The sequence below is a fragment of the Sciurus carolinensis genome, chromosome 6 (assembly GCF_902686445.1).
Source record: "Sciurus carolinensis chromosome 6, mSciCar1.2, whole genome shotgun sequence".
NCBI classification, from domain to species: Eukaryota; Metazoa; Chordata; class Mammalia; order Rodentia; family Sciuridae; genus Sciurus; species Sciurus carolinensis.
The window spans coordinates 100,446,706-100,518,794 of NC_062218.1; the positions used below are offsets into that span (position 1 = coordinate 100,446,706).

The following is a 72,089-nucleotide window of genomic DNA, read 5'->3' on the forward strand; positions in this document are numbered from 1 at the left end:
GTGTGCGTGTGTGTGTTACTGAGGATAGAACCCAGTGGGGTTCCACTTCTGAGCTCCATCCCCAGCTCCTCCCACTTATTAAAAAATTTGAGGTAGGATGTCCTTTTTATAAAAATGTTTTTTAGTTGTATCTTTTTTTCATTTACTAGCTTTTTTTCTTTTCTTTCTTTTTTTGTTTTTAAATGTGGTGCTGAGGATCGAACCCAGTGCCTGACACAGGTGCAAGGCAAGCACTCTACCCCTGAGCTACAGCCCCAGCCCAGGCTGTCCTTTTTTGATCTCCCTTCATGGTGGTACTAACTTAATATTTGTTGAATAAATGAATCAGTTGTATTCTAGTGGCCAGAAGGTAGGACAAAGAATTCCGAGTCCCACGTTAGATTCCTAGTTAACTCTTTTCCTTTCATTTTTTCCCCCCAGAAACCATTTACCTGCCTGTATTTTAGGATCTTTTATTCATTCTTATTCTCCTTTCTCATTCCTGTCCCTTTCCAATAGGTTTTCTACATTACTCTCTGGCTTAAACTTCCTTCTCAAACTCTTAGCAAATAATTTCCTTTGTCTTGTTACTAAGCTGAGGGTTGGCAAATTATTGGGGCGGCGGGGGTGGGGGCAGATGGAGTCCACTGACTGTTTTTGTGTGGCCTAAGAGTTAAGAAGAGTTTTATTTTTATATAGTTGAAAAAATTGAAAGAATAATATTTCATGACTTGTGAAAATCATGTGGAATTCACAGTTCAATGTCCATAAGATAAATTTCATTGAAACACATCTATCTTAGTCCATTTTGTGCTGCTATGACAGAATTACAAGGGTCTAGGTAACTTATAAAGAAATTTATCACAGTCTGGAGGCTGAAAAGTCCCATATTAAGGTGCCAGCATCCTCCCTTCTTGCTGTGTCATTCCATGGCAGAATAAAGAGGGCAAGAGAGGACAAACAAGCAAGTGGGCAGTTTTCTTTTATAACAACTTGCTCTTGCAATAACTAACTTGCTCCCAAGATAACATTAATTCATTCATGACTTAATCACTTCTTCGGCTCCACCTCCTAATTCTGTTGTATTGGGAATGAAGTTTGGGTGAACAATTCCATAGCAACAGCCTTGCCAATTTGTTTGCTGTTGTTTATGACTCTGTTTGTGAGACAATGGCAATGTGGAAGAGCTGTGACAACTGCGGTCCAAAAAGCCTAAAATAGTTACTGTCTAACCCTCTATGTAAGATTGTGATAAACCCTGTGCTAAACTCAATACAGTCGCAGTTAACTTGCTTTTTGCAAACACAGAACCAGGCATCTCACCCATGGTAGGCAAGCACTCTGCCACTGCCAAGCTCCAACCCACAATTTTTGTTATTTGGTTTCGTTTTGTAATTTTTGTACTAGGGATTGAAACCAGGGATGCTTTATCACTGAGCTCAGCCCTGGCACACTGCGCCCCCCACCCCCTTTTTGAGATAGGTGTCATTCAGTTGCTTAGGGCCTCTCTTAGTTACAAATACTGGCCTCAAACTTGGGATCCTCCTGCCTCAGCCTCTGGAGTCACTGGGATTATAGGCATGTGTCACTGCTACCAGCTCCAATTTGCAATTATTATATTTAAAAATGCCTTGAATATCTGTTTACTATTTTCTCTATTTCATTGTAAAGACCCAAAGGTTGGGAGTGGCCCTTCCGTGTCCTCTATTTCCTTCCATGTACACAGCAGTTCTCATATTTTGGAATCAGGCAGATTTGCATTTCCACCACCTCCTAGCTGAGCAAGTGTTGTCAATTTCCTTAATCACTTTATCTGCAGAATGGGTTTGTTATGGGGATTAGGGAGATGGTGTGTGATAGAGTACAAGACCCAGGAGGTGCTCCACACAGCAGTAATTATGAGTGGATAAGTTCTTTATCTGTAATATGAAGAAATTACCTATTGCCTTTAATGAAGCTCATGGTAATGCAGAAAGAATTCAAAGAAGTGGTGAGTAGAAATGAAACTGCATGGTTCAACTGGAGCCCTGTAAAGATAAGCTGGAAGAGTTCAAGGGCTCAGATGGGATGTTAGACTAATGAGGCTTCTAACAAATCGAACTTCCAGGTGAATTTCTGAGCTAAGCATTGCCTAGGTCCAGCCTTGTGTGGATGCGAAGGAGAGAAGACCACATCTATCCTGAAATTTTTTATCTAAACTTGGAGGAAAAAAGCAATACAGACATGAGCTATGCTCTTACTGGTCCATAATGTTTCTTCTCTCTCAGGATGGATGATTCAGAGTCAGCAATTCACATAAAAAGTATTGCACATGGAAAGTATTACTGTTATTCTGTGGGGAAATAAGTTTCTAAGTGCAGCAATCTGAAATTAATAACTTTTCTCTGTGGAAACTCTCTTGACAACATCTAGAGATGAAGCCAGGGTGCAATTTTTATGGCCTTGGATTATCTTCTCTGTCTGCTTGGCTTGTAGCAGGCATGGATCTCGGGTATAAGAAAGTCAGTTTTCCCCTTCATTGTACAGTTTGCTTGCCAACTGGAGGCCTAATACAGCAGTGACTCAATTTCTCAGTTCTCCAATTTTTCCAACCATTGAATCAAGGCAAAAAATATCAATTTACTTATTATTACAGACTTTGGGGAATTCAGAGGAGAGAAGAAAGAGAGACAGACAGACAGACACCAAGGTCTTTACTGTTACTGCAAAACATTTTGATTGACGACATCAGAAAAGGAGCAGGAAAGGGAAATTGAAAGTTAGAAATCAACTTTCTTTTGCTTTTGAGAAAAAATATTCCTATAAGAAAGCCTGTTATTTGTACTGTGGTAAAATTTATACTGTGTCCACATGCAAAAAGTTTATAGATGCGGAGGAAGAAAGTAATTTAGGAAAGAAATAGAAGGAAGGCAGCACTTCCTTTTCCAGAAAAAGACACAGCACGGCAGACATGCATAAAGATGGCAGTTGTTTCTCCAATACCCATATGTGGCAGGACAGACATATTCTTTTTTATTCCTTCTTGTATATAAGTTTAGACAATCTGGACAAAGAAGCCTGGATTTCTATTTTCTACTGATGATAGTTTTTTTTTAAAATTCAAGTTAGACTTTTCCCCCCTTATATAAGGTCACAGGGAAGGACGTTATATTTAAATGTTGTTTCTCTGGGTTAAAAAAACAAAAACAAAAGAAGAGTGAGGGGTCTCTGAGGGTAAGGAGACCTAACTCTTTAGCATGTTGCTGAATTTGTTCACTTTCCCAGTATTTATATATGTGAGGCTAACACTTGGAAATAGGGACAAATAGGTAGGATTCTGGGTGCTAACACTGACTTCAAAGTAAGGAAGGTAAATGTGTAGAATTTTTATTGATTGCGATTTGCTGCTACATAAACCTCAGGGTAATCCAAAACACAGCTATGTTTTATGTAGTTAACGAAACTTGAAAATTAGAAGTTAAGATAATCAATTTAATATCGACTCTAGACTTTCAACATGGAAAGGCAATCAAGAAGAAATGGGAATTGCAACAAGCTTCAAAGACTGAGGGTGGTTTTTGTTTTTGATATTTCCCCCTGTGTTGGACATGTGGTTAGAAGCAATTCCAGATGGCTGGATGTGATCAGAGGAAACAGACTCTGAATGTCTGCATAACTGTAGTATACTATATGTTGTGGACCATCAAAGACTGAAAAGACAAATATTCTTTCTTCACAAACCTTATAATTTAGTTGCTTGATAATGGCTAAGGGAGCAGGCTTAATGGGCTTGTATGCCAACTTTATCCTTTTTTACCCAGTGACTAGCTCTGTGTCACTGGGTAAAATATTTAATATCTTCAGGCATAATTTCCTCATCTGTGAAGCACTGATAATTTTATCTCTTACTTCGCAGCTATGCCAGCCTTCTTTCAGTTCTCCCACAATGCAAGCTCTCTCCTTACTGGCCTTTGCACATTCCTGTCGCTTGGAAAAATCTTAGCAGGGCTCAGTCCTTCAAGTTTTGACTTTCATGTTCTGAGATCTTTGACTCAGAAAATATGATTTCTGTATGCACAGATGAAGCTATCAAAATGCTAAAGAACTGCATAGATTTTAGGCTGTATTATTAACAACCCCCTCTAAGTAGGGTTTAGGATCAGCAAACTTTTTCTGTAAAAGCAGATAGCAAGTATTTTAGGGTTTCCAGGGTCAAAAGAGCTGCAGGGTTCCAATAAAACTTTATTTATGGATAGTGACATTTGAATTTCATGTACTTTGCATCAGGGTCACAATGACGATCTGGCAGTCGCCCTGGGGCTGGCTGCCCCCTGACCTAAGAGAATAAGAGCTGGGAGTGGATAAGAACCTGGATGCTGCCGCCCGACACCCGGCGTCGGATCCCAGCTCTGTAAGACTGCCAGGCTCCGCGGGCGCCAACGGCCTCTAGGACCCGGCTGTGGCCCCTCCGCCCCGGGTGGCGATGAGGCAGAGGCGGCGCAGGGCGAGGCCGGGCCCGGCAGGGCGGCGCGAGTCGGGGGCGGGGCGGCGGTGCAGCGTCGTCGTCGTGGTCCCCGCCTCCTCCCCAGGGGCCGCGGCGGAGCCTTGGCGGCGGCGGCGCTCACAGCCTGAGCAGAGCGTCTCTCCGGGAGCGGCGGCCATCGAGACCCACGCGAGGCGCGTCCCCCTCGGGCTCGCAGCGCTCCCAGGCCGCAGCGCCCGTGCCCCTTCAGCTCGTTCGCTTGCCTTCCTTCCCTGCGGCCGGCTGCGCCATGGCGTTGGCGTTGGCGGCGCTGGCGGCGGTGGAGCCGGCCTGCGGCAGCCGGTACCAGCAGGTGAGCAGCACCCGAGTCCGGCCGCGGACCCCGGACCCCGGACCCCGGACCCCGGGCCTGGGACCCGGGACCCGGGACCCCGGACCCCGGCCCGGCCTTGCCCGCTGGTCGCTTCAGGCCTCTCCCGGCCGTGGTCTACTTGACGCCGGGGCTTGGCAGGCCGCGCTGGGCCTGGGGCGGGTCCGCGGGCCCTGGCCTCAGTTCGAGGCCGCCGCGGGCCCGGGCGGAACCTGGGCGGTGAAAACCCGACGCCGGCCTCGTTGCCTGCATTTCCCAAGGCGGGCGGGTCCCGGAGTCAGAACTCGCGACTTTGAGGAGGCAACGACCTGGGGACATTTTCCCCCTCTTCACCTTTGGTTTGATGTCATCGGAAAAAAAAAAAAAAAAAAAAAAAGAAAGAAAGAAAAGAAAGGAGGAAAGGCATGAAGTGGAAAGGGAAACTGGGTGAAGAGGAAAGATAAAATCGCTGTTACTGCCGCCGACCGCTCCCCGCAGCGAGATGCGATTACTCAGGGTTTCAGAGCCTCGTCTGTTTGTCGAAACCCATCCCCCTCGCCAGCGTTTTAAGACAAAAGTAAAAAATGTAGCCAGAGACAGACCCGCAGTTTGCAGCAGATTCGGAAGAGGCAATGTTTAGCTGGGGTGATGCCCCAAATGTAGAGCGACGGTGAAGCCACAGGGCGTGTGCCAGGGTGTATTTTAAACGCTTGGAAGTGACGTTTCAAGAGATTTAATAGCATAGCTAGGGAGGACGTGTATAAGAGATGATTGGATTATTATCTCGCGGGTGTGATTTGTAAATTGAGGCCCTAGGGAAAAGAGCTGCTAGTTTTACTCACGGTCTGTACCGGCTTTCCCTCGGAAATTTAGAGACCTGCAGAGTTTTTAAAGGTATTAATCTAACACCTCGTAATTGTGGGAATTGAGCCAGGTAGTGACTGATGTTGATTGGAACCACAAATAACTCCTTGTGTTTTGTCACGTTTCAAATGCTTTCGGTTATAATTCGCATACGATGTTAGTTCTGGTTATGAACTAGAAAATCCTGTCTTAGATAGATCTGCAGTTTTATGTTTTAGAAATAAGGAAAATGGGTATGATTACAACGTGTAGATGAACCCCAGTGCTGCCAGTTGCTGTTCTGTTTTGCTGTCTTCAGCCCTGTGTTGTAATCCGCCTCCCGCCCCCACCACCGCCGCCTTCCGCCCCCGCCTCCAGCTCGGACTCCTGAAATGACTGATTGAGAATTTAGTTTTTTGGTTCCATAAACACACCCAAAATTGTGGCAGTGCGGTCTTATTCTCGGATCTCTTAACAGCCTGGGGTGTAGCACATGCTTTTCTGTATGACCTTGGATGAGACTGAGATGTTACCTGCTTTAATAAAATGCTAATCACAGATGTCACTTAACTGTCAAATCGCCTGTTTTCAAATCACCTGTACCCATAGTGTCATCTGATTCATTCTTTTCATCGTGTCTTGGATAAGGCAAACAAGCAAAAGATCTCTGGTTTTCTTTGTACTGCCATCTTCTTGAGCTATTGGGTAATGCTGATGTACTGCTAGAATAGAGAATTTGTTGGAGTACACAATTATGGATTCCGTGGTGTAGTATTTAATAGCTTTCAATTCTGCAGAATTGAGATATGTTAGGGGTAGGCCATCTTTATTTCATTCTTTTGAAAATAATTATTTTCAAGAAATAATCTTCAATAAAAGAATGAAAGCATAATCGAGAAAATTTATAAAATATGAAAGCCAAAAAACATCTCCCCAAACATTAATCTATTATTCATAGATAACCAAAGTTATTACTTAACTGTATTTTTGTGGACTTATAGCCATGTAAATACAAAGTATAGATCAGAATACATGTGTACAGATAAGGAAAGCTAATATTGATTTACTCTGCACCAATCACAGCACTAAGTAGTTTACATCCATTTTTTCATTTAATCCTTACAAGTCAGGATTTGTTCTCATTGTATATATAAAAAAAGTCAAGTCTCAAAGAGGCTCAGTAACTTTTTCAAGGTCACAGAGCTGCTGAATTGTGATTACAAGAATAAACACACACCTACTTAAAACACAGGGTTTGCTGGGTGTGGTCACGAATGGCTATAATCTCAGTCTATAATCCCAGCTACTTGGAACACTGGGCAGGAGGATAGGAGGTTCAAGGCCAGTCTGGGCAATTTAGGGAGACCCTATCTCAGAATAAAAAAGAGAAAGGGACTGGGTATGGTGGCGCTTGCCTATAATCCCAGCCATGCAAGAGGTTGAGTCAGGAGGATGACAAGTTTGAGACCAGCCTCAGTAACTTAGTGAGACCCTATCTCAAAATAAAAACTAAAAAGCACTGGGGATGTAGCTCAGGGGTAAAGCACCCCTGCGTTCAATCCCAGTATCACAAAAAATATATAAAATTAAAAAACAAAACAGGCTAATGATTCAGTTATAGGCACATGAATTAGCAAATAGATGTGTACATATGTACTCTTTTATATCCATACATGTATATACAAGCACATCTTTATATTGCTAATGTGCAGTTCTGTGGGCTTCTGGTCATACTTGCACATGGTCACTTTTGTACGTTGTGTCCATGTTTATTATGTTTTCAGGCATATACAGATATAAACTTGCAGATGTATTTTTGTGAATGTGTATTTATGAAGACTATCTAGATATATTAAAGTGGGTTCATATTGTAGTGCTCTTTTGTAATGTGCCTTTTCACATAAATTATGTTATGAATACATTCCTGTATCAAATATTTTATTTATTTTTTGGTACTGGGGATTGAACCCAGGGGGACTTAACCACTGAGCCACATCCCCAGCCCTTTTTGTGTTTTATTTAGAGACAGGTTCTCGCAGAGTTACTTAGGGCCTTGCTGAATTGCTGAATCTGGCTTTGAACTCTTGATCCTCCTGCCTCAGCCTCTGGAGCTGCTGGGATTACAGGCATATACCACCGAGCCCGGCTATATCAAATGATTTTAATGTCAGCATGGCATGTGATTATATGCCGGAACTATAATTTAATCAGTTGCCTGTTGGTGGCCACTAAGAATTCATAATTTTTTCATCCACTGAGGTGTCTATTACATACATCTTCATCTATTTTCTATATAAGTTTCTAGGTGTGGCAATGCTTGATCAAAGAATATACATATTTAAAAGACTTCGCAATTATAGAATGTTGGTGAATTGTCCCAGCAACTTGATAGGAGCTTGATACTCCTGGGTTGTTACAGAAGGCTGTTCTCATTTCTATTTAATCTGGTTAATCAAGTTGAGGTGGTCTCCAACTAAATAAATGTAACAGGAAATGGTATGATTTATTCATAAATGCAAATAGTTTTCTTTGCCTCTATGGTGTTTGTTTGTTTGCAGGGCTGGGGATCAAATTCAGGTCCTGTACATGTTAGCAGAGTGTTCTGCCATTGAGCTACACTGCCAGCCCCTTTATGGTTGTTTTAGGATCAATCTCTCTCCCTCTCTCTTTTTTTTTTTTTTAACAACACTGGGACCTTGCACATACTAGGCAAGCACTCTCCCACTGACCTACACTCTTAGATCCACTTTGGTTTTTTAAATTGGTTTTTTAATATATGTACAACTTGAAAGACTCAGTTTATAGGTTTCCTGTGATATCACTTGTTTTATTTTTTTCCCTTTTTTACATTTTGGAACTGCAGCTATGCATCCAACCATGTAGATACATTATTTTGAAATGTTCTAAGTAGGCCCATACCCAGTGTTGAGAAACTCGCTGTGTGTAGCTTTCTCAGGTCATTAACTCCTGTTCATTTATTCCAAACCCTCTGCCTTACAGCAGATCTTTGCCTATGTCATGAATTTTACTCTTCATGCCAGATGTTTTGAGATTTGGATCTAAATGCAGTGTAAGTGGGTGATGATGACAATGCCATATAGGTTGAAAAATAAACTGCAGAATGTTCAGTTTCATACTTAACTCATTGCCTGCTAATGAATGTATGCATTGAGAGCATCACCAGTAAATTTGTACTGTAGTCTGATAAGAATATAGAGTAGCTTCGGGAATGATACTTTTGAGGTAAGTTCTCTCAAGATTGTGGAGGAACATTTTGATAGATCAGGGAATGAGTCATACACACGCAACATATTTTTTTGGTACCTGGGATTGAACCCAGGGGCACTTAACCACTGAGCCACATGCCCAACCCTTCTTAAGATACTTTATTTAGAGATACAGTCTCACTCAGTTGCAGAGGCTGGTTTTGAACTTGTGATCCTCTTGCCTCAGTCTCCCAAGCTGCTGGGATTACAGGCATGCACCACTGCACCCAGTGAGTCTCATATTTTAACAGGTCAAATCATATTTGTATTAAAGTATTAGATGAAGTCATGATTTTGAAGGAAGGATTGAATAGTGTCCATGTGATTTTTTTTTTTTTAGTTTCATAAGTCATAGTTGTATTGTGAAATACCCTGTACAATGTTATATCAAGATTTTTAAGATTATTTGCCGTATGCGTGACCTACATTGTCAGTGATTAAAGAAAACTTACAAAAAACTTTTGTAAAATATTTTTTACAGAAGATTGAGAAGATGAATAAATTGTTTCTTTGAAAATCTTAAAAAATTGTGGTAAAATACACATAAAATATACTGTTTACTTTTTTTTTGGGTGCTCTAACCTGAGCTACACCCCTAGCCCCATTTTTAAGTGTGTAGTTCAGTGGCATCAAGTACCTTTACGTTTGTACAACCAATCTCTATTTAGAAGTTTTTCACTTCACAAAACTGAAAATCTGTACTCATTAAACAATAACTTTCCATTGCTTCTGCTCTAGCTCTTGTCAACTACAATTCTACTCTAGGTATCTCTTATAAGTAGAATCAATATTTGTACTTTTTTGACTGGTTTATTTCATTTACCATAATGTCTTAGCGTTTGATCCATGTTGTAGTGGGTGTCAGAATTTCTTCTTTAAAGCTGAATAATTTCCTATTTTATGTGTATACGTTTGCTTTATCTAGTCATCTGTTGATGGACCTGGGTTTGCTTTCACTTTTTTTTTTTTATTGTAAACAAATGGGATACATGTTGTTTCTCTGTTTGTACGTGGCGTAAAGGCATACCATTTGTGTAATCATAAACTTACCTAGGGTAATGGTGTTTGATTCATTGTTATTTTTCCCTTCTCCCCCACCCCTACCACCCCTCTTTTCCCTCTATACAGTCCTTCCTTCCTCCATTCCCTCCCTAACCCTAACTCTAACCTTAACACTAACCCCTCCCACCCCCCATTATGTGTCATCATCCACTTATTAGCGATATCATTCGTCCTTTGGTTTTTTGAGATTGGCTTATCTCACTTAGCATGATATTCTCCAATTTCATCCATTTGCCTGCAAATGCCATAATTTTATCATTCTTTATGGCTGAGTAATATTCCATTGTATATATATACCACAGTTTCTTTATCCATTCATCAATTGAAGGACATCTAGGTTGGTTCCACAATCTGGCTATTGTGAACTGAGCAGCTATGAACATTGATGTGGCTGTATCTCTGTAATATGCTGATTTTAAGTCCTTTGGGTATAGGCCAAGGAGTGGGATAGCTGGGTCAAATGGTGGTTCCATTCCAAGTTTTCTAAGGAATCGCCACACTGCTTTCCAGGTGGCTGCACTAATTTGCAACCCCACCAGTAATGTATGAGTGTACCTTTCTCCCCACATCCTCGCCAACACCTGTTGTTGCTTGTATTGATAATCACCATTCTAATTGGGGTGAGATGGAATCTTAGGGTGGTTTTGATTTGCATTTCTCTTATTACTAGAGATTTTGAACATTTTTTCATATGTTTGTTGATTGCTTATAGATCTTCTTCTGTGAAGTGTCTGTTCATTTCCTTAACCCATTTGTCGATTGGATTATTTGCATTCTTGGTGTAGAATTTTTTGAGTTCTTTATAGATTCTGGAGATTAGTGCTCTATCTGAAGTATGATTGGCAAAGATTTTCTCCCACTCTGTAGGCTCTTTCTTCGCATTGCCGATAGTTTCCTTTGCTGAGAGAAAGCTTTTTAGTTTGAATCTATCCCAGTTACTGATTCTTGCTTTTATTTCTTGTGCTATGGGAGTCCTGTTGAGGAAGTCTGGTCCTAAGCCAACATGTTGAAGCTCTGGACCTACTTTTTCTTCTATAAGATGCAAGGTCTCTGGTCTGATTCCGAGGTCCTTAATCCATTTTGAGTTTAGTTTCGTGCATGGTGAGAGATACGGGTTTAGTTTCATTCTGTTGCATATGGATTTCCAATTCTCCCAGCACCATTTGTTGAAGAGGCTATCTTTTCTCCATTGCATATTTTTGGCACCTTTGTCTAGTATGAGAAAATTGTATTTATTTGGGTTTGTGTCCGTGTCCTCTATTCTGTACCATTGATCCACCTTTCTATTTTGGTACCAATACCATGCCGTTTTTGTTACTATTGCTTTGTAGTAGAGTTGAAGATCTGGTATTGCGATACCCCCTGCTTCACTCTTTCTGCCAATGCTTTCACTTTTTGGCTGTTACACATAATGCTGCTATGAACATGGCTGTATTCTGAGTTTCTGCTTTTAATTCTTTTGAGTTTATACCCAGAAGTGCAATTCCTGGGTGATATGGAAATTCTATTTAAAAAAATTTGAGGAATTGCCATGCTGTTTTTCATAGCAGCTGCACCATTTTACATTCCCATCAATAGTGCACAAAGGTTCCAATTTCTCCATAACCTTGGCAACTCTTGTTCCTGTTGTTTTTTGATAGTGGCCATTTAATGGGTGTGAAGTGGTATCTCATTGCAGTGCTGATTTCCATTTCCCTAATGATTAGTGATATTGAGCATTTTTCATTGCATTGATGAGTGTATATCTTCTCTGAAGAAATATCTATTCAAGTCCTCAGGCCAGTTTTGAGTTGGGTTGTTTTGTTATGTTGTAGGAATAGAGTTATTTCTTAATGATATATATATTTTCAACTTTTTACTATCAGGATTTCAAACATACAAAAATAGATTGGGGGAGGGGAATAGGAAAGACAGTAGAATTAATTGGTCATAACTTTCCTAGCCTTGTATTTGTATACATGATCAGTGTAACTCCACATCATGTACAACAAAAAGAGTGGAATCCTGGGTAGAATAAGTTATACTCTATGTATGTATATTCTGTCAAAATACATTCTACTGTTATGTGTAACTAAAAATGAAAAAAAAAGAAGTAAATAGATTAGTCAATTTTATGAACCCGTCACCAAAGTTCAGCAATTATCAATAAATAGCCAGTCTTGTTTCATTTATGCTTCTCATATTTTGAAGCAAATCATATCATTTATAAATATTTTGGGGTGAAATATCAAAATATGGTATGATATTTTAGGCAGATATTAGCACCTGAAGAATATATCACGAGAGCTCTTTTGTAATGTTAGGAATGTGGAAACAGGATTTGTGAATGTCAGAAGCTGCAGATCTGTAACTGTCCTTTGTATTTGTTTTGACTCACTCTTGGTAAACCTTGTTCCTCATGTTGTTTTGTAGCAGTGGTGGATTCTTATTGATTCTTGCCTGATCTCACTGATGACTCCTTGTTAAAGAAGATTTGTTTGGCTTACTCATTCTGTCTGTCCCCTGAAAACAGAGCAGGATTTCATGCTTTGGTCAGAAACCAAGATCCAAGTGCGCTGCTCTAGAAGTCCTGCTCTTAAGATTATGCCACCCACTTATTCTCTACCTAACTTCAAATTATTTTATTCTGGACATCAATTATAGCACATTATAGTAAATTGTATCATAAAATAAATCCTGTCATGAGAATGACTTTGAATTTTTTTAAGAAAAAAAAAAAAAGGACTTGAAGAGATTCAGGTTACATCCTGATTTATTTGTTCTTAGGGCTTCAAAATAAATGCTTTGGTTTTATGTTACCTTCAAATAAATACAATTGCTTAGCAGAACCATATTCTCATTATAGTGAATAGTGAACATTTAGATAAAGCTATTTATTTTACAGATTAATGTTGAAAATCATATTGATCAGTCTTTTTTCTCAAGTTACTGTTGCCAATAACCTAAACAGTTGGTAAACATCATATTAAATTTATTGAACTTTACAGACTTTCCATTTGTAATTGCTTCTAGTGACTGGCTAGGTAGAAATACAGTATGTATTATTAACTTCACCAAGTGTAGTCATACAAAGCAAGTGTTGTCAGACACCACTTAACACATTCTGCTGTTAAAATTAGGCTAACTCTTATTTTTCTGAATAACATAGTTTATATTAAAGGTCCCAAATACTACTTTTACCAGTCAAGTTTAACAATATTTGTAGTGAAGTATTTTCTTAGTGCTTATAGCAGTTCCTTTCACATGTATAGTAATAATAATAATAATAAGATGATGATGAAGAAGAAGAAATTAAAACTTTTCCTGTTATACAATAATACATAGATACATTCTTCAAATGCTGAATTCAAACAGTAAATAGATAAAGGAAAACTTGGTTTTCCTTTTTCTTCTGGTCTTTCTCCAGAAGTGTAACTGCTCAAGTTTGGTGTGTTCTTTAGGCTTTCTTACCTTTTCCTTTGCTGTTCAAAAATTTTTATTTTTTATTTGCGCGCACGTGTGTGCACGTGCGCCTGTACTGGATATTAGACCCAAGGCCTTGGGCTGCTAAGCATTCGTTTTACCACTGAGTTACATCCCCAGCCCTTTTTCTTTTCTTTTTGTTTTTCTTTTTGGTGGCACTGAGACTTGAACCCAGACATTTCACATACTTTTAACATTGAGCAACATCCTTAATCCTTTTTATTTTATTTTGGGACTAAGTCTTGCTAAGTTGCTCCGGTTATTCCTTAACTTTGTGATTCTCCTGCTTTAACTTCCTGAATAGTTGGGATTACAGGTGTGCATTATCACATCCAGACCTAGTTCATATTTTTAAATGTGCTTTTTGTAGAATTTTTATGTTAACAGAAACACTGAGAATTCTGACAATATTGAGTTTCCATATTCCCACACCCAGTTTCTTCTGTTAACATTTTACATTAGTATGATAAAATTTTCATGATTAATGATCAAATATTGATAGATTATTTATTTATTTGCAGTACTGGGAATTGAACCCAGGGGCAATCTACTATTAAACTACGTCTCTTGCCCCCCTTTTGTACTTTTTATTTTGAGACAAAGTAGCCCTAAATTTCACAGGTTGACCTCAAATTTGTAATCCTCCTGTCAGCCTTCTGAATAGCTGGGATTATAGGTGTGCACCACTGTGCCTGGCTCATATCTAAGTTTTTTTACCTAATGTTCTTTTTCTTTTCCAGGATCCCATCTAGTGCATTACATTTAGTCCTCATGAACTTGACTGTGATAGTCAAACTTTTTGTTTTTGATGAGCTAGACAGTTTTAAGTAATACAGTTTAGATATTTGTAAAGTATCCCTAAATTTAGATTCTTTTGAGTTTTCCTTATTGTAAGACTGGGGTCGTGGGTTTTGGGGAATAAGACCACAAAGGTAAAGTGCCATTCTCATCATATCAAGAATACATGCTGTTATTGTTTAGATATTGGGTGTCCCCCAAAAGCTCATGTGTGAGAGGTGCAAGAAGGTTTAAACGTGAAATGATTGGATCATGAAAACTTTAACCCAATCAGCGGATTAATTCCCTGAGAGTGGTAAATGCAGGCTGGGAGATTGTGGCTGGAGGAGGTGAGTCACTGGGGGTGTGTCTTTGGGGAATATATTGATGAGCTGAGTTTAGTCTGTCTCTGCTTTCCGATCATCATGTGAGCTGCTTCTCTCTACCACACTCTTTTGTCATAAAGTTCTGCTTCACCTTGAGCCCCGAGCAATGGAGCTGGCTGTCTGTATACTGAGACCTCTGAAACCATGAGACCCCAAATAAACTTTTCCTCCTCTAAGATTGCTCTTGTCAGTCTTTTAATCACAGCAGCAGAAAAAACCAAAAACCAAAAAACTGACCAAAACACATGCTGTCAACATGACTTATTACTATTGTAATATTTGTCAGGTTTCTCTCCTATAACGTACTCTTTTTCCCTCTTCCCATACTGTACTGTTTGGAAGGAAGTCAGTATGCAACAGCCTATACATAAGGAGTGGGGACTTAACACGAAAGACAGGGTATTTACATAAATAATGCAGAATTATTCTGCATGAGATGTTTGTCTTTTTTCTATTTAATTTCTGTGTACTTTCTCTTAATTTTGGTTTATATCTGTATAGGTTCATAAAAATTTATATCCATATGTACTCATAAATATTTATGATTGTTTTAGGTCATAATTCAGTAGCACTTTATTTTGTCACTAGAATTACTTCAGTTTTGGTCAGCAGGAACTCCTTGAGATGGTACCTGTGCCCCCTTAACATGTGAGGCCCATCATTGTGGCTTTGTTTATTTCTTGTTGTTGTTGTTGTTTTAAAAATACTCTTTTGCGTTTGGTACTGGACTCATCTTATGTATTTCCTCATCTTCCTAGAATTGGACATTTCTCCAAGGAAAATTACTTTTATTGGGGAATAATATTAGAAGCCAGTTCTACATTCCTTTCTACTGGGCTGTTGCTTCTAGACCTTCTAAGTTAACAAAGCAAGGAAATATATATGTATATATTATCCTGTGGGTATATCCATCTATAAATATTTCTTTGCCCCCTTTTTTTTTTTTTTTTTTAGTGTTGGAGATTGAACCAAGGGCCTGGAGCATGCTAAGCATGCACTCTACCATTGAACTATACCCCAGTCTTATAAATATTTCTATATGTAATCATCTGTCTATATGAAGCTAAATATAAGTTCATACTAATATCTCCACTCTAATCCATTACCAGAGGATCAATCTAGCCTACTTCCCTTATCTGTAAACTCCCTAACCACGAGATATTGGACTCCCACCATCTGGCATCCATTTATTTAATTCTTCAGTTGTGATATGCATGTGTAGTGGGCATTAGACTTGTTAGTTCATGCCCATGTAGGAAAGCAGTTGTATTCACTAGAGGACAGGATATATATTCAGTTGCAGACTACTCATTTCCAGAGTTACTTAGGTCAACCTTTTCACCCATACTTTTGATTAGATTCTTTCATACATTTAAATAGTTTTCTCACATTCTGCATACTATTTTGGGTTCTCCTGGTCACCTAAATCAATTTTTAACATTTACATACATTAAGTTCACTCTGCTGTAAAGTTCTATAAGTTTTGACAGTATCCTTTTTTCCCTGCTTTATTTTTGGGGGGGGAGTTGGAGGAGGGTACAAGGAATTGAACTTATGGGCACTCAGCCACTGAGCCACATCCCCAGTCCTATTTTGTATTTTATTTAGGGACAGGGTCTCACTGAGTTGCTTAGTGCCTCACTGTTGCTGCGGCTGACTTTGAACTCTAAATCCTCCTGCCTTAGCCTCCTGAGTCACTGTGATTACAGGCATGCACCACCAAGTCCAGCTCCCCTGCTTTTTAAAAGGTACATCTTAAGAAAAATGGTGTGCTTTTATTTTTTTTTTTAAATCTTCAAAAACTTTTTTACTTTGCCCTTAACTTTTTAATTAATTAATTAATTAATTAATTATTTTATGGTGCTTGGGATTGAACTGAGGACCTCATGCCTGCTAGGCAGGCACTATATCACTTAACTAAATCCCCAGCCTTGCCCTTATAAAATTTTGATGAAATTTTGTGAACTACGGAATGAGCAATAGTAGTCTTTTTTGAAGCTTTGTTTTTTAGGTGCATTATTATCTAGGATTCAGGCTTTTCATATAATATTTTGCCTCTCTAACCCTGTCTTTCTCTTTTGGTGCTGGACTTTGAATCCAGGGCCTTGCACCTGCTAAGCACATGTTCTACCTGTGAGCTACGTCTGGTTTTTGAAGCTTGTAATGAAGACTTATGTACTTGGAAGGTTCACACTGGGCTCTACGTAAGTAGGACCCAACTGAGGAGAACATAAAAGGACTTAAAACATTTAATTTGTACTAGTCCACTTTCTGCCATGACTTAAGTAGCTATGTCACTGTGGACAAGAACATTTCCTCTTTGTAACCTTGTTTTCCTTTGTGAAATGAAAGTAGTTGGATTAATTTTGTTTTGATGGCTCCTTCTAGTCTTATAATTGATTGTGTGTGTGTGTATGTGTGTGTGTGTGTGTGTGTGTGTGTGTTATGTGGTGCTGAGGATCAAATCCAGGGCCTTGTGCAGGCCAGGCAGACACTCTACTACTGAGCCACGTTCCTAGCCCAATTGATTGGTTTTGTTCTGGTTTGGTTTTTGGGAGATAGGGTCTCACTAAGTTGCTGAGGCTATCTTTGGACTTGTTGTCCTCTGGCCTCAGCCTCTCAAATTCCTGGGATTAGCAGGCATGTGATGCCAAACCTGGTGCATAATTGTTTTTGTGTGTAGAAACTGGTGGCTTTGATCCACACAGACAGCATTGTATTGATTTTGCAAATTTCTTTGTAGATGAGTTTTTTATTTTTGTTTCTTGGGTCTTGGGTCTTTTTTTTTTTTTCTTCTTGCAATACAAGAGGTTGGATCCAGGCAATGCTAGGCAAACTCTCTACCACTGAGCTATACTGCCCAACCCTTTTTATTTTGAGACAGGGTCTTAGTAAGCTTCTGAGGCTTATCCAATAGACCCAGACTGGCCTTGCACTGCAATCCTCCTGCCTCAGCTTCCCCAGTAGCTGAGATTATAGGCATGTACCACCATCCCCACTTGACCCCCCATCCCCCCCGCCCCGCCACCCAATTCTCTCTTTGGCTTTATTTGAATCTTGGGTTTTCTTTTTTTCTTTTTTTTCCTTTTGGTCCTGGGGATTGAGCCCAGTAGTGATTTGCTACTGAGCTGTATCCCCAGCTCCCTCTATTTTGTATTTTGAGAGTCTCATTCAGTTGCTGAGGCCTGACCTTGAACCTGTGATCTTCCTGCCTTACCCTTCTGAGTCACTGGGATTATGGTTGTGGGCTGCCACACCTGATTCTTTATTTTTATTATTATTATTATTTTCTTTTTTTCCCTTTTCTCATATCTGTCATCTTTTTTTCCTTTTCCTATATCTCCTGTTTTTTCTCTCATGAGAGTTTCTCAATTTTATCTTCTAATTCATTGATAAATTTTGTTATAATTTTTAAGTTTTGAAAACATCTCGTGTTTTAAATAGCACACTGTCCTTGTTTTAATATTCTAATTTTTTCTGTCTTAGTTCTCTGAGATTACTGAGGGTTTTCTCTGGTGAGTTTTTTCTTTTTTTTTTTTTTTTTTGCTGGGCATTGAATCCTGGACCTCATGCATGCTAATTAGCACACGCTTTTCCACTGAGCTACACTCCTAGCTCCTTTTTCCCCTTATTTAAGTTTCCATTTGCCTTTGTAGTTGTTCATTCCACATTGCTCTCTTCTCTTTGCACTGATCCTTTATGAACCCTTTATGTTAGAAACTTTCACTGGTAATCCTTGACTGCACATAAACAGAGTGCTGCAGCAGTAAAGCAGTTTAGAAGCTCATTATGTTTGATGGAGCTTCTCACTGTGGCCTATGCCATAGTGTGACCCAGCTAGACTGTTCTGAGTGTCGTTGTCTTTGGGTCTTTTCTCATGGACTCTGGGGGATTGGTCAGTTCCCCTAGAGAATATATGTGGCTGCTAGCAACCTGGGAGGTGACTGGAAGAAGAAGGATGGGAGCTCTCAACATTTAGTGTACAGATCTTTCACTCTTTTCCATAGTTCCCTTCAACTCTGACATCTTCAGTCCAGATCTCTCAGCTTTACGGTCTTCTGAGAATAAATCTCTGTAGTCTTCTAATGAGAATCCTGGGAGCTATATATGCTTAATTACTCCTCCAAACTTCCTGTTTTTAAATCCCTTTTTCACTCCTACTTAACTGGTGTCTGGTGCCACCGATTTCTGAGCTTTTTTGGGTGCAAACAGGTTGTTTTTCTGCTTTCTGGTTCTAGAATTCTGCTTTCTTGGGTCTCATGAGTCAGTTACCACTTGTCACCCTACTTCTGACTTTCAGGATTTTATTGCTGTTTCCTCTCCTATTGCTTATCTTTGTAGATATTTGCTTTTAAGTGAACATTTTACTAATGTCTCATTTAGGAGGGTTTTGGAAGGGATTAATGACAAATGTGTGTGTTTAATCTTCATTATTATTGTTAACTACTTTGTCTTTTTTATTTGCTAAACTGCAGAGTTGTGAGGTCAAAAACATCAGCCACATTCACCATTGGCCAAAACAACATCAGTCAAGGCCTGGCACATTTTTTGAGTAGGGTTGAATTAATCTAGCGGTTAAGCACTTAAAAAATGAAATATTCTGTGATAATAGGATAGTGGAAAAGGTATTAAATGATGTCTGCATCCATTTCTTGCTTCTAACAGTTCTTGCCAGAGAAGAGGACCGCACAAGCAGGCCCGAGTCAAGGTGGACCTTTTTTCACCCATTATTTCTGCCCGAGTATACTCTATGCCAAACTAATAAGCAAGCATAACTTCTCAGCTTGAGGGCTAGCTCTGGTAGCACAGGCTGCAGTCAGTGTTTGTATTTGGGTCCTAGGCATGGCTCTGTTTGTCTTTCAGTGTCTGTACATTTGATTTTACTGTTTTTTCAATGTATAATACTCTATTTGTTGGCTATGCCGCTAGTTGTTTTTACAAGGAAAAACATTTTAGAAATTTTAGTGTGATCAAAATACCATCTTTTTTACTTTTTTTTTTTGGCGATGCTGGGGATTGAACCCAGGGCCTTGTGCTTGCAAAATACCATCTTTTCTTTAATTAGGCCACAAAAACTATTTGAACATAGTATGCTATGCTAAGTGTTATAGGTTGAATACTCAATATTATATGTTTCTTATTTTTTAAAGAGATAAAGATTGGAGATGTCTTTTTCTCTTTCTTTTCTTTTTTCTTTTGCTCCCTCCCTCCCTTCCTTCGTTTCTTCGTTCGTTCCTTCCTTCCTTCCTACCTACCTACCTACCTACCTATCAGGGATCAAACCCAGAGGCGCTTATCCCTAGCCCATTTTATTTTTTATTTGGAGACGGGGTCTCAGTTGCTTAGGGCCTCTCTAAGTTGCTGAGGCTGGCTTCGAACTTGAGATCTTCCTGCTTCAGCCTCCTGAGCCACTGCCAAGCCCAGTTTAGCTGCCACTTTTTTGGGTAGGTTTTTGGTAGAACTGTATGTATCTCCATGCCTCTTTTGGCAAATATGTGCTAGTTACGTATCTATGATGTGCTGCTCGATGTTAAGTGCTGGGGTGAATGCACCAATAAACCATGCCAAGGTTCCTGTTGGCAGAAGGCTCATAGTTTATGTTGCTAATCCTCTGATAATCTCCTTTTTGCCCTCTGAATTGTTTGTGAAATACAGAAACACACATAGTATAAATGTGGAACATAAACTTTTACAAACTGAACATGCACATTTAATTAGTATTTAAGTCAAGAAACAGCATTATCACCCCTCTGAGAGCTCCTCTATTTACCCACTTCTTTAGGGTAACCCTTCTTTAGGGTCTTAGGTTTATCTTTTTTTTTTTTTTTTTTTAATCTTTTTGTAAATATAATCATTTATATTCTTTTATGTCTGGCTTAGTTTGTTCAACATGATGTTTGTATGTAGTTATAATTTATTCATTTATATCATTGGATAATATTGTACTGTGTGAAGTTACTACAATTTAGTTACCCATTCTACTATTGATAGGCACTTGAGTGTTTTCTAGTTTTATGAATAGTATTTCTTTGAACATCTTGTATGATTTTTTTTTAAACTTTCTTTTGTGTGTACGCAGGGTATTGAACCCAGGGCTCCATGCATGCTAGGCAAGTGTTCTACCACTGAGCTACACCCACAACTGTTTTTATTTTTTATTTTGAGGGAGGATCTTACTGAGCTGTTCAAGCTAACCAGTGATACTCCTATTCCAGTCTTCCAAGTAGCTTGGATTACAGGTGTGCACCATCTCATCCAGCTATCATGTGTAAAATATTATTGGAGGCTAGAAATGTTCTATAAACCAAGCCTAGAATCATTTTAGCTCTATTTTGAGTTTATAAGTAGCAACAAACAATTTTTAATATTGTTCTTGAAATCAAAGAATTCTTGAATAAATGCCAACTGTAGTTTGTGCTTTGTTGTGAAAATTTCTTTTTCCAAAAACAGGCTGTTTATATATCATTTTAAATGGTAACTACTTAGGAGCTTGGTTTACTTTCATGTTTCTGTTTTAGAGCTTTAAAGTATGTAGTTGAAAATTTTATAGAGTTTTAAAAAATGGATTGTATTTACCAACTTCACCTTTACTTTATGGACTGAATTTCATATAAATTATTTAAAGTGATAATAGTACCTACTGTTTTTAATATTATTTACTCTGTAAACAAAAGATGTACAGTTTCTGCTGTCTTGTCAAATTCAGGGGAACAAACTAGGTGACTAATCTCCATTTGGACCTTTCTTGCTTTAGGACTTAATTTTTTTGCAAGTAGCCCTGGAGTTCTGAATTAAGTGGCGTGCAGGGTTTTTTTTTTTTTTTTTTTAATCGAACCAACTAGAAAGGATATAGGATTCATAACATAACCAAGGACATGGACTGGGTATTAGCTTGAATGTTGTTGCTTAAAAGATACTATGTTCAGTGGCAGAGAGATCTGATATTTCCTATTTAAAACATCCAACAAGTGTCTCTCCTTATTTCCTCAGATTTTGTGAAGTAATGACCCACTGAGGTCAAACCATTAACCTGGAAGGTTCTTGACCACAGGTTTTACTGAAGCTATGTGCCAGGAAATACTGGGCACCATTTGGTCCATGTTATCTTGGTGGAGCCATTAGTGGCAGAAATATTTGGATACAGATCCCAAGGGTTGGCAGGTTAACAAATTTATGATGCTGCTCAAAAATCTCACAGTGTTACATTAGTCATAATTGGCTAATTTAGTGTCTTCATGGATGTGGGGTAATTTCTCCAAGAGCCTTGGCTAAGGAAAGTTGAGGTTGGAAGAGTTGTGTGCCTATTGTGTTGCCACCTTCTTTTCTTTCTTGTTAATTTGAACCTAAAGGAATAGAGGGTTAAGAAAAACAATCAGAATGATGATCATAGTTCACAGGATTTGCTCTCTCATTTCTAAGGACTTATATAAATACTGAGAATATCTTCTCTCCAGCCAAACCAAATGTTCATCAGTTGTATTTATGTTAACAGTAACAACCACAAAAATATTTAAATAGAAAGCTTTACAAACTAATGGGCTTTGTAAGGGGATTTACTGCAATATTATTTTCTTCATCCATTGTATTGATTTTAAAATCATTCTAATTACTTGATTTTCCTGCTTGGGTGAATTTAATTTTTAATTGTTTTCATTTTGGCATTAAGAAAATTTGTATATATCTTTTCTTTCTGACATGAGTGATACAGTTAGGGATAGTCTAAGTCCAGTGTACTTTTTACCTCAGTACTGGGAGTTGAACCCAGGGGTACTCTACCACTGAACGGGGTCCACAGCCCTTTTCATCTTTTATTTTGAGACAGGCTGCCCTTGAACTTGTGATCCTTCTGCCTTAGCCACTCAAATAGCTGGGATTACAGGCTTGTGCCATTTCACCCAGCTAGCTTTGAGGATGTTGATGGGATCAGAATCCTTTCCTTTTTGTTGAGGGGAATAGTCACTGACTTAGCTAGAGATCATGATTTGGAGTAATTTTGGGTTTTGTTTAAATAAAATTTATATAATATAGTCTTCCTTTTTCAAAATTAGGAAATAGTCTTATCCTGTTTTGGGGGGATAAAGTTCACATACCATAAAAGTATTCTACATGTAGCATAGCTACATCCCCAGCTCTGAAATATGCTTTTAAAGTGTAAAGTTAACTGGGCATGGTATGGTGGTGTGTGCCTGTTAACTGGGCCTGGTGTGGTGCCAATTTGGGAGGCTGAGGCAGGATTGAAAGTTTTTAAGTTCAACAATTTAGTGAGGCCCCAAACAACTTAGTGAGACCCTGTCTCAAAATAAAAAATAAAACAGGCTGGGGATGTAGCTCAGTGGTAAAGTACCCCTGGGTTTGATCCTTAGTACCACCAAAAGAGAAGCATGCAGTTAGTCAGATGTGGTGGGGCATGCCTGTAATCCCAGCTACTCAGAAGGCTGAGGCAGATCACAAGTTTGAAGCCATCCTGGGCAATGTAGGGAGACCTTGTCTTGAAATTAAAAAAAAAAAAAAAAAAAGAAAAGAAAAGAAAGAACTGGGCATTGTAGCTCAGTAGTAGAGAGTACTTGCCTAGTTTGTGGGAGGACCTGGGTTCAATCTCTGGTTCAAATAAATAAATAGAAAAGCATGTACAGTTGAGTGATTTTTGTTATATCCACAAGGTTATACAGTTATTATAGCTGTCTAATTTAAAAACTTTTTTCTTTTTAATCAGGATCTCACTATGTTGCCTAGAACTCTTGATCATTTTGCCTCAGACTACCCAATAAGCAGATAACAGCTGAGAGCACCCAGCTCTCAAAACATTTTTTATCACCCCTTCTGGGTGTTGTAATTTCAAACGCCTGTAATCCCAATGACTAGGGAGGCTGAAGCAGGAGCATCATTAATTTGAGATCAGCCTCAGCAACTTAGCAAGACCCTGTCTCAAATAAAAATATTTTAAAAAGGGCTGGAATGACCCCCAAAAGAAACTCAGTTTGCTCCTCCTCCTACTCTCCTCCCTCAACCCTGGCAACCTTTGATCTTTATGTATTTTTGCCTTTTTGAAAGATGTTATATAAATGGAAGAGTATGACATATGGTCTTTTACTAGTGACTTCTTTCTCTTAATATAATGTTTTCAAGGTTCATTCATGTCATAGCATGTGTCAGTAGTTTGTACTTTTTTGGCTAAAAAAATGAAATGTACCACATATTATTTATTCTTTGATAAATTGACAAGCATTTTGACTGTTAGGAATAATGCTGCTGTGATTGTGTGAACATGTGTTTTCATTTCTCTTGAAATACACACACACACACACACACACACACACACACACACACACACCTAGGAGTAGAATTGCTGATTCTTACTGTAACTGTATAGCTTTTTTGAGAAATCCTCAAACTTTTCTATAACAGCTGCACTATTTACATCTCACCAGCAGCATATTAAGGTTCCACTTTCTCCACATAGGCAGCAACATCTTTATAGTCTTTTTTTTTTTTAGCTTTCTTGTGAAATGATGACTTGAATTTCCTTTATTACTTAATGATGTTGAGCATTTTGTGTCTACTGACCATTTGTGTATTCTCTTTGGAGAAATATGCATTCAGATTCTTTGTCCACTTTTTAGTAGGGTTGCTATTTTTATTGTTGAGTCTCTCTTCGTCAGAATTATTTAGAATTTCATCCCCTAATTTATAGCAATTGGGCTGAATCTCGGTGGTGGAGCACTTGACTAGCACAGGCAAGGCCCTGGGTTCCATTCAAAGGGGGGGAAAGCATTTAACAGAGAACTGTTTTTGTTGTTGTTTTTTGCAGTGCTGGTGATCGAACCCAGGGTCTTGTGCTTGCAAGGCAAGCACTCTACCAACTGAGCTATCTCCCCAGCCCTCAGAGAGCTGTTTTTGAATGGGAAGAATTTGGCGATGTTAGAGTGACACAATTTACAGTTACATTATAGAAAAAATAAAGAATAAAGAATACAATAAAGAATTTCCCTTCCTCACAAACATTGTAGCTATTTCTGAATAACAGTAAAATTCTTACTCAGTTGTTTATCTAAAGGAATGTGATTGTTACTTCCTGGTAATTATACTGTTTCCTTTGGTAGGATTTAGAGTATACAGAAGTAGTAGGTTGGTAATGAAAGGTTTAAAAATTGCATTTTAAGGTAAAAATTTTACTAGAATTTAAAATGGTAATTAACTTTTAAAGCTAGAGTTTAGGCATCGACTCAGGATTTTCTGAGATTTATTGTTAGTAACTTAAAGAAGGAACTTGAAATTTGCAAGAATTATTTATTTACTTATTTTGCAGTACTGAGGATCGAACCCAGGGCCTTATGTATACTAGGTAAGTGTTGTACCACTGAGCCATTAGGGATTGGTCCTTCGATAGCTGAATGAACTAGGGAGGTAGGACTTCAATTGAAGGAAATAGGTCAGTGGTAGTGTACTGTGGAAGGGTTTATCTTTTTGCTGTGCTTCTCCCACCCCTTCTTGACTGCCATGAGCTCAGCAGCTTTTTCTCTGCCACATCCTTCTGCTGTGATGTTTCTAGCTAGCCAACCATGAACTGAACCTATGAAACTATAAGTCAAAATAAATCTTCTTTCCTCTAATTTGTTCTTCTCAGGTGTTTTGGTTACATCAATGAAAAACTGACTAACACATATTGGTACCTGTCTTGGAGTGTATGATTTATGGGGTGGGTTGTTTGTTTGATTTGTAGTACTGGCATTTGAACCCAGTGCCTTGCACATGGGAAGCAGGTACTCTACAACTAAGCTACATCCCCAACTCTTTTTATTTTTTAAAATTTTGAAACAGAGTTTTCCCTTGTTGACCAGGCTGGCCTCAAACTTGAGATTCTTCCCTTGCTGAGTTGCTGGGATTACAGATGTGCACTGCTGTGCCCAGCTTTTATTTAGTAGGATTTTTTGTTGTTTTCCCATTCTTAATAAATATAGAGAATTGAAGAATGACTTTTAAGTGCCTATAGGTACTGACATTTGATGAAGTTATAAATTGTTGCCCTTTATTCAGCACTAATCCTAAACCTGGCTCTGCTGTTGCTCAAAAACAGCTTGTTTCTAAACTGAAGATCATCTTTAGAACTTCTTAAGGGAGGATGGTAGAGAAACCTTCTTGCTGGGGTGAGAACTCAAATACAAATTAAAACCTGTCGTATAAGTGTCTTTAAACTTGTTAAAGGTTTGTTTCTTTTAGAACTAGAGCTCCGTACCAGAGATGTTTTTCTTCTGAGATGGGATCTCAGAAATTACCTCTATCTCTTGGGCTCTAATGATTCTCCAGCCTCAGCCTCCTGAGTTATTAGGACTATAGGCATATACCACTGCACCTGGCTCTTGGAGATTCTTTAAAAGATCATATTTATTTTGAATAACTATAGTAGTTGAATGCAGAAGAAGATGAGAAGGGGTAGAATCCTTTATTTTATTTGCAGGCTTAATCTTGAGAACAAATAGTAGGATCTGTTTGTAAATAAGTATTTTTTTTTTAAATTAAGAGTAAAACTGGGCATAGTGGTGTGTTTTGTAATCCCAGAGACTGAGGCTGAGGCAGGAGAATCCCAAGTTCAAGGCCAACCTGAACAACTAAATGAGACTTTGTCTTAAAATAAAAATAAAAAGGGCTGAGGATGAAGCTCAGTGTTAGAGTGCCCTTGGGTTCAACCTTAGTACTGTGTGTGTGTGGCAGGGGGATTGAAAAAGTGATGAAAGCCAGGAGGCACAATAGCAGATTATGATGTATCTCAAGTGGGAACATAGAAAAGAAAGTAAAGTTATAGTGTAGAGCACAGTAAAATGAAGGGGCTGCAGTTTAGCTTAGTGATAGAGAGAGCTCTTGCCTAGCATGCTCTAGGCCCTGGATGATGTTCAAGCCCCAGGAACACAGTAAATAAATTAATTAATGTAATTAATTAAATAAAAGTAGAGTTAAGTAAAATTGCTCAGAATTTTAACAGAAATATGATGAAAAGAATCCAGTCCTCAACAGTTATTATCACAGTCACCCAACAGTGCTGTGCACTGAGAGTAGAAATTCCTATTCCTTTTAGGCCTCTTGGAGGATCATCTACAATCCAGATTCCATGAGAGTCAAGATGGGACTTGGGTGGGTTCCTATTGCCCTAGTTGATATAGCAGACTGTGAACCTTTCCAGTTGCAACCCAAAGTTACAATGGTACTTATTCTCACAGGGCTCTGAAGACAGCCTGAAGATCTTTGACCTCCAGGGATGTGGCTGGGAGATCTGCAGGGGAATGTTCCCAGGCATAGAAAAGGAGAATCTTAAAAATACATTTCTGAGTTGAGGATAGGGGTTATATACCTGTAATTCCACCTACTTGAGAGACTGAAGCACGAGAATGGCAAGTTCAAGGCCAACCTCAGCCATTTAACAAGAGTGTCTCAAAAGGACTGGGGTACACTTGGATTCAATCTCCAGTAGCATTAAAAAAAAAAAAAGGAACCAGGTAAATAATTCATAGCCCACTCTAGTTTTAGTGCACACATTCCCTCTCCTTTCTTAGGGAGTGCCTGACTTGTATTTCCCAAAGTGTAAGAATGTGTATGTTTTAAGATTTTGGGTGCTGGGCGTGGTGGTGCTGGCCTCTAATCTCTGGAGGCTGAGACAGGAGGATCATGAGTTCAAAGCCAGCCTCAGTAATTTAGCAAGTCACTAAGCAACTGAGTGAGACCCTGTCTCTAAATGAAATACAAAATAGGGCTGGGGATGTGGCTCAGTGGTTGAGTACCCCTGAGTTCAATCCCTGCTACAAAAAAAAAAAAAAGTTTATTGTCCAGCAAGTTATTATTGAACATGACAGCGATCACTAAATGCCTTTTTTTTTTTTTTTTAAGGTGATTGCTTCTTTTTTTCCCCCACACTTTAGTGTTTTATTTTAAATCCACTTTCTTGATAAATCTTAATCTTATCATCAGCATTATAGGAATAAGCCAGAGTGGGAAGGTGAGGTGAGGTTTTGGAATCATCCCAGCGTGTGGAGCCTCCATAGTCACGTGTTTTTTTTTGTTTGTTTGCTTGCTTGTTTTGCTTTGTGTTTTTGTTGCTGGGGATTATTGAACCCAGGGGTGCTCTTCCACTGGGCTGCATCTGCCCCAGTCCCCTTTTTCCCCCTAGCCCTTTTAACTTTTTATTTTGAGACGGGGTCTCACTAAGTTGCTGAAGGTCTTGCCAAAGTTGCTGAAGCTGGCCTCAAACTTGTAATCCTTCTGCTTCAATCTCCCAAGTCACTGGGATTACTTGTACTACTGTGTCCAGCTTGTTTTTCCTTTCTTGAGAGCTTGTTTGGAGGTTCTAGCAGGGGAGTGCAGCTACTCGTATACCCTTGACTGAAGAAGGATCCTCCTCTATCGGGGAAGGTCGTCCTCTTCAACCGAGCGAGCAGCTTAGGGAGGGACGCACATGGAGCGGTGAGGGAGGAAGGGGACACCCGCCTAGCCAGCCAGATCAGCCGAATCAACCCTGGCGATCAGTGGGGTGACAGATGTTGCAGCCAGATCGCCCTCACATCCTGTTTTTCCTTTCTTAAAGATGGAAATGTTATTACATGATTCTAAAGTAATAGTTTTAATGGAGCAAAAACTTTACCTGGTAATATTTCTTTTTTCCTCACCAAAGAGAAAATTGGGGTTTCTGAGAAGGTTGGAATTTCTTTGCTCTGTTATCTGTTACTGTAGTGGTGGGTGATCAAATTTCACATTTCCAGGTTGCTAGGAGACTGACAGCCTAGCTTATAGATACTGACATGTAAAACCTCTTTACCTCTTTACTCTTTGAACATCTGTATTTCTTAGAATTGCCATGTTTCCTTTCTGAAACCTAAATTATACAGAGGAAATATGATTACTTTGACCAAGTTCAGGAAATATAAAACAGGTCAGAAATCAAGCAAGGCTTAAAGGACATTCCTTGCTGCTTTGTAGTAAGGTAACATTTTGAAAATTTGTTTTTGCCTCTGATCTTATGGCTGACACTTTTGCTGCTGATTTTTGTGATCTTCCTTTAGCACAAGAGTGGTTAGTGAGGGAGCTAGGGCTTCAGATTATATTAAACTCAGTAATGCAGGTAAGCCATGGTTCCAGGAACTTTACTCAAATAATTCACCCATTTAGCATCCTATAGAAGTTTGACTTTCGTATAACTCTTTTGCCCTTACGCTTTCATATATAAGAAAAAAAATCTTAGGTTACAATACAGTTATTTGGAGAGTGCCTTCAATTTAGATTACTAGGGCTCAAAACATCTGCCCAGATTATATATGCTGATGAGAATATAGCATGAGAATTCATTTGACGTTGAATGCTTTGCAGTAGTAATCAGAAAAGTTTGTTGAGATCTGGTTCTTAATAGCATGGGGCTTAGAGATTCAGATGGTCACTTGGAATTTAATGGGTTAGGGAGCTCTTCTTCATGTTATGACACCTTAGGTCTTGTTCTGTCTTAATTTATGATAAGGGTTTGTAACAGTGTGGATTAGAGGTGGTGTGTATTTTGTAAGTACCTCATTTGGCTCTACATATTATGATGACACTGAAGCCAGGGTCAGACTCTTAAATTGGTTACATCAATGAATACTCTGTTAGTACTTTACATATTGGCTCCCAGTTCTAGCCAGTTCATCTTTTAAATGAATATGGACTGCAGATTACACTGGAAAAATTAGAAGAGATGTCTTTTTTCTATGATGGTAACTTGGGTGGTAGACTGTCCATACCAGAAATAGCAGGTAGACACATTCAGTGTGAGTTATTTAAAATAACTGAAGAAAGGCTAGGGATTTAGCTCAGTGGTGGTAGAACATGTGCTTGGCATGCCCTAGACCCAGAGTTCCATCCCCAACACCCAAAATATAAGTAAAATAAAAATAACCTAACAGAAAATTTGGCTATTGAAAAAGTTGCTCAGATGGGAAAAAGGGAAATGTCTAGATAGAGTTTAGAATTTTATGTTTTCATAACTATCTCAATTATTTAAGATTTAATTTCTGTGTGCAAACTGAATATAATGATAAATCTTCAATTCCCTTGATTTGTGTTTGTCCTAACACATTATTTTTCTGACTTTATAAAATTATATAAGTGATAAATACTCTGAAAAATAGAATATACATATAAACAACAAAAAGAAAAAGATTTGCTATACTTCCATTTCTTAGAGATAATAGTGCTGAATTGTAGATGTCTATCATTCTAGATGTTCTTTCCATTTTGAATCAGTCTTGTGTGTGTGTGTGTGTGGCGGGGGGGGGGGTGGTGGTTACTGGGGATTGAACCCAGGACCTTGCACATATTAAGCAAGCAATCTTTTGCTGAATTACACCCTGAGACCTTTAAAAAAAAAAAAATTATCTTGAGACAGTGTCTCACTAAGTTGCCCAATCTGGCCTCAAACTTGGGATGCCCCTGTCTCAGCCTCTCAAAGCTGGAATTACAGGCATGCACCACATACCTGGTTTATATCTGTCTTTAAAAAAACAAATTATGTGATGCATCCTCTTTGGTAAATTTAGCTTTTTCTTTTTCATGCAGCAGTTTGAATATCTGCCCAAGTTGTCAAATTTTTATTTTTATTTCTTATGGCTGCCTAATAGTCCTTTGTAAAATGTACTGTAATAAATCCTCTATGATTGGAATTTAGATTGCTTCCAGTTTTTGCTGCAATAACATTTTTATCTAACTTTTTCTCTTTGATCAATTCTATAGAATGATTTCCTGGGAGTAGGAATTTTTTTTTAAGTTTTTAAATTTTTTTTTAAGGATTTGCACGATTTAAGGCTTTTATTTATTTATTTTTTTGTGGTGCTGGGGATTGAACCTAGGCCTTGTGCTTGCAAGGCAAGCACTCTACCGACTGAGCTATCTCCCCAGCGATTTAAGGCTTTTGAAACACATCACCAGCTTTCTAAAAAGGATATTCTCATCTTCAGGTTCTCTTCTCTCTAATTGGTTTTATATGTGCTTTAATATCTGAAATTTTTATTTAGTTGCAGAATGAAGAAGAGCCTGGGGAACCTGAACAAGCTGCAGGTGATGCTCCCCCACCTTACAGCAGTATCTCTGCAGAGAATGCAGGTAAGTAATGGGGCAAGGTGATTACCGAACTCCGAAATAAAACTCACTTAGACCATGTCTGGTATTATGTTTATTGGCATTTGCCTTTGCTTGGTTTTCCTTAAGTTGTCCTTGGCTTCAAAGATGAAAAAAATTCACTTTACTATTCTTAAAAAAACAGATAAAAACCTATTTCATTGTGGCTTTTTTATAGAGCTCAGTTTTATTCCAGCTGACTCTTAATTAAAGGAAGTAGAAATTGAGGAATTGGGCGATTGCTTTCAATTTTAGAATCCAATTCTTCATTAGCCCTTTGTGATCTTAGTAACTATGTTTAGCCTGTAATACCAGTAATACACTGGTATTGAATGTCTTTTATGCTAGTAAATCCTTAATGAAAAAAAAATAGAAATCTTCCAGCTCTTTCATTCTATTTTATTCTTCATAGCTTAAACTTTCTTTGTTTCATTTTCAGTCTTCTAATCTTATGCCAGATTATCTGTTATGTATGTGTGGAAGAGTTGGGGGAGAAGAAAGAAAATGTCATTAGTTGAGGGTTTTTGGTAACTAGAGTTTCTGAATACCAGTTCTCCTCTAATTTCTCAAAGTTGACCAGTTTTGATAGAAACTCTTCCATATTCTCTGAAACAGAACTATGGTAGAGTGGCATACAGATGACCCATGTGCCATGACTGAATTCAGCCTTCTTCCAAGATAGATACCATAGATGAATGGAGACATCATTCATGGTGCAGAGCTCAGACACAGCCTCATTTCAATACAGCAGTTTTGGCAGTTGTTCGTTGATATGAGATTGATAATTTCTGGCTCTGAGGTTGCCATTATATAGTTACAAGAACCAGGTCAGTCAGTGTTTCATCTCTGTTCTGACTTAAGTTTCTGAACTTGTATTAGTCTCCTTGTATTTCTGTCACCTTGTACTAGTTATGATTCTTTTATTTGTAAGCACCTGAAACCAATCTCACTAATACAAGACTTGGGAAAATTTCTAGGTTATCTTGTGGAACCAAGTTAAGGCTGGAACATAAAGACTTGGAAAAGAAATCACAATGCCATCATCCTTTATTCTCTTCAGATCATAAATTCTGCTCTTCCATTAAATGCACCCATTAAAAAACCTAACTCATTAATAAGAATTTAGGTTTCCTCTTTTTTTTAAGGATTCCTTTTTTATTAATGATAAAATTTCTTTACATTAGAATGTAATTTTTTTTCCTAAATAGTATCCGAGTTTCTGTCTTCTGCATTGTAAAACTCTAAACCATTTTAGATAGAACTCTTTCTCAAACACCTTTGTGTCTTATTCACTTACATCTTGTACTCTTTGTTTACATTTTTCTGTATGGTTAGGGATTACAATTAGAAAGTTTCTGGTAGATGTCCTGTTCTATAGTACAGTAATGACTTCACTGAGTTTTTTTTTTTTTTTTTTTTTTTTTTTTAATTAAAGGGGGAGAGTCATTATGCAAAATAGTGAAATTCATTCTGATATATTCATATATGTACTTCGTTGAGATTTATAGAACTTTGTGATTAAAGAATAGGTTCTCCATATTTGATCCCACCCTCCCCCCATTGTTAGATGATGTGTCTTGTTGCCACCAGTTTGAGGTCCCTTCACCTCTTTCTCATGTGTTTGTTTATTTTACTGTGGACCTGAACAGCAAATAACAAAGCTTCTTAAGACTAGGTCTAAAGTAAAGGTAGACTGTTTCTAGAATACAGGCCTGATGAACTCTGTCTTTAAATATATAGTTTTTGGGGTTTGCAGTATTTCATCTGAATACCCAGGCCTTGAAGCCAGGCATGGTAGTGCACGCCTATAATCCCAGCAACTCAGGAGGCTGAGGCAGGAGGACCACAAGTTCGAGGCCAGCCTTGATAATTTAACAAGGCCCTAAGTAACTTAGTGAGGCCCTATCTCAAAATTTACAAAGTAAAATAAAGGACTGGGGATGTGGCTCAATGATAAAGTGCCCCTGGGTTCAATCCCAAGTACCAAAAAGAAGATAGAGAAAGTGCTTAATATTCAGGCCTTGAAAATAAAGAGAAGGAAGGAAGCAGGGAGGGAGGACTTCCTACCTCTCTATGTCTTTTAAGTTCCTATTAAATGAAGTGTCAGGAAAATGTGTTTATATGTAGATTGTAAATTATACAAGGACATTAATTGTTTAATCATTTTTGAACTAGAGTTTTCCTTTCTGGAAAAAGTAGACCTTTAACATGACCTTTCTCTCATTGAAGGGGCCTTGCTTATTTTTAGATGAATGTTGACTTATGAATACCTTTTAGTCCACTTAAAAAAAAAAAAAGATTAAAATCTGGAGGGGATACGTACTTATCGATGGGGAATATTCACTTAACCTAATACTACTTTATTTTATAATATATTGATTGGAGTATTTAATAAGTATTAGATAATTTTTGTTTTGAATATACTAAATAAACTTGGAAACATTGTCATTAAGCTTTTCATAAAAATTTAACATTATAGGAGACACCCATATTGATGGATTACATTTTTTAAAAGAAATCTTTTGAAATAGAGAAAAATGTTCTTTGATTGTGTTCACTTGGTAATAAGTAGGTATCCGTTATATTAATGTATTCAAAATGACTATGCCAGTAGTTTAGTTTAAAGTTATAGGTTTCAATTTGTAATATGTCTTTGTATAACTTGGTTAAAAGTAAAAAGTAATTGCCTAGGAAATTATATATGGAATATTTATAATGTACATGCATGTGCTTTTATTTTTTTGTGTATATGTACATTAAATAGTTACTTTGATGGAGAACAAAGTAAGTGCTTTCTTTTTCTTTTAAGTAAGCTCTTATATTGGTTACGTGGCAGTTTTTTTTTTTTTTTTTTTTTTTTGCGGTGCTGGGGATTGAACCCAGGGCCTTGTGCTTGTGAGGCAGGCACTCTACCAGCTGAGCTATCGCCCCAGCCCTACATGGCAGTTTTAATTTTCATAATCTTTTTTTTTTCTTTTTTTGGTACTGGGTATTAAACCCAGGGTACTGAGCTAAATTCCTAGTCCTTTCTATTTCTTATTTTGAGACAGGGTCTCATTAAGTTGCTGAGCCTGGCATTGAACTTGCTATCCTTCTACCTCAGCCTCCCTAGTTACTGGGATTACAGGCATGTACCACCACAACAAGTCTATATTTTCTTTGAAAAGTTTTTATTATTTTTCTTTTCACATTTAGATCTGTATTCCCTCTGCAGTTGATTTCTCTATATAGTATAAAGTAATGGTCAAGATTAATTTGTTCTTCCATGTGAACATCTAGTTGGCTCAGCACCTTTATTGAATAGACCATCTTTCTCTACTCTTCTGTAGTATTACCTTTATTATAAATTAGGTGACCATATTTGTGTGGATCTCTTTTTTGCCTCACTATTTTGTTCTTTGATTTATTTATTTTTGTGTACCCTGCTGTTTTAACTTTAGAGTTTTATGATCTTGATGTCTGATTATAGGTCCTTCAGCTTTTAAAGTTTTTAAAATTTTTGTATTACTGGGAATTGAACCCAGGGCTGTGTGTGCATGCTTAGCAAGTGTTCTGAGCTGCAGTGCCAGCCCTGCGCCCCCTCCCAGTTTTGTTTTTGTTTTTTTTTCCTACTGCCAGCCCTTTTAATTTTTTACTTTGAGATAGGGTTTGCTAAGTTGCCCAGACTGGCCTTGTACTTGGTGATCCTCCTGCCTCAGCCTCCAGAGTAGCTAGGATTACAGGTGTGTGTCACTATATCGGTTTCTTCAGTTTTTTTGTTTTTCATAATTGTTTTGACTGTTCTTAACATTTTATGTTTCCATGTATATTTTAGAATCAGCTTGTCAATTTCCATAAAACTGGAAAAAACAAAAGCCTTGTTAGAATTTTAGAATTTTACACTGTATTTGTGGGTTTGAAGAGAATTAACGTCTTTATAATGTTTTCTTCCAGTTTATGAACATGATCTATTCCTCCATTTATTAAGGTCTTTAACTTCTCTCCATATTTTGTAATTTTCATTATAGAAGTCCTGCACACTTTTTATTCCATTTATTTTTAGGTGTTTGAAATATATTGGTGCTGTTGTAAATGATCCTTTATAATCTCATTTTCCATTTGTTGCTTGTATAGACAAATATGATTGGTGATTTATATTACTATATATTCAGAGACTTTGCTAAGCTCACATATTTTAATAGTTTACAGATTATTTTGGATATTCTGCATATGCTATAATGCCTCTGTAATTGACAGGTTTTTTTTTTTTTTTCCTTTCTAATTCTTACATCTTTTGTTTCATTTTCTTGCCTCATTGCGCCAGCCTAGCACTTTTTAAGAAATGTTTAGTTAGAAGTGGTTGATAGTGCGTATTTTTGTCTCTTTCTATAATCTTAGAGAAGAAAGCTTTTAGTAATTTACCATTAACTGTGGTGTTTATACTGTTTTTTTTTGGGGGGGGGGGTCGAGATTTGTGACCAGATTAAGTTTTTTGTTTTTTTCCTGTTTTACTAAGTGTTTTAGTGGGTATTTGTTTTATCAAATACGTTATCTGTCTGTGTCATACTAGAATATTTTTCCTTTTTTATTAATGATGTGCATTATGTTGATTGACAGTTTTAGTAACATATTACAATAAAAATTTTGAAAGTGAATCATAAGTAAAGAAAAAATTGAACTGTAGGAGTATTTTTTCAAATTTTTAAATTTTTTTGAAGAATCATGTAGAAATTTAACTTACAGATATATGTTTTCTGATTGTATTGAATCGTTCATAATACCTCTATTATGAATGAGAAATGGAGATGGCAGTGTTAAAAAGAGTAAATGAAAATTTTAATAGAGATAAGTAATTGTTCTATTAATGAATTAGTTAGCTTAAGCATACCAGAGAAAATAATATGTGGCCAAAAATCTTGTGAAAGAGTAAAGTACCACAATAAGAAATGAATTTTAAGCTTTGGCTTTTTTTCCCTTCCAAGTTGACTTCCAAGTTGTTAATAGGAGGAAACCCCAATACAGATTTACGTACACATGTGAAGTATTTTTAGCTGAACTGTTTTCCTTATTCCACTGTTGAACTTAAGTGCCTTTTGAAAACCTATATGATGGTCTAAAATAGTGTTTGAAAAGCTGTTGGAGGACTGAGTCTGGCTGTGGCTGTGACTCAGTGGTAGAGCGCTCTCCTAGTACATGTGAGGCACTGGGTTCAAGCCTCAGCACCACATAAAAATAAATAAATAAAGGTATTGTGTCCATCTCCGACTAAAAAAAATTTTTTTTAAAAAGCAGTTGGAAATAAGGATGCAAAGTGAGTCTGGATTTCCAAGCACTGAGAAGTGAATAAATTTAAAAATTATCCATAGTCTCTTACATTCTTTTTTATTTTTATTTTTTATTTTTTTGGTACTGGGGATTGAACCCAGGGGCACTCAACCACTGAGCCACACCCCCAGCCCTTTTTATATCTTATTTAGAGACAGGGTCTCTCGGTAAGTTGCTTAGAGCCTTGCTAAGTTGCTGAGGCTGACTTCGAACTCACAATCCTACCTCAGTCTCCTGAGCTGCTGGAATTACAGGTGTGTGCCACCGTGCCTAGCTCTTTCATTCATTTTTAAATGTCTTGGGGTTTTTTTTGTTATTCTATATGTACTCTTAGGAATAGAATGGGTTTTATTTGCCACATAATGGAACTCCTTTTATTCTTTTAATTCAGCTACTCATCAGATAATGGTGACTTTTCCTGCAGCCTATTTTGACTACAAAGATGAGTCTGGGTTTCCAAAGCCCCCATCTTACAACGTGGCTACAACGCTGCCCAGTTATGATGAGGCTGAGAGAACCAAGGCGGAAGCTACCATCCCTTTGGTTCCTGGAAGAGTAAGTATTGTTTACCATTCATGATACTTGATGGACTGCTTTATGGTAATTGTTATTTCATTATCCACTTTTGTTATTTCTTGGGATAGTATTAATTAGTAAAAGTACAGATAATTTTAAACAAATACATTTTCTTTTTGGATAATAAATATCTCTTCCTGAAAAGTAATAAGATAGAGAGGTATGAATGAGCAGATAATCACTAGTTAAGTCAGCTTATTTTCTCTGTGTCTTAAACTGCTGCCACAACTTTCGAAAAGTTTCCTAGGGTGGTCAAAACATCTTGGGACAGGGGCTGATTTAGAAAACATTCTGACTGCCTTGATTCTGCACTATTAATAGGTCGGTGTTAGGTGGGTAGTTGGTAAGGAGGTCTATGGAAATAACAAATATGTGCAGGTCCATAGAATTAAACTCATAAAAGGGACCTTAACAGTCCGTTTTATGCCTTCGGCAGTCCAGATCATACCATTTGAGGGGTATAATGAGTTCAGATCTCATCTAGCCTGCTGTTGCAGAGATTTTGGGGTACTTTTGGCTCTTGCTGTTAGATTTGTAAGTGATAAATACACAGTTTCATAAATACTCATGCAGGTCAAGATTGATGCATGTAGAACCTTGGGCCACATATTGGGAGAATGGGGGCAGTCAGGGTTCTAGGCCCTAGACCTGGCAGGAGACTGGAGGAAATGATAAAATAAGAAAAGAAGCCCAGCCAGGCATAGTTTTGCACACTTGTAATCCTAGCTGCTCAGGAAACTGAGGCAGGAGGACTGCAAGTTAGAGGCCAGCCTCAACAACTTAGCAAGACTCTGGCTGGGGGAAGAAAAGAAAGGTGGGGGTGGGGAGCAACTGGGGGTTGTAGCTCAGTGGTAGAGCACCTGTATATTCAATTCCTAGTAATGGGGGCAGGGAGGACAAAAAGAGAGAAGTTCCCCTTATTTTAGGATAGTGGACTGCTTATAGGCTGTGCCTACTATAAGGAATGGAGCTCTTAAAACCACTTCTTGGCAGAAATAATTTATAAGCTCAGTAAAAGCTGATCCTACATGATGATGTGCATTCAGATTTTGTTGGTTCTAAGGAAAAACTTAAGAACCCTCATGGAGTTTATTGTCCAAACACAAAACAGTCCTAATATAACTGCTATATTGATTTGAAGCAAAAAATGTGGATGAGTAAAAAGCTTTGTATATGTTAGGATACAGAGCTTAAAATCCAGCTAGGTTAGGACTGGAGTTGTGGCTCAGTGGTAGAGTGCTTGCCTAGTACACAAGAGGCACTGGGTTTGATCCTCATCACCATATAAAAATAAATAAAGGTATTGTGTCCATCTACAACTAAAATATATATATATTTTAAAATAAGTATATTTTAATATATATATATATTTAAATCCAGTTAGGTTAAAAGGTCCACAGATATTTATATCTACTCTGTGTAAGAGCAGTGGCATCAGGAACTGACTTTTTACTAGGTGATCATGGGGAACGGATGTGTAATAGGCCCAGAGTTTTGATGGAATAAGAACATTCCAGAGGGGAAAAGCCCAGAAGACAGATGTAAATTTAACCTGGTATAGGGCAGTGTTGTGGATGTAGTCATCGGTTTTTCATGAGCAAGGACCTTGTAAAGGGAGAGAGAAAGATGTGACCAGAGCTGCTGTTTGTATAATCCTTGGAATGCTAGGCTGACGCTTTTAAATTTAGTATCTGGCTCATGTGGAATCCTTTTAATCAGGATTCAATCAGGAATATGAAAAGAATAGTCTAGTATTTTGGAAATATTAACCTGGCAACTATTTATAGGAGAAACCATGATAGAAGAGAGCTCCAAGGACAGGAAGAACATTTAGAAGGCATTTACAGTATTATTAGAAGTTACTTCATGTATTTTTGGTGTATAATTCTGAATAGCTATGCAAAAATCAATTTATTTCTGCCAGTCGTGGCCTTGCACACCTGTAATTTCAACTACTCAGGAGTCTGAGCCAGGAGGATCACAAGTTCTAAGTCAGCTTGGATTTAGTGAGATCCTATCTCAAAATAAAATTTAAAAGGCTGGAGATGAGCTGGCACAATGACATATAATCCCAGTGAGTCCAGATGCTGAAGCAGGAGGATCGCAAATTTGAGGTCAGCCCCAGCAATTTAGTGACCCTCAGTAACTTTGTGAGACTCTGTCTCAAAATAAAAAGGGCTGGGGATGTAGCTCAGTGGTAAAGTACCCCTGGATTTAATTCCTGTTACCGTTATAACCCTCCCCTTAAAAAAAAAAAAAGACAGGATTTTTTTCTGCTAATGTGAACTCATAATACTAGATATTTAATATTTTTTGAAAAATCAATTTAAGCTAGACATAGAGGTGCATGTCTATAATTGTAGTGTGTAGGGAGGCTGAAGCAAGAGTATCTCAAGTTCAAGGCTAACCTAGGCAATTTAGCAAGACCCTGTCTCAAAATAAAAAATAAAAAAGGGCTGGGGGTGTAGCTTAGTAGTAGAGCACCCTTCGGTTCAGTTCCTGGTACCACAAAACAAAACCTATAAAACAAAACAAAACATTCCTTTAAAGATTTCAAACAGTAGAGGAAGTGTATTCAGTTAGAGAAAATAACTGCCACTGACGCATCCTTTCTCTAGTTCCCCTCTCCAGGGTAACCACTGGTAACAGTTGGTATGGATTGTTCTAGACCCTTTTCTGTGTAGGACAAGTTTTGATTGTCCCTAAAACTTTTTTTTTTTTTTTATTTGAGGCACTTTCATTGAACTGCGTAGAACTCATTACTTTCAGTTTTAAATATTTCAATGCATACCTATATCAGTTGAAAAGATAAGCCACATGTTGGTGTTGGTCAGGATCATATATTCCTTTTAAAACTGCAATATGTGTTTTCAAGTTAAGATAGAAAAGATCTATATGCCAATTAGACTGAAGGTGAGTTTGTTGCAGACTTGTATATCAATACATACAAATGCTTACGGACAAGTTGAGCAGTGGGCAGCTCTAGAAACTCTTCATGTATCATCATGCTGTCCTTCCCTTACCCCACTGCCCCACCCCCATCAGCCTTATAAAATAAAGCACTTGAACTGATCAATTTTATCCCCTCAGTAAGCTTAGTCCTGGATTACTATTATATTGTAGCCCTAAACAGGCGCTTGATTGCTCATTTTGTAATTTAAGCCAAATGTGTAAGCAGTTTTTTAAAGATGATTTTTAAAAAGAAAAAATAGTCCTTAGTGAATTTTTAAAAAAAATTGTTTTTTCACTTTACCACTGTTACATTCCCAGCCCCTTTTTATTTTTTATTTGAGACAGGGTCTCATTAAGTTGCTGAGGGTCTTATTAAATTGCTGAGTCTGGTCTTGAACTTTCAAACCTCCTTCCTCAGCCTCCCAAATTGCTGGAATTACAGGTAGGCATCACTGCTCCTGGCTGTGAACTTTTAAATTATTGAAGCATGTTGTTAAAAGACTTTCCACTGGAGCTGTGCAGCTAAGTGATATAGTATATCCTTAGCAGGCAGGAGGCCCTGGTTTCAATTCCAAGTGCCAGAGGGGAGGAAAAAGAGTTTGGGTTATAAAATGAAAAATTCATTTGAAAACCATGGAGATTAAAAAAAAATGTTTCAACTCTAATTATATCTTTTACTTCATAAATGCAAAATGAAATTCTTAACATACAGAGCCTTTAATGCTTATAATTTTGAATTGAACCAAAGTCATACATTTTCTCCTTGGTTTTTATATTTGCCTCTTTTAAAAATTTTTTTTTTTCTTGATGTCTTTCATTTGCCTAGAAATCATTTATTATTAATTTACCTTTTTCTTTTTAATTAGGATGAAGATTTTGTGGGCCGGGATGATTTTGATGATGCTGACCAGCTAAGGATAGGAAATGATGGGATTTTCATGTTAACTTTCTTCAGTAAGTATACACACACAACAGAGTCTCTTCTTAAAAACCAGGGTTCTAATCAACACATGGGCTAAGGAAATGAACAGACACTTCACAGAAGAAGATCTACAAGCAATCAACAAACATATGAAAAAATGTTCAACATCTCTAGTAATAAGAGAAATGCAAATCAAAACCACCCTAAGATTCCATCTCACCCCAATTAGAATGGCAATTATCAAGAATACAAGCAACAATAGGTGTTGGCGAGGATGTGGGGAAAAAGGTACACTCATACATTGCTGGTGGGGCTGCAAATTAGTGCAGCCACTCTGGAAAGCAGTGTGGAGATTCCTTAGAAAACTTGGAATGGAACCACCATTTGACCCAGCTATCCCACTCCTTGGCCTATACCCAAAGGACTTAAAATCAGCATACTACAGGGATACAGCCACATCAATGTTCATAGCTGCTCAATTCACAATAGCCAGACTGTGAACCAACCTAGATGCCCTTCAATTGATGAATAGATAAAGAAACTGTGATATATACACACACACATACACACACACACACAATGGAATATTACTCGGCCATAAAGAATGATAAAATTATGGCATTTGCAGGCAAATGGATGAAATTGGAGAATATCATGCTAAGTGAGATAAGCCAATCTCAAAAAACCAAAGGACGAATGATCTCACTGATAAGTGGATGATGACACATAATGGGGGGTGGGAGGGATTAGTGTTAGGGTTAGAGTTAGGGTTAGGGAGGGGAGCAAGAATGGAGGAAGGAAGGACTGTATAGAGGAAAAAGAGGGGTGGGGGGTGGGGGGAAGGGAAAAAATAGCAGAATGAATCAAACATTACCCTATGTAAATTTATGATTACACAAATGGTATGCCTTTACTCCATGTACAAACAGAGAAACAACATGTGTCCCATTTGTTTACAATTAAAAAACAAAAACAAAAAACCAGGGTTCTTTGGATCTATGGGAAATAAAATTAAAGCAGTTATTGGAAGGCTACATTTTTACGTGAGCTAAGCTTCTTTTTCCAAGTCTATAGGGCCTCTTAATAATATTCCTACTCACACCTAATCTGTAGTGTAGGAATTAAATGCCATAGTCTGATAAGTTTTATTCTATAAGCTTCTATTTTTTTAAAAAAACTTTTTTTAGTTGTTAATGAACCTTTATTTATTTATTTATATGTGGTGCTGAGATTGAAACCCAGTGCCTCACATGTGCTAGGCACGTGCTCTATCACTGAGCCACAACCCCAACCTAGCTTCTATTTTTTGATAGGTCAAAGCATCTTGATTTTTCCCTTGGATGATATTGTGCATTTATCTTTCCATGAGTCTTATTTAGAAGTGAGCAACTATTTCCCCGCCCCTCTTTATTAAAAATAAAGAAAATGCAGTGTTTTTAGGGGTAATGTTATATAAACTGTCAGAATTCACAACAGGACAAGTAACTTGAATCAGATTATTTGAGGGCACCAATTTAATGACCAAAGCTTGCATTTTATTTGCTGAAGTATGTAACGTACAGTAAAGAGCACAGGTCATGGGTATTCAGATTGGTGAATGTTAAGACATTTTTGACAGTGAACAGAAATAGACACAATAGTATAAAATGTGATATTCAGATAGGATGTTTTCTTATTGCTTTTAGGGGAAGACAGAAGGATGGTTGTTTGGGGGAGGATGGGGTGAGGGCTGTGAACGGCAGGCTGTCTTTTATCCTGGGGAAGGTAATTGAAACAGGTAGATGTAAAGGGCATTCCTGCTCCTTGTCTAGTAAGACAGGTTGGCATCTTTTTTTCCCTTCTGCTTTTTACAGTGGCGTTCCTCTTCAACTGGATTGGGTTTTTCCTGTCTTTCTGCCTGACCACCTCAGCTGCAGGAAGGTACGGGGCCATCTCAGGATTTGGTCTCTCTCTAATTAAGTGGATCCTGATTGTCAGGGTAAGTTGTACAACAGGAAAGATAGATTCTGCAAAGAGAAAGTAATCAGAATGATTTTGAATGTTTGATTCTTTATCATTTGCATTTTTGAAGTTATTGCAACATTTAAAATTATGCTAATCTTTGTTTCTGGTTTAATAATGAAGTTGAACCAAAATCAGTTGCAAGTGGTTCCTGCATCAAATTTTTGTAGTCAAATATAATGAATATTGGTCTATTCTACAGGTTGTTCACCACCTGCTTTTTTGTTTTTGTTTATTTTTATTTTTCATGGTGCTGGAGATTGAATGTAGGCTTCGTGCATGCTAGGCCAGCACTGTACCACTGAGCTATACCCCCAGCTCTGCTTTTTTTTTTTTTTCATGCTTATGATAATGTGTGTGTACAGTTGAAAATTTTATAATTAAAAGGATATCATGTCTTTGGTGTTTCATCAAAAACAGGCAATCCTCTCATTAATTCTTCTAAAATTTTAGTCTTAATTTCTTCTTCCCTGTTTGTTTTCACTCCTTCTGGGCTTGGTTTGGCCAAAATGTTTGTGGAGCCAACAGTATTTAACAAATACTGCTCCATTAGGGGTCTACTTCTGAAGCAAATTAGAGAGCTGTGTATTCCTTCAGTGATTTGGGAGTTGCCAGTTAAAATTGTATGAAGTTATTTAAAGTTCTAAAACATCCCAACTTTTAAAGTATTCTCTGATTTTTCGTTAAGTTTATTGCTGTTGTCATCCTTCCAGACAAAACCAGTTTATTCATTGTAAGTTCGCATGCTTAAGTAATGGATGTTGATTGACAACTTTGGTTTTTAAAGTAGTTCCACTTTATTTATTCTGAAGCAGTTAACATTTTTAGGTTTCCAGAATCCTTTAATAATCTGATAAAAAACCATGAGCTTTTCCCTGAGGCAGTTAATGTATGCTTATCTAAAACATGGGCTTTAAGTTAAGAACTTAGACCCCAAAGAAGTTTTCATTCCTTCTCAAAATCTTGTTATGTTTTATTAAAAAATAAAATACCATGTCATAGTCCTCCTGTGTTTTCGGTTTTGCTTTCCATGGTTTCAATTCCCTGTGGTCAGTCCAAGTCTGAAAATGTTAAATGGAAAATTTTAGAAATAAACAACTTGTAAATTCTAAATTGCATGCCATCCTGAGCAGTGTGATGAAATGAACCATCACACTCAAGACCTGAGTGATTGTTCTGCTAGTGTACCCATGCTGTATGTAGTTCCCGCTTTAGTCACTTAGTAGCCATCTCGTTATCAGATTATCATGGAATCAAAGTGCTGGTGTTCAGGTCATCCTTATTTTACTTAATAATAGCCCCCAAAACAAATACAGGGATGTTCATAATTTGGATATGTCAGAAAGAAGCCATAAAATGCTTTTTTTGTGTGTGAAAAGGTTCTTGACAATAAAAGGGGGAGAATCATAGACTAGGGTTCCTTTTTCTTTTTTATTTTTTTGTGTGGTACTGAGGATTGAACCCAGGACCTCTTACTGGTAGACAAGTGCTCTACCACTGAGCTACATCCCCAGCCCTTTTTATTTTTGTTTTTGAGACAGAATCTCACTAAGATGCCCAGGCTGGTCTCAGACTTGCAGTCCTCCTATCTAACTGGGATTGTAGGAACATACCACCACACCCAGCTATTTACTAAAGTTTCCGTTTCCAAGATTTATAATACAATATGATATTTTGGGAGAGAAACCATGCTAACTTTTTTCACAGCATATTGTTAAAGTTGTTTTAATATTAGTTATTGTTAATTTCCTCCTTTGCCTAATTTATAAATTAAACCATATCACAGGTAAGTATGTATAGGAAAAAAAATCTTTTATATGTAGGATTTGCCACTATCTCAGTTTCAGACATCCACTGCGGGGGGTGGGGGTCTTGGAAGTTATGCCCTATGGACAAGTGGGGGACTAGTATATATGAATCTTCAAATGGCATTAAGTCCTTTGATGCCAAAACTTCCAAACAAAACAAATAGAATTAGTTACCAGTCTTTTTGTGTGTGTGTGTGTGTGTGTATGTGTGTGGTGCTGGGGATTGAACCTGCAGCCTTGTGCTTGTGAGGCAAGCACTCTACCAACTGAGCTATCTCCCTAGCCCATTACCAGTCTTTTTTGAAATTAAATTTTTAACTAAATTTTAACTAATTTTTAACTGACTGAAATGAATCCACTTAAATCAGGATGTTTTTGAATGTGAGTAATTGAAAACCCAACTCCAAGTGGCTTAGAAAATCAGAAAAATGATGGGGAAAGTTTATTTCCCATGAAAAAGAGTCCTGACATGGAGGTTAGTTAAATCTCTAGTTCATCAACATCATGAGAGAGAGCTGACATTAGCATGTTGCTATCATTCCCACTGAAGATGGCAGTTTCAGATACTACATTGAAACACAACATGTTCAGCAAAACAAAGGGAGCTACAGGTGGCTCCTGCGTTTGTGATAGAGTCATGTTCTGATAAACCCATCATAAGTTGAAAACAGTGAGTCAGAAATGCATTTGGTAACACCTAACCTACCAAACATCCTAGCTTAGCGTCAGAGGTATACTATAGAATTGCCAGTTGTTCTGCCTCATGGCTGACAGAAAGCTATGGTTCACCACTGCGGCCCAGCATTGTGAGAGCACTGAATATCACTAGTCCAGGAAAAGATCAACATTCAAAGTATACTGAATGGTATTGCTTTTGTACCATCATAAAGTCGAAATTTTTTAAGTTGAAAAATCTGTTGGCCCTTCTGTATTTCTTTTCCTCCATTGTTCTTTAAGAGCATGGAAGCATTCTCAGAAACCCTGAATATCTGCTGGCCACAATGATACCCTGTATCCATTTCTAAACCAGTTACTGGCAAAGGCATAGGATTACCAAGGTCAAGGCAAGGCTGGAGGAGTGGGAACAAAATTGGGCCTCGTAGAAAGGAGGCAATATTAGGGAAACAATTGGTTTTACCACTGCATAAGTCAAGTGAAACATCATTGAAACATGTTTCTAGAAGGGCAAATACTATGTGAGGGGGAAGTTTTTTTTTAAATCAAATTTTATATACTTTCAAAACAAGGAGGCCATAAAGCTAATGCTATAAAAGGATTGCTTTCTATGAGATGAAATAGATTTGTATTTATCAGACCATTTCAAATCAGTAACACATAAAACACTTCAACTTGCATTTTTTTAAACTTTTGTAAGGACTAAATGATAGCAGTGGTTTAACAAATGACTTGTATGTTATGTGCCCTTAAATTAATGTGTAAAATTGTGTTTGTTAAGCTGATATAAAGTGTTTTCCTTATTTTTTCAGTTTTCTACCTATTTCCCTGGATACTTTGATGGTCAGTACTGGCTCTGGTGGGTGTTCCTGGTTTTAGGTAAGCACTTTTAATATAAAAAAAGTAGAGAAAAATTTATGTTAAATTTTAAAAGTAAAATTACTTTTAGTAAATCCTCATCTCACTTATTACATAGCAATATAATAATTATCAATTAAAAGTGTAATTTTGAAAATGTTTCTTTCTTAAAGATTAGGCTGTTGTCACCATCAGAGTAATATGCATGTTAATGACAAGTCCGTAGTGGTTTTTCTTAACCCATTTATATATACTCTTCCCCACTTTATCAGTAGGGTATTACTGATGAGTGTATAATCTGTGGAATTTCCCTCCTATTATTGCCACAAATTGTTCACAAACTCAGCCTCAAATTGCTCATAGGTGTATTGTAACCAATTGCACTCCCGAGTGTTAGTAGTTTATCTTTGGTTAGATCTCAGTAGACAACAGAGATGAATATCCTTATTAGACATAACTTCTGAAATGACTGTTATTGGATTTCCAGAATTCTTTAGTTCACCATTTAAGAATTACTTTATAGTGGGGATGAAACTTCCAAAAAAATACCCAGGTATTTCAGACTATCAGTTTTAAGATTTTATTTTTTACTCTAAATATTTCCTTTAGAAACAAAAAGAAAAAAGAAAAAAAAAAAAAAAAAACCACTGGGGTGAATTGTTTTAATGTGGCTTATTCATTGTTCATACAGAAAATGTATGTGATACAATATGAGAGGCCATCATCACTGTTGTTATTCTATGAATCAAAAGTGGGCCTAGTTACAGCTGTTAAAGATGATGTTGATTGCCACATTGCCCATTGGTGACACCATTTTCTCCTACCTCCTGGTTTGGGCCCTTTTTTTACCTCTTTATTAAGATTCTTGGTGGTATTCTATTCATGGACCTGGCACATACCTAATAGGTCTTAATAGATTCAGGACCTGCTTTGCTTAGTTTGACAGTCACATGTTGCTGACCCTGAATTTTGCATCGAAAATACAAGTCATCTATCACTTTATTCGCTGCCCTTTTCTGCCTGTAGGATCATCCACTCTGCTGTTGGTCATTGGAATTCCAATAATTGGAGAAAGATAAAGTGATTTTTCCTCTCCCTTGATTACTGAGAAGTTTAATGGTAAAAATGCCTACCAAGACAGTAACTTACGAGGAATAATTCTTTGACTTGCTTATTCTCTAAACTGTATTTTCAAGAGAACCTAAAGTTAAATCAAATCCTGAATGAACCAGAGTTATTAAGTATGTTTGCAGAGTGGTTGATTGTAGCATAAATTATTTTTAAAAATTTAATGGATTGATTTCCTTTCTATATTAAAGTTTCATGGAAAATGGATTTATAATACTTTCCTCATTGATTATTCCTGCTGTGTACTTTTTTTCTTGTATGCGAAACATGTTAAGACTCTAGTTATACTTATATGCATTTGCACCCAATGTTTTGGTCATTTTTGGATCTTCTTGAAAAGTATGTTTTATGGAGTTTCTTCTGCAAGGGACTTGGCAGAGCTCTCAGGCTAGAAGCTCATAAGCTACATCCAGCGAGTAGTTGTGGTTTGTTTCACTCTTGTTTATTTTTGCAATACTGGGAATTAAACCCAGGGGCACTCTACCACTGAGATATATTCCCCAGCTCTTTAAAAAAAATTTTGAGACAAGGACTCACTGAGTTGCCCAAGGCTGACCTTGAACTTGTAGTCCTTCCACAGTCCTTCCGCATCAGCCTCCTGAGTTACTGGGATCATGCTGCCACATAATCCCAGTGGCTATACCACAGTTTTGTTTTGTTTTTTTAACCTTTTTTAAATTTAGTTGTCAACATTTGAAAATCAATTTTCATAGAAATCATCTGTGGGGTTTTTTTGTTTGTTCATTTTACTTTTCTTAAAAGTTGGACTATCTAGCAAAACTGGTCTACATTCTCATCTCACACAGCACCCTTTGGTTGGATCTGAGCTGAATTATAGCTATCCTCTCCACACAGGTCATATGCTCTCCATTTTAGAAGAACTCTGCTCCCCCCTCGCCCATCCCAGTGTTTGGAAGGGTAACCCTTATTTTATAGTTATGTGCTTTTGATGCCAAACAGAACGGTATTCACTGAGCCCAACAATGACAACTCTTGCTTATTGTCCAAAATAATTTCTCCTGAGTACAAAGTTTTCCACCACTGAGTATATTTAAATATGTGTCCAGGAAAGTTGATGAATTGTTGCCTGGACTGAAAAAGGGGGAGGAAGGAACAGGGGTAGTGACTGCTAATAGGGCTAACAGGGTTTGGGGGAATGAGAAACATGTTCTAAAATTAGATTGTGGTTATGGCTATACAAGTCTGTAAATGTACTAGAGCCCAGCTTACTGTATACAGTGAATTTATGATATGTAAATTGTGTCTCAATACCCATGTTTAAAAATATACTTAAAACTCAGGGACCATCTCAGAAGGAGAGTCAGAAGTGTATGGTTTCCATTGGAGGGGGAGCATCACCTCCCCACAGACCACTTCAAGAAGTGCAAACTTATGTGAATGAGTAGCTTCTGGTACAGTTGTAAAAATCAAAACAAAAAAACCAGTATTAATGAATACAGAAAGAACTTAACAATTGAGAATATGAGAAATGCTATCATGTGTTATAATAGGTGAAGGGATCCTGACATCTAGTGGACAGCTTTATGTACTGTTGACAAAAAAAAAAAAAAAAAAAAAAATCTCAAGGAAGGTTAGAATACTATTTACCTGAGAAAAACACTGTTCTAACTTCTCCCTGTTTTGGAATTTATTACTGGCATTCATTTTTTATTTTTTCTTTTTCTTTTTTGGACTCAGTAAAACAGTGAGGCCTCCAAATATAAATGTCTGACCTCATCTTACTTTCTTTTTTCTTTTTAGACTTAGTAGATTTTCAATATGCAAAGTAGACTTTTGACTCTTGATATTATGCCTTTTCATTAAGGAATGGATAATTTGGAATAAAAAACCTTCTGGAAATTGCTCATGTTTTAATAGCCTTTAGGAGAAAAATAACAAAGAATTGCTGTCAGGAGGAATATTTCTGGGGTAGGGACTTAACATGAAAATTATAAATTCACTTGACTTTTCTTTTTTAAATTAGGCTTTCTCCTGTTTCTCAGAGGATTTATCAATTATGCAAAAGTCCGGAAGATGCCAGAAACTTTCTCAAATCTCCCCAGGACCAGAGTTCTCTTTATTTATTAAAGGTATGGGGCAGTGAGGAAGATGTGTTTAATCCCAGTGCTTATTTGCATTCAGTTTTAGAGTAAGTGTCTGTGGTAGGAGGTACATAGAAGGTAAGCAGACACAGTCCCTGTCTTTTGGCAGTTTCTACTTTATTAAGGGGATGGTCTACCAAAAACATTGATAAAGGCAAGTGAGAAAACTGCTATAGGAGAAAACATCATCTCATGCTTTGACAGTATAAAAGAAGGAGAGGCCTTAGTACTGTCATCAGGAAGATAGGATATTGATTGATTGATGGAATCACACATCCTGTTAGCGTTGTACCAGTTCCCAAGGACAGCATTCAGAAGGAACCTTAATGCCTAATCACTCTTTTCCAATTATGTAGAGCCCCTGAGGTCAGAGTGAGGAGAGACTATAAAAATAGTTAAGGAACTCCATTTGCCTGGGCTACTAATAAGCTCAGCAAGGCTTCAATCTCTCTCTCTCTCTCTCTCTCTCTCTCTCTCTACTGGGGATTTGACCCAGGGGTGCTTTAGCACTGAGCTACATCCCCAGTCCTTTTTGAAATTTTGAAACAGGCTCTCTGTAAGTTGCCGAGGGTCTCACTAAACTGCTGAAGCTGGCTTTGTACTTGTGATCCTCCCACCTCAGCCTCCTTAGTCGTTGGAATTACAGTCATGTGTCACTATGACCAGTAGGCTTACATCTCTTAAAATTTATCATTTAACCTTTTCTGATGCCTCCTTTCACATCACACTCATAGGTTATTACTCTTGTGGTGAGGCGAGTGAAACCCAGAAGGAAGGGGAGAAAGTACCTTTTTCCTTGCTTAGAACAGGAGGACTAAGCCCTGCCAAAGCTCTTTGATTCACACATAGTTTTCTCAAGAGGCTGACTCCCTCTTACAGCAGTAGACAGAAGTAACTACCTAAAGGAAGAGATAGAAAAGCCTAAAAAAGAATATGCCAGACCGAGCTCTTTGGTAAGGCAATCTAGGCCCTCTTGACGCTATTCCTTGGGCTTTTCAGAGCTGTGTGGATGATAGAATGGAATGTTGAGTACCACTCAGAGACCAGTTCATTCGAAGGCCTCACACAATGTGTGTGCAGCAGTAGTGACAAATATTAAGTGACAGAGTTTCAACAAGTGGAAATTAGATAGCGTGGGGAAGAATTTCAAAATCACTTGAGGAAGAGTAAAGAGCAGAAATAGAGGCAGGGAAGTACAAGTGATAGCAACACGATGGGCACATAAAGGAGTATCAAGGGTCAAGGCTGGAAAATCAGGTTGAATCAGTGCTCTTAAATATCTTGAGTACTAAGACCATTTTCAGTGGAAGCATCAAGTTCATAGAGCTGCCCTTTAACCCACTGACATGTTGACTGGGTGCAAGCTAAGCCCATGAGAAAATGAATTTTTATTTGGTATCTAGTATAATAGTTTATGTAGGTAATGATATACTAAGAGTGAGCTTTTCAGTTTTGAAGGTTTAAGATGGTCTCAAGATGTATGTGCCAAGAAAATAAAGTACTGTATTTAATTTGTCAGGTATTGGCAATATGGTGTTAAAAGCTTTTAAGCAACAGAATAATATGATACCTTCTTGAATACAACAAAAAATTTTTTCAAGCATAATGTAATCAAAATAAGTTTTCCATATGTCAGATACTGTATTAAACATTTTATATGTGTAATTAAATATACTTATGTAAGTAACAGATGGCTTAAACTTGTGTTTTAAGTTATTTCTTTAAGGGATTATGTACTTTGTGCTTGTTCTTTTTTTAAGGGGGAATCTTAATATTGCATGCTTCAAAATGTGTGGCATTTGGTGAATTTGATTTTGGTCACAAAGCCTGGACACGGATGTACATTAACACTGGCTTAGGCCCTAAGGCCTATGGTGTGTCTTTGTGTTTAGGGCATCCTAACTTTAAGAGGATTATCAGATGTTCTGTGTGGTTTTATTCAGTTACTGTTGTCATCTTTCATCTACATATCTGATTATAATATACAGTTAGCCTTAGGGTTAACTCTCACCCAGCAAAGATCAAAAGTTAATGCTTTGGGGTTATTACAAGGCTTTCTTACAAAGAGGGCTGAAATCACACTGAAATTTCCCCTAAAACATTGTTATGCAAAAGATCCCAAGGGGCCTGGTGTGGTTGTGGTACACGCCTGTAATCCTAGTGGCTTGGGAGGCTGAGGCAGGATGATCACAGCAGGTTCAAAGCCAGCCACAGCAAGAGTGAGGTGCTAAACAACTCAGTAAGACTCTGTGTCTAAATAAAATACAAAATAGGGCTAGGGATGGGGCTCAATGGTTGAGTGCCCCTGAGTTTAATCTTCAGTACCCCCACCCCTGCAAAAAAAATCCCAAGGGGACAGATTTCTTTCTTCTTTTAAATAATGAATTCTTTAGGTAGCAATGAATTTCTCAGTGGACTGATGTCATGACCCCTTTGTCTGTTCTCTGTATTCTTCAGTTAGATAAAAATTTGAATTTTGGGGACTGGGGAGATAGCTCAGTTGGTAGAGTGCTTGCCTTGCAAGCACAAGGCCCTGGGTTCGATTTCCCAGCACCACCAAAAAAAAAAACCCAAAAATTTGAATTTTTATTAGAGGAATGCATACCTTCATGTTGCTTTTAATCTATAACATAATATCAGATCAAAGAAAGCCCAAAATACTCAGACTTCCTAGATTGTTGGGGACTTTAATGAAATTTTTTGGTTTTATTTTCTAAAAATTTGAAATGTTTTATGAATGTTTTGAATTTAAGACAATACATCTAGCTAGGCATGATGAACACCTCTGTAATCCCAGTAACTCCGGAGGCTGAGGGAAGTGCAGGAGGATTGCAAGTTTGAGGCCAGCCTCAGCAATTTAGCAAAGCCCTATCTCAAAAATTTAAAAAGTAAAAAGAGCTGGGAATGTAGCTCAGTAGAAGATGTCCCTAAGACTGCAGAATAAATTATTAAATAAGAAATAAATAAGTAAATAAAAATAAAATCTTTAGGGTTATGATTTGAAGCAGGCAGTCCTTAATAATAATGCTATGTGAACTGTCAAGGAGCTTGTTTGAAATCAAGACTCTTGACAGAGCTTCAGCTCTAGGGAAGTAGGTCAGTGGTATAGCACTTGCCTAATATATACAAGACCCTGAGTTCAGTGCCCAGCACTGCAAGAAAAAAAATTTTATGTACAGTCAACGAATGTTCCCCCAGCAGAGGGCATGATAGCATTTATTTACTATTTCTGCCCAGCAGTGAAACCCAAGGTGATTTGAAAATCATTCTTGACATAGAGGATTCAGTGCTCCAAATTAAAAGTTTGGGGGACTTAAAGTGTCGTTTAGAATTCTAATGACATTCTTACTAATTCTCAGGATCTCAGCGGGAACCTGAAAAGACATAATATACTATGGGATTGAATGTCCTTTGTCCATTGAAGGGGATAAGAATTCATATCCAAATGTGGATAACTTTCTTCCTCTAGTTCAGAGTAAATTTAGTTAGAAGATGTACTGGAAACCCATCAGGTGTGAAGGCTTTTCTTTTATTGACTCCTGCTTTCTTCGATGGTAATAACACTTGTTAAAAACTAACTGTATCCAGGCCCTGTGGCACATGCCTGTAATCCCAGTGACTGGGGAAGCTGACACAGGAGGATCACAGATTCAAAGCCAGACTCAGCCATTTAGTGATGCTCAAAGCAACTAGGAGAGACCCTGTTTCAAAATAAAAAATAAAAAGGGATTGGGATGTGGATGAACTTCTGGGTTCAATCCCCAGTATCACCCCCCTCCAAAAAAAAGATAAGTATAGGCTTACTTTTTGCCAGAAAGACCACAGGAAGGAAATTTTTAAAATAATTTCGCCATAACAGAAAAATAACACACCTTCTATGCTGTATTAACATTTGGAATTTTGCTAGAGGAGGCTATTAGCTTAGTGACTTTTCTGTTTAGACTACCCAAAAGAAAAAAACCAGTCTGGGGGACTGGGGTTGTGGCTCAGTGGTAGAGCATTCACCTAGCATATGTGAGGCACTGCTTTCGATTCTCAGCACCACATATAAAAAAAAAATAAAAATAAAGATCCATCAACAACTAAAAAAATTAAAATTAAAATATTAAAAATAAAAACAACAAAAAACAAAAACCAATCTGAAAATGATCCCCAAAGACCCAAGCATATGTTACAAAAGCCTACTGACACTCTGTACTCCTGTCAAGCACATCATCAGAGCCTGTAGAGGTTCTGGAAGGCAGACAGGGAAGGTATACAGATAGCTCAGTTAACCGGTCTTCTACTTGATAACAAAAGCCAGAAGAAACTGCTAAAAGTGGACACAGTGTTATCTACTGTGTGATTGAGAAGAAGGAAAAGAAACAAATATTCCTTATTATTGTTAAAAAGAAGCATACTTTTTAGAAACATCTTTACTTGATGTGGTAAAAAATCAAAATTCACACTTATTTTGTTCAGGACTGGGGATATAGCTCAGTGGTAGAGCACTTACCTAGGATGCATGAGACCCTCCCTGAGTTCAATTCCTAACACCACTTGAAAAGTAAAAAGTAAATGTACTGTGTTCACTGAAAAGTACACTGTTATGGAATTCTACCTTCTCTGATGCTGCCAGGTAAATGAGGCATGAGCTTCAGTAACTGTAAGGTGGTAGCATAATTAGTTGATTTTATCTAACCCTATTTGTGTTGTACCGAAAGCATTTGTACATATGAAGTATAATATATGTAGAAGTCTATTGAAAAGAAGCAAAACAGTCATTAAGCCCTGACATTAATGAGCTAGGGCCCTTTGTAATTAAAAAACGATTCCTATGTCCAGGTATATACCTGAGGGATCAAATATTTTAGTTTTTCTATATGATAGAAATTCTATATAATGGTCCCCCAGTTCCTTAGTATCCCTCATTTTATTAAAGGAATTTCTTCTCTGATAAGCGGATGAGGACATATAATGGGGGGTGGGAGGGGTTAGCATTAGGTTTAGGGTTAGGGATAAGGAGAGCGGTAAGAATGAAGGAAAGAAGGACTGTATAGAGGGAAAAGAGGGGTGGGAGGGGTGGAGGGAAGGGAAAAAAAATAAACATCATTGCCCTATGTAAACGTATGATTAAAAAAAAAGGAATTTCTTCTCAAGGTAAAGTTTAATTTAATGGACCGCGTTTTAAGTGGCAATACAATAGAAATGGTGTTTGCAGTGGATTTTCTATTTTTAAAAATTGACAAAACATCCACAAGAACTGGTTTGGTTGTCTTCCTACCTCAATTAAAATGATCTATAGGCTTTTAGATCCTTTTTGTTTCCAAAGTGATCTGATTCATAGTTTAGTAATGATGTCCACAGTCCCCAAAATCTGTTTGTCCTTCAGCTTATGTAGCACCAGTGTTTGTGTGACACTGCCAGTCAAGTGGATGTGAACAGGCCTCTAGTAGACAGCAGTGCCTTTTAGAAGACTCTTTCATTTAGTTTGTATGGTCATTGACATTATCTACAGTAACGTATAGAGGTCCTCTTAAGGAATGTTTTTGTTTTGGTGTGTGGTGTTGGGGATTGAATTTAGGTGCTTGAACTTGCTAGGCAGGTAGTCTACCCCTGAGCCACAATCTAACCCTCTTATTAAATTTTTTATTTTGAGACAAGGTCTCACTAAGTTACCCAAACTAGCCTTGAGCTTGTGATCCCCTTGCTTCGGCCTCCCCAGTATCTGGAATTATAGGCATGAGCCACTGCTCCCAGCCTCTTAACAGATTTTAAATGGTTGTTGGGTGTCAGGCTTTGACTTTGAAAGAGTTAAAGCTGTTTAGAAACAGTTAAGGCTGTTGATGAAGCAGCATGAACTAACACATTTTCTTTATCATAATGTTCTTGAAAACTCTAGTGTTTTGACCTAATAGTCATTGTTTCATCAGTTTTCATCTGTTAATCAAAATTTATAAAACAGAAATTACTTTGGTTTGTAATGAGTGTGACCTTATTACAGAAGCCTCCATTTGATAGCAGTCTGCCAATTTTCTTTTTTCTTCTTGGTTTTCTTGGTTTTCGTAGTTCCTTATATCCTGTCTCTCTGTCTGTGTACATTCTGAGGCCTTTCAGTCTTTCACGTCTCTCAGCCTAAATAACAGTTATACTTATAGTCAGTGTCGTTGGTTTACTGAACATAACTGAATTTGGAATTTGTAAAAATGTTGACAGATTTTAAAGACTATGTTAATATCCTCCAGTCTTGTACCTTGTCTGCATTTGGACAGCCTTTTAAAGATTCTAGTCAGAAAAGATTTAAAAAAGGGGGTAAGCGGAGTGAGAGAAGAATGGAGGAACTTTAGATTATGTAGAAGGAAATGAGAGGGAGGGGGCATGAAAAATGGTGGAATGAGACAGACATCATTACCATATGTACATGTATGATTACATGAATGCTATGAATCTACATCATGTACAACCATAGAAATGAAATGCTGCACCCCATTTGCGTACAATGAATCAAAATGCAGTCTTGTAAAAAATAATAAATAAATAAATAATTTCTTTAAAAAAAGAAAAAAAAAAGGTGAATTCCTGTGGCTTTTACAGTAATCTGGAGAAAAGTAAACTAAAGGCCTGTACATGAACCCATTCAGTTGTCATTGAGCCCATCCAATTGTCACTTGGTGCTGGGTACTACAAGTAGTTTCTCAATAAATGTTTACTAAAATGATCAATATAATCTCTGTAGTGTTTCCGCTTTAGCATTACAATAGGGAGTTATGGTAGTTTTCCCCCAAGTTATTTCCATGAGAACCAAAACAATTTATTAAACCAATACAGAAATGCCTCAAAGTATTAGATGAAAACTGCATTTAACAAAATGTATGAACAGGTTGGGGATATTGCTTAGTGGTTGGAGTGCTTGCCTAGCATGAGCAGACCCAGGTTCAATCCCTAGTACCACCAAAAAGGGGAGAAGGGGCACTATCGACTTTAGTCTGAGAGCCTGTATTTCAGCCATGTGTAACTTTCTTAAAATCAGTTCAGGTCTACATATATTTATTATTTTCAGAAAAACATACCCCCAAATACTTTGACTTTTTATAAAATTTATTTTGAATTTATTTTTAAATAATATTTACGGAAATTGTGAGTTTATAGTGTTTTTGTTTTTTTAAACTTTGCCATGTCCATTTAAATATAGCATGATACCATCATCGACATCCTCATTGAAAATGAGTGAGATTGACAGAATTGTCTGGTAAAACAGTAACTTCAGGAATGTTAGGAAGATTACCTGTGCATTTGAATTCTGTTCTAAGTTTCAGTCATCTCTGACAGGGTTAAGAGTAAGATGGAGAATTGTTACTTCCATTCTGTTCTTAGAACAGAATGTTAGAACAGAGGAGAGAAACTCATAACCTCATGGGTTTTAGAGAAAGCAGACCAGTTCTTTCTAGTTCTCAAGACCTTGATAATGTTAAGAACTAAAAATTAATGTTTATTGAATACCATGATGTCAGTATATAGTAATCTGAAAACTATGTTAAAATGCACTTCTCGTGTCTACAAACATCCTGCTTGCTTTTGTGACTACATCCTTCTCTCAGCCAAAATAACAAGCTAACTAGAGTTTCAATATTCAATATCCTTCTCTGGCAGATGTTTTCTGGCAAAGGCCTTCCTGCGTTTATGAATTCTCTCTCAAGAAGCAAGAGAACACCTGCAGGAAGTGAATCAAGATGCAGAACACAGAGGAATAATCACCTGCTTTAAAAAATAAAGTACTGTTGAAAAAGATCATTTCTCTCTATTTGTTCCTAGGTGTAAAATTTTAATAGTTAATGCAGAATTCTGTAATCATTGAATCATTAGTGGTTAATGTTTGAAAAAGCTCTCGCAATCAAGTCTGTGATGTATTAATAATGCCTTATGTATTGTTTGTAGTCATTTTAAATAGCATGAGCCATGTCCCTGTAGTCAGTAGGGGGCAGTCTTGCTTTATTCATCTTCCATCTCAAAGCAAATTTGGAATTAAAGATTTTAGTGTAAGATATGTATAAGGCTGGCTATTTTAAAGGGGTTTTCTCAGAAGTTAAAATTTTTGTTATGACTGTATTTCTGCACATTTTCCATATTTGCTGTTAAAATTAATCTAGAAATATTCAATTATATTGTGTGTGAACACCTGGAAGCAAAATCATAGTGCAAAAATACATTAAAGGTGTGGTCAACAAAAGTATGTTCTTAATTGGTAAATAAATATTAATTTTTTATGGTCTGTATTTGAAATTTTGCAGTACCTTATTGTTCTGTGGTGTGTACCTAAGGAATTCTAAAGGTGTTGTCACTGTATAAAATAGAAACAAGGACAAATGCAACTTAATTACTAAAATGTAATTCTTGACACTGTATAATTAGAGTCCCAGAGGATTAGGTACTAGGAGCAAAGAAAGAATTAGCTTGGAACTTTTGAGATGATCCCTAATATACTGTACTACTTGCTTTTACAATGTGTTAGCAGAAACTGATGCGTTATAAATGTAGAATGATGTGCTTTCTGCCCAAGTGGCAATTCACCCTGGTTTGCTATATTAAAACTGTAAATACAACAGAACATTAATAAATGTCTCTTGTGTAGCATCTTTTACTGTAGATTAGTGTTTAATTTTTTTGGTTTGCATTTGTTGATTGCTAAAATGAATTTTTCTAATACTACAGTCATTCTGTAAATATTAAAAAACTGGTCTTGGGTCAGTTTTCAGCATATGAAATCTCTTCAGTACATTCCTAAAAATGTATGTGAACATTTTATGGACAAAAATGGGGAAAAATTCTAGAGATCATACAGAAATCATTCAGGAATTTCCAATTATGCTTCATTTCTTTAGACACACTTGTTGGTTACTTCCAACCAGTGTTTTTTCCGCTCATTTCCTGTATTGGCTCCTTTTCTCAATTGAACACAGCCTGTGGTTTAAGTCCGTGTGCACTCAGTTAAGGCTAATGATTTCTCATTCCTCCTAATCTCTATCCTTTTCTTAGTTGTATTAAATTATCAGCCATTTAGTTTTCCATTTTCCACTTATTCAAATGAAATATGCAAGAGTCAAATTATTACACAAACCAACACTAGCACAGTATGATAACTGTAAAGGTTTATTCATCTGCCCATGAACATCCAAAATCAGCATAAGAAGTCTGTTGGGGGTGTCAGTATATGATGCACAGAAAAGTAGGTTGTTTGAAAGCCAAACAGAAAGATCAAGGGCCTCCTAGAATGATATTTCACTGATTATTTTAACCAGTTTATTGATTACTACAAGTAGTAGTATAGTACATTCTTGTTTAAAAGTTACATTTTGAAATGGAGAAGGGGAGTTATGAAAGCTATGGAGATATTTTTAAATTTTTGAATCAGATTATACCAACAGTAGAGTTTGGAACTTTTTATGGTCTATAGTATTCTAAGTTCCAGAATGAAAAAAATCTATATCTGAAGAACTGTGAACACATAAAACAGAACTATTTAAAGTTATTTTGCAGAACAAAATAAAAGGTTCCGAAATCACATTAACTCAAACATTGTAGACCAATTTTGTGTTTATTCTGTAGGTCCTTGTGCCTTATTTGGTTATGTGTATTCAGTGAACTGAAATACTTCGAATTCCTATTTGTACATATCTGGTGGCCTGTAATACTTTGTCAAATGTAAACCTGCAGTTTGATATGCCTTGAAACACTTAGTCAAGAGAATGATTTTTCTTTATTCTTTTAAATATTCTTAAAACCAAAGACTTTGAGGTACATAAAATTGGTACCATATGTTATCTAAAGTCCTTGCTATTCAGAGTAAAAATATTTATTCTACATTGTTACTTTTTATTTTTCTCTCTCATTTTCTTTCTTCCATTGGTTTTTGCCCCCTATGTGTTTTGTTGTTGTTGAGACAGGGTCTGTGTTGCCCAGGCGGGCCTTGAACTCATGGGCTCAAGTGATCTTCCTGCTTCCAGTGATCCCTGTGTCTCAACCTTCCGAGTATCTGGGACTACAGGTGTGTGCTACTGACCCTGCCGTGGTTCATTATTAAGAGTAACTCTTTGGATGAAAGATGGCTCTTTTTTTTTTTTTTTTTTTTTAAGATGTTGATAGACCTTTATTTTATTCATTTATTTTTATGTGGTGCTGAGAATCAAACCCAGTGCTTCACACATGCTAGGCAAGCGCTCTACTACTGAACCACAACCCCAGCTCCCAAGATGGCTCTTCATAATAAAGATTTTTGGAAAAAGATTTGGAAGAACCATTGTTACTTGCTTAAGGCTTTGGAATAAAGTGGCTTGGATCCTGGTTACGGGACAATCAAGGCTCATCAATGATGACAAAGGCCCTGTGTCTCTTTACTTGTTGCTATTTGAACCATGCATGCTTATGTTTAAAGGATTCTCCGTAACCTTTTTTTTTTTAAACCAGAAAGCTCTAGATAGTTTTCTGTGGAAACAAAAAGCATTATTAAAATTGCTTGTTAAATTATAAGAATAAATATCTCTACTAATTTTACTTAGAATTTTTCTAAATAAACAATTTTTTTTCTTTTGGTACTAGAAATTGAACCCAGGGCTTTGTGCATGCTGGAGTGCTACTGAACTACAGCCTCAGTCAAGACTTTAGTGAATTTAAGATAACGTCCTTCCTTCCTTCCTTTTGCTTTCTTGTTAAGACTAAGTATCTGACTTGAGCTCTGGCCTACCATGTCAGTAGTAGCACACGTGAAATTTCTTTCAGGCTTACTGTGTTCTTATACTCTGCTTAGATAGAAATTGTTTATATTTACTGGGGGAAATAAGTCAAGAAATAACTATTGACATGGAGTGTCAGGGTCAGTTGAAGTGACAATTCAATTTTGAGTGATTACCTAAAGGTGACAAGACCGGGTGAGACTCAACAAAAGTGAGCCCTCTTTCCCACTGTCACACTAGCCTTCTTGAGGATTGGTGTAGATTAAGTAGAGACAAAATGAAAAAAGCACTTGAACCTGATTCTTGTAAATATCAATAATCACTTTTAAATTATGCTAAGAATAGTTGTAGAACTGTACTTTTATATAAAGGAACAGAGTATAGTTTATGACAAAATAATTCTGCTGGTGTTTGGTCTCTATTTTTCAGCTAGAAGATTTTACTTTTCTGGCTTTCTGCAGATGATATGAGGAATGAAATGGGAAAATATTTCTATAGATGGTTTGTGTATTTTTAAAATTTTTGTTTTGTAACTCAGTGGTAAAGTGCTTGCCTGGACATGTGTGAAGCCCTAAGTGTAATCCCCTACACCCAAAAAAAAAAAAAAAAAAAAAAGCAGAATGTAGAATTTTTGTTTTGCGTATTTTTAAGCCTAAATACTATTTATAGTCTGTAAAGTAGATAAGAGCACTTATTAAGCCAGTATTAAAGTACTTTTGCTGCTGGTGGGCACAGCTCAGGGCTAGAGCCCCCTTGCCTAACATGTAAGGCCTTGGGTTCATTGCCAGCCAACCCCCGCTCCCTGCCCACCACCAAATTAAAGTGCTCTTGGTTTAACTTTCTCTTTGGCATATACCTGTATACTTTTCATATTTGTGTAGTTGTACTCATGTAAACCACAAAAAGTGTTCAACATGTGGCGTGGCCTGTGGAAGACAAGGAATACACTGGGAGAATTAAGTTTAGGTTAAGAATAAAAGAGGTTTTCAGGAAGAAAAAGGTGATTATAGAAATCGATTTTGTATCATACTCATTCTAAAAAAAGCCTATTTTTTAGCCTATCTCATTGTATCACCTACAACTTTATGACCTATAGAAAGAACTGCTTTTATGTAAAATATATGAATGAAGAGCTATCCTCCTGAGGCCAGTTTCCCTGTCTAAAATAGGAAATACTCCATTTACTGCACAGCATTTTAATCTTATACATTCATTTATTCTCAGTTTGCCACTTAGAATATATTACTCAAAGGTTTTGGGGGACTGGTGATGTAATTCAGTGGTGGAGAGCTTGCCAGCAGGCACAAGGTCCTGGGGTCAATCCCCAACACTACTAAAAACAAAAACAAGAATTTGGTTTAATAGGATACATGTTTTCACTTAAGAATTCTGTGCTGGGAATTATAGGCATGAGCCACTGCTTCCAGCATCTTAAGGGATTTTAAATGATTGCTCAAACGTGCTAGGCAGGTCTACTGAGTCACAACCCCAGTCCTTTTATTAAATTCTTTAATTTTGAGACAAGTTCCCCCTAAATTCCTTAGGCTGGCCTTGAACTTCCAATCATCCTGCCTCAGCCTCCCAAGTAACTAGGATTACAGGTGTGCACCACTGTGCCTGGCTGATTTCAAGACTTAATTCTAAGTTCATCAGTTGAAAATTTTGTAAAGTGTATATTTCAATGCAAATCTCTTAAATCTAAAAATAGAATATGTGAAATGTAGATGAGTCTCTTGCACTCAGGCAGGATTTCACCCAGGTCAGCAACTGAGCTAGCAGATGTGTGAAATACATGCCACCCAGCCTGTTTTGTATGCTGTTTGTCCTGTTCTAAAACCAATTAATTAAAATCATTTATGGAATAAGGATGCAGCTCGAATGTAGAGCACATGAGGCATGCTGCTCAATCCCCAGCACTGCACAAAAACAAGTCATTTATATGTGAAATGAAATGTTTCACAAACTACCCTGTCCATTAGTGATCACAGATTTATAGACACCAAAACTGAGGGAAGTAGTTTTCCTTTAAGTCTTCCAAACATTAGTGCAGTAGGTCTGGGGAAAAGGCAGCATACAAGTATACAATTAGTTTCCAGTTGTCTAGAAAGGTTCAGGTGTATACACAGCCTGGAAAACAAGAAAATGGGACAAAAACCTGAAAAGAAATCTCACATGGAAGAGGTGATTCCCTAACAATGCATTATTGCAAAAAGTAGAGTCAAGGATGCGCTGCCTCTGACTGCAACCCAGCCTGAGCCTCTGGAGTTCATCCAGAATGCCAGCAAGCTCACCTTGCAGAGTTTGTATTCATGCCCCCACTGAGGGCAGCTTCCCCTCCCAAGCCAGCCATATGCTGAGCCAAGTGGAAAGGCTTAGAGCAGCTATTGTGGTGGCTAGGCTTGAGTTACCCTTGGTGAAGCATCTCTTTTCATTTGTACAACAGTCAGCCATCCCTAAAATGTTCCTTAAGATTTTAGAAAGAATTTTGCCATCTGCTTCCTGATTCCACATCTTTATTTTGACAGAACATTTCCTAGTCGACATTTGCCAGGCATTGTGTTTAAATGTCATTGTGGTCATTTTGGTATGTTCCTTTTATCTCTGATTATCAACATTGATGATTTTTACCTATATGACTTATTTCTGGTTTATGCTTTAACTGGAATTTGCAGGTAAATTGAACCACTAGATAAAGCACAAACCTTTTATTACTAGCATAGTTGGTGCTTTGTGATTGTTAAAAATAGTGACTACTGGTGTTGTAAAGAAGCAAAATTAGCAGTCCATTTTCTTCTAGGTTTGACTCAGTGACTTACAAGCCCTAGATCTGTTACCCATGGTCATGTGCCTGACAAAAATACTTTCATTTTTTTTGATTAGTCATATGTTTCATCTCTGGGGCTGGATGTCTAAAATGGGGTTTAATCTGTACCTAGGTCTCCAGCCTGTGTTTGACCTTAAGCTCTTGGCTTGAGAAGTTCCTCAATTTAGGTATTCAAAAAAAATTTTTTTATTAAGGTACTGGGGATTGAACACAGGGGCACTCTACCACCTAGCTACATCTCCAGCCCTTTTTATTTTGAGACAGGGTTTTACTAAGTTGTCCAGGCTGACCTCAAACCCACTAATGTTTTCTAATATTAGTCCCATTGAATTATAAATGGTCATAGTTCCTATAGCAATTCCATAGATCTTCCAGATAAGGATAGAGATAATGATTAAGCTCTTTAACCTTCAATTTCCATTAGAAGAAGGTTACATAGAGCAAACTTGAAGAACATACAGAAACCTACACTTTATAAATTTTGAGTTAATTTTCATTAGAAAATTTTCATGGCATTGATTGTTGGGTAAGATTAAGAATTATTGCTGGGTGCGGTGGCACATGCCTATAATCCCAGTTGACTCAGGAGGCTGAGGTAGGAGGATCGAAAGTTCAAGGCCAGCCTCAGCAATTTAATGAGACCCCAACATAAGATAAAAAATAAAATGGACTGGTGATGTAGCTCAGAGGTGAAGTGTCTCTGGGGTCAATCCCCAGTACCAAGGTGGGAGAAAAAAAAAGAGTAAGAATTATTTTGTCTTTGGAGGGATGGGAGTATAGCCCTGGGTTTGATCCCTAGCACCACCAAAAAAACAAAACAAAAAGTCTTTTATGTACTTATGTGGGTCTTATTGAGCTCCTAGCTGCAATTTTTTTTTTTTTTTTTTTTTTTTTTTTTAATGACAGGGTTATGGGAAGAATATGTGTATTCAGAGCAATGGGGAAAACCATAGGGAAATAATTTATTAATGTTTGGCTAAGAGTGATTGTGGACTCTTCCTTGGAGGTCTTTAAGAACAGGGTAGATCATCCTCCATTTGGAATGGTCTAAGGGCAAAGGAGAAGGAATGCATTAGCGGGCCCCTTAAAGACCCCAAGAGTTCTGGATATGCGTACGTGGCCCGTGTCAGTGACAGATGGAACAGTAAGTTCAACAGATGTCACGTCTGCTGTTCCCAGGCTGTGCTTCCTTTAATGTTGTGACCTTCTGGGAGCATTGTCCTAAATTGTCGGCAAGAGGGAAAGGAGCGTATCTAAGCTTCTGGTAAACCTAATTTGGGTGGCTTATTACCTACTGCAGCTTTATTTTTAAACATCCAGTGATCCAGAAAAGTTGTGCTTTGTCCAGAATTCCAAAATGAGGAAACAAAACCCTACTCTCTAGTTTTTGAAGCCATGTTCAAACCTCTACTTCTTCTGTAGGGATTTGGTTTAGGCCGCAATCCCTGGTGTTGCCTAAAGAATTTCCCCTGAGGAGGACGCTTGAGAAAGGAGGACTGAAGGAGGAGGCAGCAAGCGGCTCCCCTTTTCTCTCGGCTCCTTCCTTACTCCTTCAGACCCACAGAACGAAGTGTCCAGCTATTTGCAGGGACCCCATTAAAGAGAATTGGCATAAACCGAAGAGAGACTGAGGATTTTTTTTTTTAAATCCTTCTTTCTTTAGGTCACTTTTCTTTATGTCTCCTAGAAGTGGTTGGATTACCCTCTTGAGAAGTTTTCTTTACCAAAAAGGACAAGAAAGTCTCTAAAATTCCAAAGACTCTTTCTCTGCCGTTGCTGTGCTTATGCAAGCATGTGATGAACTGAATTCACCAGACTGTAGTTTAAATTTAAAAAAACAAAACAGAACCCCAGAAAGACTAATGTGTTTTATGGTGGTGTTTTTATACAAGTGACTCATTGCTAAAAGTATATTGACCATTTTAACATGCAATCTGATCTTTCAGGGGGAGACATTTAAATTTTCAGTACAGACACTAGACTTAGGACAAATAATTGTGTTTGTACCTTGGTGCTAATCTCAGTCATGTCCTCACTGGATGCTTGTTTCCAAATAATGCCTGATCTGTCCAAAAACAGTATAATAAAACTTTTTGTTAAAAATATATCAAGTTTAATAGCAAGCCATGGATATTTTTACTACCTTTTATTTATTGCTGGGTGTATTTTATTAGAAGGAAAGGTAAATAAATGTGTTTTGCAGAAAATATGTAGCGTAAGCACCAGTAGCACTTATTATTTTTTTAACTGGATTGTAGAGCATTTACACACTTAGTTTATTAGGGACTTCTCATAAAATTTTTGAGGAACCCAGGGCCAAACAGAGGTCATAAGTTTATCCAAGCCATCCCTCTAGAGCACTTCTTTGGTGACATCACACAGCTAAAGAGAGGCCAAGAAACATTCCCTTCATTTTCAGATTCCAAGTGGCCTTGGCTTCGCCCCATCTATGGTATTTATTCTTCGCAGAAAGAATTGTAAGTGAAATTTGAAGAGTCACTTGTGTTAGCAGTGATCAAGTTCTTTCAAAAACTGTACTTTGTACGTATTATAAATACTTGTACTCTGGCTTCTTGAATATAGTTGTTTGGGGCCTTCATTTGATAAATATTAATTTTTATTAGCAATTAGGATGTGTATGACCTTTTGCTGAACACAGTATACAAAGATTTGCACAAACCCGCCGCGGGCCGCAGGAGATTCTAGTCTAGGGAGAGAGCTGGACAGGACATAGAGTGCTTTCCTATCGAGGGAATCTTGTCATGATGTTTCTCTGCCTTATTTGCATAATGGTGGAAAAGGCTTTTTATACTTGTCATGCTATGATTACCTGCTTCTAATTTAGATTTTTGTCAGGCGGCTACTAAAGACCTCCATAAAACCAAATACCCTCAAAAGAGGGAAGGTCACTGCCATGGAGAAGCTACCCCCGAAAGGGCCTAGAAGGATGGAAGGGCAACATCTTAGGGCTGTGAGCCTGGACCTGAAGGCCAGCTGCTGAGGGAAGATGTGAGCGGGAACCTGTCAGCACAGGGCCTGAACCCTCACCTGACCCGCCTCCTGCCAGCTGTGGAACCTCAGGTCGTTCACTTGTCATGTGCAACCTTTGGTTCCAATCTGTGTGCCAGAATATTTTCATATAGGGCCATTTTTAGTTCTAAATAGTATAATGTAGGTAAAAGTGCCTGGCACACAGAGGACAGCTTTTTGCAGCATTCCAGCCAACTACGGCATTAAATCCAAAGGGAGGACATTAAAAACTTGAACCTGTAATTCAAACCCAGGGCATTCATTTCCTTCTCAGGACCAGGAAGCTTGCATAAGCCCTGCCTTTCCTCATTCTTTCTTTCTTAAAGGCTGTTATTAGACTATCCCTGATAAAGAGACCATTCCTTCCCTCCTAAATTCCTGCAGCCCTAATGAGAATACAAGTTACTCTTGGTTTCTGGTAATGCGGTCACATGTTGATGTAGGGACTCACATACATATTCCTCTGATTACCATAAAAGAGATTATTTCACGTTCTTTACCACCAAGCAACCAAGCCCCCCGACCCCCTGGCAAATAAGTTTTCAACACTCCTTCACATCAAAACACTATCAATTCAATAAGCTCTGTTTCTCATTTCCTTTCCTGAGTTCTATAGGCTGAAACGGCAACCTCCTTTTTTTCTTAAGCCATTTGTGTTACTTTATAAGATTTGTCACATACTCCATGGATTTAGGTCTTTGAATTTACCCTTCACTTGCTTCTTTCTGCACTTGCCTTAGAGTCTCTGCCGCTTTCCCTGCTTCTCATGGAATTTCCTAAACAGCCTGTCTCCTCTTCCTCCTCCTCTTCCTCCAGTACTTCTTAGGCCACTCAGTTTCTTCTTTCTGGCTCTTCCTTCCCAAATTCCCGCACAGTGTTAGACATGACCATTTCCAGGGACCACCTGCCCTTTCTCTGACATGCTCTGGACAGGCAGCACCCCAGCCACTTCCCTACCATCCCATTGAACCCTGCTGCCACAACAAGAAAGCCGCATGCTTTGTGTCTCTTCTGGAGGCCCTCCAGGTAGATGGGCCCAGCCTATGGCTCTGCGCTCCCCACCCCTGCAACGCCAAGCCTGCCAGGGCATGACCTTTCCGCTTCCCTTTATTTGGGGTCTGTGAGCTTTGCACAGATGTGCGTTCATCGCTGTGTTCACGGGCTCACTTCTTCATGACCCTCCTCTTTTATTTTGTCTTGGTCACTGAACAGAAGACATCGGGCCTCCTCTGCTCCCTGTTCTTCCTCACTGTATTTGACCCCAGGCATCTGTGGCAACCCTCAGGCCTCTGTGGAAACCACCTGATGGTGGGCTAGCCTAAAGTTGCAGAATCCCCTTGATCTTCTGAAATATTTTACACAAAACACTAGGATTCTGCAGACTTTGAATTGGTATTTTGGGGGGTTGTGGGGTGCTGGGGATTGAGACCAGCAGTGCTGTACCACATCCCTAGCCCTTTTTATTTTTTGAGACAGGGTCTGATTTGCTGAGGCTGACCTTGAACTTGCCATCCTCCTGCCTCAGTCTCCTGAGTAGCTGAGATGACACTGCACCCGGCTGAAATTTTACCTAAAAAACATCTTTAACCATGAAAATGTAATAAAATGTCTATTAAAATGTATATTCAATCTGTATTATAGGTAGTTGTACCCTCATTTACAGACCTAAGTGAAGCAAGTATATAATTGAATATAAATTAACTTGATAAAAGTATTTTATCTGCTCTATAGATTGGGTCTCAGTAACATTTTATTTACAAAATGGGTTCTGCAGCTGAAAAAAAAGGCATGAAACTACCACCTTAGGTGAACACCCCACTCATCTCTCACTTAACCTGAAACTATTAGACCATCAGACATTTTCTTCTCCCTTGATCTTACAAAGATCTCAGAAATACCCTCCAAAAATAAACTATTTGTTGTTTTTCAGCCTTGATTTTGTGAACTTAACCATTTTTATGTAATGTAGTAAAAGTCTTACTCTAGTAAAGTCCAAGACCTTTTATTCAGCCATTATGTGTCTGTCAGACATTAGATTTCTTTTAATTAGATTTCTTTTAGTCCATTTGCTGTCCTGGAAATTATCTTGTCTTTTTCTGTTTTTCAACTTGTTTTAACAACTCCTAAATGATAGTGTTATTTAAGAAGATTTCAAATACCTCCTCTTTTCATAGCTTCATTGCTAAGGAGAATGGCTAGAACTTTTTAACAATTATGACAAAGTTGCCTAGTGTGTGCTAGCACCTGCGTTCCATCCCCCAGCACAGAAAAAAAAAAAAAAAAAAAAAAAAAAAGCAGGTATGTCTGTTATAGTGGCACACACCTATGGTTCTAGCTTCTTGGGAGGCTGAGGCAGGAGGATCTCAAGTTCAAGGCCAGCCTCAGCAATTTATCAAGAGGGTGTCTCAAAATAAAAAATAAAAGAGCCTGGGAATGTAGCTCAGTGGCAGAGCACCTGAGTTCAATCCCAGTACTGTAAAACAAACAAAAAAGAGTTACAACAAAAGCTTCATATACACATGAACTTCTTTTATCTATAGGGTGTCCAATAGGAGTCCTGGTTTTTCTATTGTTCTGAAATTCATCAAATTACTTGATGCTAGGTATTAAATTCATAGTCAATATGTAATTATTGTGTTACAGATGCTTGTCATAAATAGTGATGAAAATTCATTATTGATCATTTACCACATGCCAAGTGCCCTGTTTCGTATCGTGTGTGTGGGCGGGGTGGTACTGGGGTTGAACCCAGAGGTACTTCACTACTAAGCTACATCCCAGTGCTTTTATTGTTTGAGATACGGTCTTGCTAAATTGCTGAGGCTGTCCTCAAATTTGTGATCCTCCTACTTCAGCCTCCTGAGCCCCTGGGATTATAGGCATGCACCAGGACACCTGGCACTACTTCATTCTTCATAGGTATTACCTCATTACTTCAGTGTCCTTTTTTATGTACCTAAAAAAAAAAAAAAAAAAAAAATAGGCTCAGAGTGGTTGACTGAGTTGTCCCTTAGAGCATGAACTCTGAACAATGATGCGACATTCGCCTCTCCTGCGTCTGCTCCTTCTGTATTCGCTTGCCCCTTCTTCGTCCACTCTTCACATTTTTTCCTTTTTCTTTTCCCCACGGGTCCTTCTGTTGAAGGTGGGTAGAGGGGATTCTGGTCCAGAGGCCCAGCACCATCACCCTGCACAGCTGCTGAGATGTGCTCTTCACCTTGCAAACTGTCTCTCCGAGGAGCGCTGGCCCCTTCCTCAGCAGCCTGCCTCCCCAGCTTGTACCATGGGGTTTTAATTGTTTAGGTTTTTGATTTTCAATCCTCTCCCTAAGCCAATGAGGCAGGCACAGCTGATAATCTGTACCTTCTTTCTAGCTAGCATTCAAATGAAGTGATTTCTGCAGGTTTTTAGAACTAGCACTGGACAAAGACAGGACAAGTCCCGGTATCTCTGGGTTAAGCAAAATGGCATCAAGCTTTTTCTCTGTTAAGCAGAATGATGTCTCAGGATTTCAATGCCAATTTCATAATGACAGCTGACATTCCTTCAGTATTTATTGTGTTCAAATGCTGCTGTAGTTTTTTTCACACAGAATCTCTTAATCCTCCATAATTCAACAGCAACAGAGCTGTTTGCCCACTTTTCCCTAAGGAGCTGACTCTCAGAATCCAGGAACTTGGGTAAGGTCACACAGCAGGTAGGGCCCAGGTACGCTCCACCACTAATTAATATTTCTACCCCCCAACAACATTGTTTTTTAAAACAGAGGTCATCTATATTCATTTTGAAAATATTTCAATCTGATTTTTAAAAATATGTCTCTGTCAATAATGTAAGTCTAGAGTACTTTTTTATTATCTCCAAAGGCCACCGATTCTAATGTATACAGAAGTGATCCTTCATGGGAAGAATGTGCAATCTTTGGCCTGCTGAGAACATTTCTGTCTACATCAGAGAAGAATGTTTGAGGCTGCCCAGTTGGCTTATATCTATTAAGTTCTTCTTAGGAAAGAACTCAGGTTTAGAGAACTCACAAATATTGTTATTAGACTCATCCTTTCAAATTGAACTTTTAAAAAAATACTCTAGGTCACCATCCATTGCAAACCTGAAAGGAAACAATTCACAACCAGCCTCTCCAGCAGCCTGCTAGGTGCTCTAGTCCAGCGCTTCTCCAGCTTTAACTTGCACCCAAATGAGCTGGGCATTTTGTTAGAAGCAGATCTGGTTTAGGGGGTGAGCCTTCAGCTTTTGGAATGAGCTCCCAGGGATGCTTTCTGCTTGGTAGCAGAACCATGCAGAGACAAGCAAGGCCGGAATCCACAGGGAAACTCCAGGAAGAAATTCAAACTCGAATGTAGAACTTTACAAAAGCAGTTTACTCAAACCCAAAACTCATAGGTCTTGAAAAAATAACTCCAGTCCTAGGCTCTGAAGTAGTGTGATTTTCTTGAAGTTGATTTCCTTTCTGCTTACACTGGTGCATGCAGGTAACCTTGCCAGCTCCCTACCTTGCTGCCTAGTGAGTTGACTTATTTCTCTCTAGTGTGATTCGAGTGGGTCAAGGTTTGAGCAGGCCCACTTGTCCTGCTTATATGATCTGCAGTGAATTTTCTAGAAAACTTTCTAAATTGTCATTGTTAAGAGGTATCTGTGGGGGGTGGGTAGAGGGTAGAGAGAAAAATATAGAAACAGGATTAAAGATCAGCGTCCTGCCTGTATACATTTATCTGATAAAGTGCAGGAAAGTTTGCCTCTCTGCCTTCCCTACTTCCAGCACTGTGAGCCATTGCCATGTCCAGATTGGACCCCAGATGGCAGTTGTGGATGCTCAGTGTACAAAAGGCTACTTGTTTACCCAAGGGTCTATCAGTGTTTAAATAGAAATGGCGGAAGCACAGGCACGTGGTATCAGCAGCTTATCGGGCCCAAAGTTTTTCATGTACATTTGCTAGTCACTTGAGTTTTCCCAACTCCCTTAGCAGCAAGGTCAGTCTGTACTGCATTGAGATAGGGCAGGGAGAACAAGCCAGTTTCTGAGTGTGGCTACGTGGGTGAGTCCTCAAGACCTTATCTGTGTAGACAGTAAAGCTGTGATGCCTGTTTATTAACAGGTACCCAGACCTGGGCACTGTGGCACATACCTGTAATCCCAGCAACTTGGGAGGCTGAGGCAGGAGGATCATAAGATGGAGGCCAGCCTGGGCAACTTAGTGAGACTTTGTCTCAAAATTTTAAAAAATAAAAAGGCTTGGGGATGTAGCTCAGTGGTAGAGCATCCCTGAGTTCAATCCCCACTACCAGCCTCCACCTTAAACAAAGAGACACCAGAGTCTGGTTTAGGAGCACACCCAGAAGGTAAGATTACTCCAGGACTCATGAGTCAGAAGTAGATAGACATCTCTCTTATACCACTGGTTTTCCATCTTAGTTTGCCTGCTCTATAGTTAGCATAATGTTGTCAACAGGGGGTCTGGGAGTCTGTGAACACCTTAAAAGTGTATGCAATTTGATATTTGGTCTTTATACATATTTCTCTAGGAGCAGATCTGTGACCCATAGATGTTCCTATACTATGGGTTCTTTGCATTTATAATCACCCCTACTTTCTAAGCTCTTGCTGTATGCCAGAGGCTGTGCTAAATTATAAATATTATCTAATTTAATTCTCAGAACAATTTCCTTTTTTTTTTTTTTTTTTTCCTTTGAGACTGAGTGTTGCTGTGTGGCCCATCCTGGTCTCAGACTCCTGGACCAAAGTGATCTTTCTGCCTCAGCTTCCTCAGTGCTCCTCTAGGCGCGTGCTACCACACTCGGTTCTTAATTTTCTGAGGTAGGAATTTTTATTTCTATCTCACAGATGAAGAAACTGATGCTTAAAGAGTTGTGATTTGCCCAAGGTCACATAAAGGACAGTGCTGGGATCTGACCCGGGCTTTCTGTTTCCATAGCTGTCAGCACCGTAGGAGGCCGATCCTAGCGTTTCCATGTACGCTAGTCAGATTGCCTACCTGGTACAGAATAGGTTAGACGCCTCTTTTTCCTCAACTTGACCCATCTAAAAACCAACTTCACGAAACTTGCCCTATTTATACATCACTTATACCGTCATTGTTTAACATTTTAAATTAAATTGGTTATTACTTAGCCTCATCCTAAATTATACCCACAAAATAACCATTGGTGTGATAATTCTGTCGTTCTTGAGTTCACACTAAAATAAATACATAACCACTTCATTAACATGCAAACGGTTATGCACCACCTACTATCATTTAACCTGACATCAGCATAGCCATGTCACGCTTTGAAAACCCAGTGTAAAATTAAAAGGCTGCATCTGTATTGCAGCAGAATTGTGGGTAAAATCACATTCACACCACCTACCCCAGGTAGCACCCATTGGCAGGTCCAGAAGCAGGCTAGGGGCATGACGGCTGGTGCCAAGAGACTCTAAGGTGGCAGAACTGTCCCTAAGGAGGCACTCCTTCA

The 72,089-nt window shown here is 38.0% G+C and overlaps 1 protein-coding gene across 2 annotated transcripts; it reads left to right on the plus strand.

Moving 5' to 3' along the window:
* The first annotated feature begins 4,558 nt into the window (after positions 1-4,558).
* Ndfip1 (Nedd4 family interacting protein 1) lies at positions 4,559-57,647 on the plus strand. 2 transcript variants are annotated; one of them, XM_047555955.1, is made up of 8 exons: positions 4,559-4,793; positions 30,609-30,696; positions 36,407-36,570; positions 40,410-40,497; positions 42,319-42,443; positions 45,762-45,828; positions 48,920-49,025; positions 56,667-57,647. In XM_047555955.1, the coding sequence occupies exons 1-7, from the start codon at positions 4,731-4,733 to the stop codon at positions 49,021-49,023; spliced, it is 699 nt and encodes a 232-aa protein (XP_047411911.1). In that variant the 5' UTR covers positions 4,559-4,730; the 3' UTR covers positions 49,024-49,025; positions 56,667-57,647. The 2 variants fall into 2 exon arrangements, with proteins under 2 accessions (XP_047411911.1, XP_047411910.1); XM_047555954.1 differs by having other exon boundaries at positions 4,631-4,793; positions 36,440-36,570.
* The last annotated feature ends 14,442 nt before the right edge of the window (positions 57,648-72,089 follow it).

Excerpts from the sequence above, each read along its gene's own strand:
- Ndfip1 (XM_047555955.1), top strand. The coding sequence starts at position 4,731 with ATGGCGTTGGCGTTGGCGGCGCTGGCGGCGGTGGAGCCGGCCTGCGGC. Across the intron at positions 4,794-30,608 it reads GCGGCAGCCGGTACCAGCAG|TTGCAGAATGAAGAAGAGCC; the intron begins GTGAGCAGCACC and ends ATTTTTATTTAG. Across the intron at positions 40,498-42,318 it reads TTTCATGTTAACTTTCTTCA|TGGCGTTCCTCTTCAACTGG; the intron begins GTAAGTATACAC and ends TGCTTTTTACAG.